At 34.3% G+C, this 60948-nt stretch overlaps 1 protein-coding gene across 1 annotated transcript; it reads left to right on the plus strand.

Moving 5' to 3' along the window:
* Positions 1–51028: 51028 nt before the first annotated feature.
* On the plus strand, positions 51029–60016 carry LOC149778797 (uncharacterized). The gene is made up of 2 exons (XM_089938525.1): positions 51029–51159; positions 58942–60016. The coding sequence occupies exon 2, from the start codon at positions 58951–58953 to the stop codon at positions 59371–59373; it is 423 nt and encodes a 140-aa protein (XP_089794651.1). The 5' UTR covers positions 51029–51159; positions 58942–58950; the 3' UTR covers positions 59374–60016.
* Positions 60017–60948: the final 932 nt, after the last annotated feature.

Below are 60948 nucleotides of genomic sequence, written 5' to 3' on the forward strand. Positions count from 1 at the left end.
TACTACAGATTAGGGCCTTTTCAAGTCAGTAATGATTTCACTGTTGACCAGTGTAATCTATTGTTTCTCCAGCAAAGCCAGACATCCTTGTAACGACGTTCGATTGGGAGAGGAGAGGGGAGAACCACTGTTTGTTTGGGACGGACGATTTGAACGGGTGTACACTACACATGTGTCCTTTATGGATCATTATAACTGTTTTCGATGGAAGCTTTTTAAACAAATCCCAAAAAATCTTTCGCCAAACCTTCTAAATGTCAAAGGAACGAATAAATTGGTAGCTAGTTCTAATTGAACTGCTGTTATACATATACCACATGAAAATGTTGTATGCTGCTTTGCAGGCTTGATACTACTTTTTATTTTTGATACAAATATATAGTGTTGGATCTCCCTGATGAAATCTCTTTTACACTCGTCAAATTGTTCGAATTTAAGAGATGTACAACGATGTTTCGTAGCATTCCACTACAGGGATGTCATAGTCCACGGCTAGATATTACTCCTTTCACCATAGGACTTATTGTTAAAGCATTTTGTGTCTTTGAGTCTTGTGGACGAAGAAAAAAAAATATTGGACTTTGCAGTGACAACAGGCTTTTCGAAAACTGTAGATCGGTGAGGCTGTACTACCGTATGATTTGCTTTTCAAATGCAAATATAATCCTTTGGAACAGAAATTCTATTTTATTGGGTACAAATTTTGCCAGTTAGTAACGTGTAAGATATGAGATTGCGACTTTTGAACTGACTAAATGTAAAATGTAATAAATAGTTTAACAACTTCTTCATTATCAGTGTATGATGGTTGATCTCTTGTAAACTTTAATGGATATTCAAAATAATGATATATGAAATTGCAAGACAAATATCTTTAATGTTGCATGGCAAGTTATGCTGACACGGCAATTTGTTTCAGTGTATGCAAAAGCTTTGGTATTTGTTTGACAAGAGTAAAGCGTTTTAGCAACATAAGTTTCAGTGTATTTGTGCAAGTCCAGTATTAAAATGTTTGTTTAATAAATGTATATGCACCATGAAGTACCCAATATGATCAATAAATGAAACTTGGATATTTAATTGTACGATTTATTTGCTATCAACTTTGGATGGTTAACCTATTAACATATTAAATACAGCTTTGAGATCAGATTCAAGTGCTGCATGGCAAACCGAGTTAATAATATTTTTGGTTCGCTCGACATTTGCGATCGGACCACTAAGTTATTTCTCCTTTGAGGGTAATGTTAATATATATAAAACAAACTTTTTTCTTCATTAGATTGGCATACGAACCACATAGGCTTCGATTCATTAGAGTCAGAGAAATTTTTCAATCTTGAATACCAGGTGCTTAGCAGCACTTTATTGTGCCTCTTTCGCTATACAGTGGACTATCTGATCTGCACCTAATAACGCAGAATCGCACCAAGAGTTTATTTGCAATTACTAAAGTGCATTAATCACGCTAAAAGTAAATAGTTATTGTCAACTAAACTACTCATATTGAAGTTTAAGAAATGTACGATGGAAAAATATAGTCCATTTACTACGCAATGGGTGCTTCTTACATATTTAGTCTCGTAATTTTTATTCTGCACACAAGCAGACTGGTTCTTTGGCTGTAAAATATACCTTTGACGTAGGTAGATGTTTGTGAGGTCTTCAGGCTGACTCGCAGAACATTTGTTTTTGCGGGAAACTATCAGATCGAAAAAGAGAAATGGAGCATTATGTCCCATTTGCGTGATAGTGACTATGGAGGTGCCACTGCATTACGAAGAGCAATAGGTGTAACGTGGTGGAGACGGGGGGTGGGCAGAGGTCAAACTATATCGGTAAAGAAGAGGCAGAACTTTAAATGTCTTCAGCTGCGGTCGTGCTTTATTAAATTAAACAACACTCGATATACAAATTACACCTGTGAATATATATATATTTTATAAATAAAATTACAATAAAATAATTATACTTAATCTGAGTTTAGCAGTAATATATCATTATAAAATGTTTGTCTTTTAAAGTGATGTAAATGATCCAATAACTCTTTAGCAAAAGAGAGCGAAAATATACTTAAACTTTAGTACGAAAATAATATCTCTATATAAGGTTTTGTAGGAAATGCAAACGTTTGAATACTCGACTATGCCGAAACATCAATATTTGAAACCTTGAAAGTATTTTATTTCGAATTGGGGGCAATCACAAAAAAATAAAATTAAAATTACAGATAATATAAGAATTTGTCCGAGAAGTTGAAACGATCTATAAAATAAGAAAAGAATACTGCTTATTTTAGGTGGCAATTCAAATAAATTCTACATTTCCTTCAAACATCGAATCGTTATGCTGCAGTGTGTCCGACAAATACATTAAAATGCACAAAGTAGTAAAACATTAGAATTTAATATGACAGGTAATTTCTAACTTCAAGGAGGAGACATTACTCTGAATGTGTGCTGGTTTAATCTAGCTGAATCTAACTTTGGAGACTGCTTAAATGCAGTCTGCGGTCCGGAATGCTCCGATCTTTCTATGAAAAATCGCTACAGGTTATAGTTCATTGACGCAACCTTTCGTTACGAAATTAAAATATCAATACATATCGTATTCCTTGTCCAAAATGACCTTCCCAATACTAATATATTTTGTCTAACATACTGACCTAACCATGGAAGAAATGGGGTTTCATGGATCTTTACAACACAGCAGATAATACGTGTAATTACCTAATGGTGAAACAAAATGTAGGAGAAGTCATAGTAATGTATTTTCTAATGTATATTTGTGCAAGACAAATAGGAAACAGGGTAACTTAACTTTCAGATACTACATATATTCTACTTTATGAAAAATTATTTCAAAAAATTACTCTTAACAATATCCTCCTTTCCGAGTCAAGGAGAATTCAATAGAATTGATACAAGGGAGACAAATATCAGAATTTAAATACATAATGTAGCATAAATAATAACCATATAGTTTTAGTAGTAGCATTTTACTCGTAACAATTATAACAAATTTGGCTGACGTCCTTGTAGTGCGCAGAAAAGCTCATATCTTTAAACGTTATTAAACTCGAACTAAAATATACTATATACTATATGCACTCCCAATTTATTGACAACAATTCAGTAGAGTAGCTAATTACATCTAAGGTAATGAAATCATCTTTAAGTTCGTTCTGTGAACTCTCCAAATTGTCAGTGGGAAAAACAAAATGCTTCTGAAATATGTCACAATTTAAATTATAACATTTAACAATGACTTGGAAGATTTTAGCAACTTCGCATTGATAAATATTTCCTAACTTTTCTTGATTTGTTTCTTCTCCATCTCCGACTTTTTAAAGTTACCTTTTCACAATTCATGTCTTTGTAGTTTGCATTTGCAATAACTATGTAATCCTGTCGATTGTGAGTTAAACCTGCAAAATGGCAGAGAATTGCAGAATAATGACAAAAGAGCAACATGATGTTTAATATTTTCTCAGATATATGCATTAAAGATGAAAACATCTCGTCATTATGGCTGTAACTATTAAAACTTATATTTATGTGGCAAAAAATTAATTCTTCCATTTAAAGTTTCGCCACAGCATTAAAAGCCAATGTGAATTTAAATTTTGACAGGTGACTTAAAAGATTGTCGAGTTCTGCCTAACCTACTGATGCCTAAAATATATTATTTAAGGAAAGTTATCTCCTAAAGATAAACTGACAAATCGTACAGTATTATCAATTTAATCCTTAATTCTAACAAAATGATCATAATACAAAACATCTAATGTTGTTTTATTGCACAAAAGAAAGAGATAGATCATCCTTAACATACACGCTACTCTATCCCATGTGTTATTTGTTTTAGAAAGTTTGCTGACCAATAAAGGCTTATAAACATAGAGACAATCAATCAGTTCAATACCTTGTATGTTCGTTCCTATCTATATGTCATCTATACAACGCAACATATGTATAATGATGACAATTATCTCGCTAATTATTCATTATGGTTTTATTCGAGAATTTGGTTCGGATAAGATAAATCACTCTTTTGTTAAGAATGAACGATGCCATAATAAAAATGCCTATAGAGGCATTTAGAACAATGAAAACGTAGGAAAGAATAATTTCCTCTGTCCATACATGAAGAAATCCGAAAATCCACGTGATTCCTGTAACAGAAGACAGTTTAGCAAGGATGACTGCTTTATTCCTGCTGTGTCTAACATTCATCTTGACGTAGGGTAACAAACAGAGTTTGAATATAACTACACAGAACATAACCAAATTGGAAAGAACAACGAAACCAACAGGGAGATCAAACGTAAACCCGACCATCTTCCCACTAGAGATGTAACAGATCTGAGAACCATAACCCATTTCTACCATGTCAGACTCAACTAAAGTCTTTATGACATTGGTTAAAACAAATATGAGCGATGAAACAATCACAATGACAGCGTAGATGATGACGATTTTTGAATTGGAGGCCCTTGGGTTTGGTCTCCTCTGCTTAATGAACAATTTAAACATGTGTAAGGTACACATGTGCATCCAAAATATTGCCGATAACCAGAAAAAGTGAAGAAAAATGCCCACACCTTTACAAATGGAACCGGTGGAAGTCGGAGTAAAACCAAACACTATGTACATTACTTGAGCCATGAATAGATTGATGATAAAAAGCATATTGATCTTTCCAGGAATTGTCTGCAGTTCCGGAAAAACGATGTAAACTATAAGAGTCAGTAGGAGGCAAATAAGGGACACGGACGTACAGACAATTGAAACGATTGTATCAGCTCCAAAAGAGGCACGTCTTTGAAAGATTTTTCCTGTGACAAACAGAGATGGCATATACACATGTGTATAAATCCTCAAAACTGTGCCTTGAAAATTATATTCAACATTGAAAGCTGTCATCTTCAGACTCATGTGTGACTTTGGTACATAGATACCAAATTCTGTACAGCTCCAATTAAATAATTGCCCATCATGTTCTGCAATAGTGCATGGAATTAATAATGATGGAACCATAGTCATGCATACGTCCAATATTAAACATGTAAAGGCCGAGGTTTTGAAATCATTGACAAGGAAATCTATATGATCCATGTTAAACCGACCGCACAATAAGATAGATGGAAAAGACTGTATACTCTCTGAGAAATTGGCGTTTAGATCATTTCGAAACGGAATATACGAGGAACCATATGTTTGATCCGCTGGATCAAAGGCACTCACATTAGCGGAGGAACAGCCTGATTGATTTTGTGGTAAAATAATACACAAGGAACTATCAGATAGATCCGTTTTACTGAAGTCACTCAAATTTGTCAAGGAACTATCTAATAGATCAGCTAGAAACGTAATATTCCAGGAACAAACTGATAAATTATCTATATCGAAGATACGCGTTAGACGGGATGAAAATATGAAGTTTATGTTATTGCCCATCTGAAAGCTGACAGTAGATTGAGTCATGTTACTAATCAGTTCGTATATGCAATCAAATTTGTAATGTCCGTTCATTTTGAATACCCACTTTAAAGAAACGAATGCTAAAGAAAAATTGAATTTTTGAGAATACGATACAGTATAGTCATCTTCAACGACTGTGATGTTGTTATTTACTTTATATACTGTATCACCCTTACAGATGTCATGTTTTGAATCTGTCGAGTAGGATAGCAAACCCTCCAACCAAGCGCCAATTTTCTTTGCAACGCCCCTTGCCAAAGTCAATGGGCACCTCTCCCATGGAAGGAAAGGAATCTCTGCTGCTAAAAACACTCCAGCTATCTGGCTGCAAATATTGACGCATTTACCTTTGTGAAGAATCTTTGTGGGAGAACAGTGCAACGTTTGGCATTTCATCTGAAATAAGCAGGTAAAATGAGCACATTTCTAATTATCTAATCCCTATCTCTCTCTACCACAATATATATATATATATATATATATATATATATATATATATATATATATATATATATATATATATATATATATATATATATATATATATATATATATATATATATATATATGTATATATAGATATATAGATTGCGTGTGTGTGTGTGTGTGTCGATTTGGAGAGAGCGAATGTGGGATTGGGAAATTATAGGGTGAATCTTAAGCTTTTACAGAATGAATCTTAACTATTCACTGAGTAAATCTGAGCTTTCAATAGATTGCATATAAACCCTCAACAGAGTAAATCTTATTTTACTGAGTATTCATAAACTTTTACACATGAATCTTAAGATTTTATTTAGTGAATCTTAAGCCTTTACATATGAATCTTAAGTCTTTACATATGAATCTTAATACATATGAATCTTAAGCCTTTCATATGAATCTTAAGTCTTTACAGATGAATCTTAAGTCTTTACATATGAATCTTAAGTCTTTACAGATGAATCTTAAGTCTTTACATATGAATCTTAAGTCTTTACATATGAATCTTAAGTCTTTGCAGATGAATCTTAAGTCTTTACAGATGAATCTTAAGTCTTTACATAAGAATCTTAAGTCTTTGCAGATGAATCTTAAGCCTTTACATATGAATCTTAAGTCTTTACAGATGAATCTTAAGTCTTTACAGATGAATCTTAAGCTTTTACATATGAATCTTAAGTCTTTACATATGAATCTTAAGGCTTTACATATGAATCTTAAGTCTTTACAGATGAATCTTAAGCCTTTACATATGAATCTTAAGTCTTTACATATGAATCTTAAGTCTTTACAGATGAATTTTAAGTATTTACATATGAATCTTAAGTCTTTACAGATCAATCTTAAGTCTTTACATATGAATTTTAAGCCTTTACATATGAATCTTAAGTCTTTACATATGAATCTTAAGCCTTTACATATGAATCTTAAGTCTTTACATATAAATTTTAAGCCTTTACATATGAATCTTAAGTCTTTACAGATGAATCTTAAGTCTTTACAGATGAATCTTAAGCCTTTACATATGAATCTTAAGCCTTTACATATCAATCTTAAGTCTTTACAGATGAATCTTAAGTCTTTACATATGAATCTTAAGTCTCTACAAATGAATCTTAAGTCTTTACAGATGAATCTTAAGCCTTTACATATGAATCTTAAGCCTTTACATATGAATCTTGAGTCTTTACAGATGAATCTTAAGCCTTTACATATGAATCTTAAGCCTTTACATATGAATCTTGAGTCTTTACAGATGAATCTTAAGCCTTTACATATGAATCTTAAGTCTTTACAGATGAATCTTAAGTCTTTACATATGAATCTTAAGTTTTTACATATGAATCTTAAGTCTTTACAGATGAATCTTAAGTCTTTACATATGAATCTTAAGTCTTTACATATGAATCTTAAGTCTTTGCAGATGAATCTTAAGTCTTTACAGATGAATCTTAAGTCTTTACATAAGAATCTTAAGTCTTTGCAGATGAATCTTAAGCCTTTACATATGAATCTTAAGTCTTTACAGATGAATCTTAAGTCTTTACAGATGAATCTTAAGCTTTTACATATGAATCTTAAGTCTTTACATATGAATCTTAAGGCTTTACATATGAATCTTAAGTCTTTACAGATGAATCTTAAGCCTTTACATATGAATCTTAAGTCTTTACATATGAATCTTAAGTCTTTACAGATGAATTTTAAGTATTTACATATGAATCTTAAGTCTTTACAGATCAATCTTAAGTCTTTACATATGAATTTTAAGCCTTTACATATGAATCTTAAGTCTTTACAGATGAATCTTTAGCCTTTACATATGAATCTTAAGTCTTTACATATAAATGTTAAGCCTTTACATATGAATCTTAAGTCTTTACAGATGAATCTTAAGCCTTTACATATGAATCTTAAGTCTTTACATATAAATGTTAAGCCTTTACATATGAATCTTAAGTCTTTACAGATGAATCTTAAGCCTTTACATATGAATCTTAAGCCTTTACATATCAATCTTAAGATTTTACAGATGAATCTTAAGCCTTTACATATGAATCTTAAGCCTTTACATATGAATCTTAAGCCTTTACATATGAACCTTAAGCCTTTACATATGAATCTTAAGTCTTTACAGATGAATCTTAAGCCTTTACATATGAATCTTAAGTCTTTACAGATGAATCTTAAGATTTTACATATGAATCTTAAGCCTTTACATATGAATCTTAAGCCTTTACAGATGAATCTTAAGTCTTTACAGATTAATCTCTGGTATTTACATGGGAAAGCAAAAGGTCCCTTTAATCGGATTTATACCATACTGATGATATTTTATAAACAAATATTGATTTCTACAATAAACTAATCACTAAATGGTGATCTACATTTAAACATCAAACTTACGCATTAAGTTAATTAGTAAAGTATGCTGTTCGAAGCTATTCGAGAGGTCGGGTTTGTCAATATTACTAAACAAATGACAATATGTTTACATTCGTTCATAAATTGCGATCTTTATCCACCAATTAGTTTCATGCAATACAATGTTCTGATATTATAATTTTATTTGAGATTTTAAAACAAACAATGACGATTATCCGCCTTACCTCCGCTGGTCAAACATATGACTCGTCATCCAACGGTCTTTGGGTTGATATGCACATATGTTAGCCTTTGTGTTATTCATTGTGTCAATGGGAAGTGCACTTGACTTCCAATTCTGAGGACTCGTATAGTTAAATAAAAAAAGTTGGGCTCTTATCATATGTTGTCATATCAGCCTTATTATGAGTCGAATATCGGGTCTGCTATATTGTCAAGTACGGATTACCGATGACCTTATACCTAGGCCAATACCAGAATGAAAGCACTAAATTAGTGAGAACTGGAGAGAGAAAGTAAGGGTCTGTTGATAGATAAAGTTAAAATATAGGAAGAGAAAGAAACGGAAAAGAAGAACTTATAGTAGCATCCAAATTCATGCCAGACCAAAGGCACTGTAACGTTAAATTATAGAGAGAAACAAATCCAGATATTACTCTGTTAGTTTCGCCTACATGCACCGTGAGAAGGGTACGGAAGAGATGTTCATCTGCTATTATCAAATACGAGCTTTGTGCTCCATTAGCTATTTGCTCTGCATGCACCAGAACTTGCAACTCTATTTTCTTTCAACTTTGCTACGACTTTAGGTTTTCAACTAAGTAGCACAAAAAGCGAAGCCAGCAAGTTTAGTAAAATCATCAAACAATTTTCTTCACCAGAAATCAAAGTGAAAATTCAAAATACACTTATAGTATTTTGAATTAAATCCCAAATAATCATAAATCTTCTTTCATACGATCAAGACTATAGAACATTCTGAATGAATTCCGATCATCTTGAATATATTAATATACCAATAGATTTGAATATCCAGACTTACCAATGATGCAACCCAGACTGTCCTTTGAATAAATTCGCAAAAATACAAAGTAATGCATTAATTTAAAGTCAATGAGCGCTTTAGTGCTTCAGATCAATGATTGCAAAAAATAATATCTCTCGAATAACACCTGAGCAGAGTCACTTACTCTGGTCACTGATTCCCACATATTGATGTACGATAAATGAATTGTTTGTTAACCATGTATATATATTCAATTGACGTAGGAAGTAAAAAGAAAATGATCTGGAAAGCTGATCAATTCAATGGAAAATTCAACTAACTCGTATACAAGGTTAGACCTTACTTTGACCGCACCGGTGGCCTGGTGGTTAGAGCCTCCGTGTTGGATGCGAGAGGTCGTGGGTTCGATCCCCGGTCGAGTCATAACATAAACTTACAAAATGGTACTAACAGCTGCCTCGCATGGCGCTCAGCATTAAGCGGTTAGTGTTAGGACTGGTCGGCATGGTGTCAGGATAATGCGACTGGATGGGACATCATGCTACATGTCTGCGGCATGATGCCCCAGTGCTAGACATCACCATAAACTGTCACACTGCAGATATCGTAGAGATATGACTGAAAAATTGTTACAGCTACGTTAAAAATCAAAATCTCTCTCACACACACACACACACACACACACACACACACACACACACACAGACCTTACTTTGTTTGCTACTTGCAGCCATGGACAAGCGTCAGGTATGCACAAACACCATCCACAACTCTTAATCTCGGACAAACGTCAGGAATACAGTATATATTAAACATACATTATATAATATTGACATAAACTCGCGTGGTACAATTTTTATTTTTTATCTGAACACATGCGCAAACAGTTTTATTTATACTGCAACATGCACCGATAGCAGCCACCGACCCCGGGAAGCTACTGGCAAGCCTTCTCACATTCTCACATTAGTCGGGCCCAAGACTCAGCTCTCGCGGACAGAGGTAAGAAGGCAGTAATCTGTAAAGTCCAGCACTTTAGACCACTCGGCCATCCGGAGACACTGTTACTGTACAAGTAGTAGTGTTATTAAAGATAGTAATACTATTCTCTTCCTGCAAATGACAGCATAAACAACAATGACAATAATGGTGGTAGTGAGGAGGACCATCACTATATATTTATTTATTTATTGATTTATTTAGTAGGAGGAGGAGGAGGGTAATTCAAAGTCGAAAGCTACGTTCTGGAATAAATAGGAGGAGGAGGCGATGTGCGAAAAGGAGTAGCAGCTACAGCATCAGAGCTATTTTTGACATTGTCATCAACAACGACAACAGCGGTAACATGAATTGTACAAGTACTAGTAACATCAGTATTTGTAGTAGCAGCAGTGGTAGAGTCTATGTAAGCTAAAATGACTGTGTTCTCCAACATGTGCACAATCTAGTATATTGCCTTCATTGTCATATAGTCAGATGTTGCTGCTGTTGTTGTTGTTGAGACTTTCTTGTAGCCGGGCGGTTAATGTTGATGTAATGGTAATGAGAGTGATCTTACCAAGTATGGATAAAACTCCGTATGAGTAGGGGGTTGTGATGATTCCGGATGCTCCTGCCCCTGGCTTCGGAGGTTTAAGAGGACGGAAAAGGAAAAACCAGATGGTTCACCACTTCTTAAAGATTGGTCCAAATAGGCAGGGCAAATAGTATTGCAAATCATGCAGAAGACATTTTTATATCTCAAATCAAATGAAGAAACATGAAGCGAATGGTACAACCTTTTAATGACGTCATCATATTGGTACCGGATTCCAGCTTGTTTACATCTTGAAATAGGTGGTATATATTTCCCTGGTGGCTGAAATGTTTTGTCCCATTCCTTAGTGTTGATCATATGTATGCTTCTTTCTTTTAGGAGAGAATCGAAGATTACAGTATTGATACAATTCAAAGAAACGTCCCATGTTAGAGCATTCTCCTTAGCAAGGTCATGACACGAAGCACAAAATGTTTTCCAATAGTTAAGTTCAGATCTATTATTTGTAACTGTTACCGGGGTTTGCCAGTCTAACTCCTTTCCGTTAGCTCTAGCATGTTGAACTAAATCAGCAATAAAATCAGGGCAGTATTCTCTCTTACAGTCCGCGTCATACTGACAATTTCTGCAGCAAAAATACTTATATTTTGGCTTTTCAAAACCAAATGGAGCAGTGCATATATCAATATGAGAGAAATTAGACAGGTGAACTTCGTTAGACTTAATGATCCTTTGATCTTTAAAGGTATCGAGGTATGTCAAAGACTTTTCCATAGGAGTAGACCCTGTCTCACCACAAGGAAATGCATACAGGTTTGATAACTGGAGATTTACTACAATGATCAATAATAACGTAGCTGGAGACATAACCTTTTGTGGAACCATGGAAAATCTATACAGTTCAAAATCAGATGAATCCATCATTTCCTAGCTTTTTGTTAGATACCTTTTCTCACCTTTGATAAATTTACATCCGTGTCGCAAATTCAGACAACAATACCTGAAATTATACACATTAAACATGATCTAAGTACACAACGTCCGCGTGCAATGCCCGTATCGTGCTCATTAAATGCAAATGAAAAACATTAGGTCAATGTGCAATATTAGGTCAAAGAACTAAACCTTAACAAAAAACAACTTAATGCTGTGAAATGTGATGCCTTTTCCAATTAGTAGACCCTATCATATCTGTTTTTGTTTTGTTAAAGTTCTTCTCAAATTTGACAATAATAAAGATATGAGTAAAGGCAAAATTGAGTGAATGAACATTGAAAACAATCAATTAAATTACGAATTAGATGACTAAAGGACAGAAAGTGAAAAGTTCAAAGAGAACAACGAAATACCAATGAGAAATCTAAAGAATTCATGAGGGTCGTTAAACACAATGAGCAATAATCTAAACAAGTCACATTAATATTTTGAATATGCATGAATCTCAAAACAAGACTGTTAAAGCAAAATCCGCAGAGATTTCGAAGAATGTTTCATGTCATGACATAGATCAGGGAGACGTTCATGCAATACACTGGATCTCCAGAGAACGTGGTGCATACAAACCATTAATTTTACAATTTTGTAATAGAGAGACAAATGTGAATATCGCAAGGAAGAAAATGTATTTTAAGGTTAAACTTGAAACAACAGTGGAAGATACCTCTTGACAACATATTGGAGTTATATATGGATTACCCACCCATCCAAAAATTATTCTGCTTGATAAATCATTTGCAGTGTACACTCAAAAACAAAACCAAGTAAAAGGTACAAATTTGACCTTTCATAACGACATCAAATTAATCCCACATTTGGAAGTTAAATAATTCTCTTTATTGATCCTTAATACACTGTAACGTATACAAATTTGAACCAAAATGTGCGTGTATCTTTCAATTTCAGTTATGTAATTTTAAAGTTTGAAATGACCTTCGTAGATGGACAATGGCACCAATTAGAAAAAAGTTTCCTAGAACCTATCTGCTAAGTTTTGACATATGCATATAGTTGTGTTTCATTTTGGCAAAGATTGACAATAAATTTTCGTATTGGTCATATATGTTTAAGTACAACTGGTAGTGATTTACTAAAATGCTAGGTTATTAGGAACACAGTTGCCAACGTTCTTTAGTTCAATGTTTATATGCTTCTTGTTTGCCATGTTTAAATATGCCTGTATAAACTGTTTTTTTATATATATCATTGCTAATCATCCCCGTGATATTTCTTATAAAGATAGGATGATAGTGAATTAATCACAAATCTTAATTTTCAATAATGATGGTAGTACATTCAAAGACAGAGGTCGAAGTAGATAAAATGTCATAGGGTACACATGTGGATATATTCATGGACAAGAGTGGGATTTGTATATTTTTCTTTCAACTTCAATGAACAAATTGTCTATGCTGATGTTTTTATTTGTCCATGATTCCTTAAAATTTGGTTGGAAAATGTATCTGTTGAGTTTGAAAAATCCTGATTAGATCAGGAGTTTATTCCGGGATATAATCCGAAAGAAAATGTACTTGTCAAGGCAAACAATGTATCATTTTTTTTCTCAAGATAAAACATAAACTGAGATATTTCACAGATAGGAAATGGATCCTCGAGGGCAAAAGGAATTGATTTGCCAAGCCTTCACGTGCCTTGTGACATCATAAAACAAGGACGAGTAGAAATGTTACGAATATTTTTGTTGGTCTGAGGAAGAATTCAATATCACCAAGTCAGAATTGGATTCAAATGAGATTTAACACGTCAGACTGAGCGATTAATATGACATGACCAGATGAAATTCTGACACAGAATTGAGACGTTCCATTACAAACTACTCAAAAAGGATAATTATTTAAGCCGTATTATTTCCTCCGACAGATTCTTGACTACCACCTTGTTATGGAAGTATGTATCATCTTTTGAATGTATAATATATAATTTTTATTAGAGGTTAAGATTTGTATATTTTCAATCCTTTAATTAAATTTTTAGCATTGTTAAAAGTAGATGTGTACTTCGATTTTATGAATATCATTTATTCTTGAAAAATCCGATTGCTAAGGTGAAACCAACAACTAACCAGATCAAGAACGACACGCGAGTATGAATACACAGAGTGCCAGATTTGATAGAATGTAACACTGTTTTGATCTGTTTAATCCAATTTGATAATATGATTTACCTCCCATAACAAGTGGCTGCAGATTCATCATTCTTGAAACACTGTCCTTCATCAACTTCCGGGAAGCATAGTAAATCTTAACTCTTAAATCCCACATAACGTTTATACCGGTATACATAGAAAACCACTTGGCACACGAGCATGATATTAACTGAAGAAAAAGCTTTGTAACAATTTATAGCCTTGTATTAATATGAAAATTGTAAAGGATAACATATCTATAAATAGGTCTTGGATGTTTATTCAACGGTCTAAAATATTCCTGGTTACTAGGAGACAGAATTTTTAAAAAATTCGGACAACGTAACTATTAATAAATGCCAATTTAATTATGCCGAGTAACTGAGTCCTAATTTGTTTCTCTAACTGAAAAGACATTTAGATAAACAAACCTGTCCAGTGCCGGAAAATTATTTCAATTACTATGTGGTGTTAAGGTGCTGAAATCTTATAACTGCTAGGACGAGGAAAGCAATTAGTTTTCTTAATCAGGGACATATTTTCTAACATTGGGCTTCCTTTTGGTTGACTTTTTAGTATTTGTAAACGATTTTTACATGTGAAAATTAAGAAATGAAAAATAAAGTTAAATATCTTATGGTAATATCGCCTATCTTTACCTTGACTTGGATACCAAAATGAATTTCTGTAATATATAAACTGACCGTAACAATCCATTCGGGGAAATGTCTGCGTTGATACATTTTCATGAATTACTATTTTGGAGCTGACTATTGTTACTCTTCACGGTTTTGCCACTTGGTGACACGTTATTGCACTTTCTAACTTTGCGGAATGTTAAATGTTCATGATTTTTGACTCATGAAACTCGCTGTAATAAAATCACAGAAAAATCTCTGCATATTCAATATTCTAACGCCGGATATGACCACTGACGACAATATCAGCGACAAGCTCGACAAAGCACAAATATCGTTTGATGCATTTCACTGAGGTCTAACGATGATAAGGATACGATAATTTGTAATAAAACATTTCTAAACATGTCATAAGAAGCCAAACAGCTCGTGACTATCTCATCATAAAAACTGTCTCTAACTTATTACTCTCTATGCGAATGGAACTATATTTCTTTAGGCAAAACTGCAACGTACATTATTTGTTAATTATGACAACGTTCTATAATATGACACAAATATAACAACAGCATATAGGCGTTTGTATGGTAAACTCTACAATTTAAAAGCCACAAAACCCATTGTGTTGTTGTTTTTTAGTATAGAATAATCAGATGATAGCATTTTATATATATTCCTTTGAGTCCTCTGTTACAGGTTTGTGTGATTTAGGTTGCTATATATACAATTTGAATGCATATAATCCTGCATTGTTCAGATTGAGCACTATTTTCAAAGGACCATACAAAAAGAACGTTGGAATTGGCGTTAAGGCAACCAGCTCCTTTGCAGCATAGCGACCATTGTTTTTCTTCTTGATTTCATCTTTCAATACAATTATTTGATATTCACTATTCAGATTTGAGATAAAAATACTTAATTCATATATTCTTTGTGAGCAATTTTGTACGCGCATTTTCTCGTTACCTCCAAAAGAATAATATTCCAATGAAGTTTTTTTGTAAGGAATTACCGGGCACCCATGAATGACTTTTGCATTTTATATGTTTAAAGTCGTGTCATGATTTTCGGTGAAAATTGAGTCATGAGCATCTCGGATAAATACAGTTAATATTATGTATTGAAGGTAACATAAAAATGTTAAATCTCTATAATTCAATAACTTCACAGTGAATCAATAAATGTCTTTTAGTTTTAGTCCTAGTTACATTATATGCTGCAACTGAATTTCTTTGGGTGAGTTTATGTTGTCAAATTCAATGAGCAGTTCTGCTCTTCTGCGCTCATAAAATTGTTATTAAATGTTCATTCCTCACAATTATTTGTATATATTCTTACCATTTTAAACTCACCACAATATAAAACTTACTTTTCAATATTCACTAGTAAAATAGAAAATCTTTCTGAAATTCTTTAATTGAAATATTCCATGTCAGAGACTACTGTCGGCAAAATTGGAACAAAAGAAGTAATGCCTCTTTTTGGTTGAACTTGGTACTCTAGCCATTGTTTGGAATCACTCCTCGTCTTTGTATTACCTTTGGCGACGGGTATCACGTAATGGTACGTAGTTCAAGACGAACGTACTGAACTGGGCTATACAACTGATCTCCTAAAAGAAAATGTAACCGGCTGAGATAAACAGTGATAATTTATAGTAAGGTACGCATTCTTCGTAGGATAGGTAGTCGCTTTTCACAATCGTCATTAAGGTACTATTTTGTATTTGCTAATCAAAATTACCAGTTGGATGTCAAATTTGAAAATGGACTCTATCGCAACCTGGAATTTAACATAAAATCGTCATGGTAGGACGGTCTTAATAATTTGACACTCTTGAAAACAAGACATTTCACGGTTAGATATATCTTGACAATAGGTCTCTCTTGAAATCAATTTGGAAGATAAAAATCGTGTAGATTCTCATACAATCTGCAATTGATAATCTTCAAGTCTGATACTTTTGTTCTTATGTTAAGATCATTTTTATATATAAAGTACTTCACAGCAGACAGTTATTTTAAGACACACGTGTCCCGCAGTATTAAGCAGTGCAGGATGGGAAAACGTTGCACGATTCTGACAATGTAAAGTTAATGGAGAGAAAATGTGCATATAATAAATGTATTATACACTACTCACGGTGTTTGCTTCTAAAGTTTCGACATAAATGTGAGAGTAAAACTTTACTTATTGGTTGGAACAGACCCCGGACGTTGATAACTTGTATGTGTTACGGAGACAACTTCATTGTTTAGCGTCTTTGGTTTTCACTAATTGACATTAGCATGGCACTACAGTTTTGCGACCAGAAACAAACGAAATAAATTGAATCACTATTTTTGATCAGGGTAAAGAAAAATTGGTTTCTCTCGTTGAGCTGCTTTATACTATATTATGTAAGCACGGCCCGTTCCCCAATAAGACTAAAACAAATTCATCTTTGAAATTAATGGTTCCTGTATCAAACCAACTTGGAAAGGAAAAGTAAATAAATATGTCCTTTGTAGACATGTAGATCATGCTATTAGTAGAGCAATCACTGATTCTAAACCAAACTGAACTATTTAAAAAGTACTAACTATTAAATTACTCACAAAAGGTCAATTACCCCCTGACTGATCAGGTTCTGCGAATAATGGCTCTAATGTTGACACAACAACAAACTGGGATAATAACCATAGCAAAACGTAGTACCTGATTTGTAGCGAGCCAAATTATTCACAGAGTTCATAAAATCGCGCTATCAAATGCAATGCACAAATTGTCTTTTCTTATTCTTTGTCTTTATCATTGTTTTCTTTCTTTGTTTCTGCTTTTATTTTTGTTATAAAGCTTGAGACCGTAAACATTACAAAAAAAGAACAAAAGAACAATGAACAAAGTTTAAACAACGACAAACTAGCAATGATCTAAATACTTTCCTAATATTGAAATAATATTATGGTTTATGTAATAGTCTATAATACAAGGTGTAACATTAGCGGAAACCATGTCTTATTTAAGGAAGAATTTACTTGATAGATGAAACAAAAAGAAAGCAAAACCACCATACCCACCTTACTTTATAGCTGAAACAAAAAGGGCAAAACCACCATACCCACCTTACTTTATAGCTGAAACAAAAAAGGCAAAACCACCTTACTTGATATATAGAACAAAAAGAAAAATTGTGGAATTAGTAGGAAAGTAAATATAAAGTAGTAAATAAAAGAAATATGCTAACAACAAATTAGTCTTGTTGCATATACGTGTGCAGAAACAAAACGAAATATGGAACAGCGTGTTCCAACTGTTAGCAATGTCATAAAGACAATTATTTATCACTTATTTCCTTCAACTAGTGGACGCATACGTCGTTTAAGTGAAACTGCAATATCATACTAATTACAGAAAAAAGGAAAAACTCTGAAGAGAAGGGTATCTACAGGAAAGGATACGATCGATTGTAAAACATTATTTATTGCAATAAGATAACTGCTTTTCATGTCGTAGCGCAACTTTGTGTGCTATGTCTTAATGCTTCATTAACAGGATAATAAATATTCATGGTACCAGCTTCAATTTTATTTCTTTAATTTTATTCAGATGTTACAAAAAAGATGCCGAGAAAAATGTGGGAATAATGTTTTCAACAAAATGGAGTACTGGTAGAAGAAGTAAAATAAGACATCTATTTTGAATTGAATATAAGGAGTAACGACTAGCTAGTAGCATTAAATATTCAGAAAAATACGATTACTAAATATTTTATCTGAAAACTCAGTACTTTTAAGTAATATTTTATGAAAATCATTATAAACTTTAACTGACAAAATTTCGCACAAAACTTACATTCTTAGGTTTTTCAAATCAAATGTTTCTGCGGATCTCAAAACATTTATAATAATGTTTAAGGTTACACAAAGGCAACTACTTTTGTCGAATAAATTTTGTTTGATTAAACTGATGTCTTGTAATTATATTAAAGTTTCACTGTGAAACTTGTATAATATTTGAATTATTTATGGAGGGATTAAATATATTTTGTTTCAACCAATTGTGAATTTTTGATTAAATTTGCTATTTGTCGACAATGCCCTTTTGTTAAAAAGTATTAGTTAAATGATTCAGAAACAGTATATTCTATTCTAGTATTCTAGTTTTTACATCGTTTGCAGCGATAAGCCGTCAACATGTAGATCTTAGTGAGTATGTGTTTGAGAGAGAGAAAGAACGAAAGTAAAAGAAAAATCAAAGAGATTTGCATCGATGTGATTATAGATAACTTACCAGAGTGGAAGCCTGCAGTTTATTTCCTCTGAATACCACTACCTGATTTTATACATTTCCATTCATACTAAGCACGCCTTATAAAGTCATAGGATATTCTATATTATCTCCCTGTGCGTATTAAATTAATAGGACATGTTTAGGTTGGCGATTGTACACTCATAAACTCTTGTTTCAGCCTTGAATAGCATTTTCGACTATGAAAATAGCATTAGTATTTTCCAAATACTATCGTTTTTCTTGCCTAAAACTCGGAATACGTCCTTGAGGGACTTGAGGCATGTCCATTGCTTTAAATTAATATTTATATCCTTGATTCAGACGTCACTAGCATTAATATATATATATATATATATATATATATATATATATATATATATATATATATATATATATATATATATATATATACATCCAGATCAAACGTAACTAGCACTGATGATTGTGTCTCCAATTTCAGTTGTCGCTAGCGTTAATATTTATATCTCCAATTCAGTAGTCACTAGCACTATTGTTCAAATTCTTTGCACCTTTTTAAGTGAAATTATTCCCATAACTTATATGATAAGAAGATGATTAAGGGAAACAATGAATTATATATATATATATATATATATATATATATATATATATATATATATATATATATATATATATATATATATATATATATATATATATATAAGTAAAATGTCTTCAATAGCTTGCATGCCTCTCACTTCTTGCTATCCAGAGTGATGCTTTTAGTACATACTTATCTAGTGCAAACGTTGAGTTCATGTGGCGGAAATCTCTTGCTTTTCGATCATAATGAAGCTATGACTGCGCATCATATCCACGCGAATATAATACATCGGCTTTAATTGTACTGTTGTTACCAATTATAAACTTTATATACATATATATTTATTGGTATTTTGACGATATACTTGATTCTAGATAAGCACATTTTTCTATTAACTTGTCATGCATCTATAACACAAGGTATCTCTTGTTTACACTGGTCAGGACAATGATGCCATTCCATCATAATTGACAATCTAAACTTTCATTATAAATAGTCATTGTACGTTCCAAGGTTTAAATATTTCTCACCGTACAACTTTAACTTTCAAGACATTGACACTGGCAAGTGCCTGAATTTAAAAAAAGAGGATAAACAACTGCAGAGCTAGACTATATACACTGGCGTGGAAGATAAAGTAGGTGTAGTCACATAAACATAATGAGGAGTACGAAAATTCAAGCGAATTTGTATTTGTGTTTGCTCTCGCTACTGCAGGGAAATTTAATGAACAAGCACAGTGTAAGTAAAATAGTAGAAGAGGCAAAAGATGAACAGATGTTGATTTTATTGAGATAACTTCTGAATAGGGAGTGTGCAATATACAATTCTCGGAAAGAGTATTTAGACGGGCTCTCGGGACAATATTCCATTATTGTGATCAATCAAGCAACATCGAGCGTGTTGTATAATTGATGACTTTAATAGGTGCGGCTTCATGTCTGGCTGTAATTCATCAAGTTGACACAATTTATGTAGAGTAATGTTTGTTGATAACATTTCTTTCAACAGTGTCATCTTCCAGGTAGTTTATGTTGCGGAGGTGTTACTGGTTTGCAAATAAGAGTATTACATCACCAATATCCAAAACAAACAAAGAGTAAAGTGCAAGGAACATCTGAGCAAGTTTTTCCTTAATGAAGAGTGTCACTTATTAACCATTATTATTCTTTACAAACCAACCACTTATCCTTTTTCCAACGTATCGTGTCAAAATAATAAGACCGCGCCGGTGGCCTCAATGGTTAGAGCGTCCGCCTTGGATGCGAGAAGTCACGGGTTCCAACCCTGGCTGAGTCATACCAAAGACTTATAAAAATGGTACTAACAAGACCTAGCCCGCACGCACACGCACACACACACACACACACACACAACAATACCATCATATAAAATAAATGACCTGTACTAAATGAACCACTTTGACATACCAAGAGAGAGAGACTCGTTTAATTTTTCACAGCCAGTTCCATAATCTCCCCCGAAACAGTTCAATTAATAACCATCATATACTCAAGGTTATTGGCAAATCTTTCTCCAAAGCAAACACCTGACCATGTATTAACTGAACCCGGGTGACATGTCCATAAACAGCGTTATTTTCATTTTCAAAAATTAATACTGTACAGGGCTTTACAAATCCAAGTCCTCATCGCTTGGGACATGATAAATTTCGGCAAATTCAAGTTTGCGAATAACGTGAAAGCGGGCAAGTTAAAACAAATTAGGAGAGAACTAAATGAGCGAGAAAAAGAGAGGTGGTTTCCGTTCTTAGTGAATTGTGTTTTGCAAATTTTATAATATACGACCTCGCCGCAGAATATATATGCATTCATCTACTACTTAACATCCCACAGTTTGTTTCAACGTGTTATCCTTTATTTCACAACATAAACTGTCAAAGTCCATTTTGAAGTCAATCTCACGCAGAAAGATAATGTTAATTCTTTTAAATATATTTACTGTCGTTTTGTTAAACAATATCTGATTGGACACATGTTATTCCGCTATGCCCCACAACATACAAATATGATTCAAATATGACAATGAGTTTAAAAAGATTCAAGTCCATCTGAAAAAATGAAAAACCTTCTATATTAAAGGATACAAAATATTTCAAAGGTAATGAGAATAATCATATAGGTATGTACTCAATTAAATTAGCAATTAATGAGAGAGAGAGAGAAAGCATTGCACTGGATACAGTCACTTTTGTCCATTTTGTTCATTTGCACATTTGTTACTTAGAATATTATTGTACATATTCAGAACGTCCAGTTTAGTGGATATATCTTCATTGAGATAGTCCTTAAGAAAGTCATATATGGAAGAAAGAACGTCTAAAAAAAAGAACGAAGTGTAGCAGAGATGGGTGAGAAGCTTCGGGTGTTACGTAGACCATAATGTGATGACGCATATCTTCTTTTTGAAAGAAGGTCGCTGTAATTGGGTACTCGAGTATTTATAACCAAATACAATATGCATAATCTCTTCTTATTGCTTCCTTGCGAGTGACTTTACCTACCGGTGTCTACATAAAAAGATCTATAGAGCAATAAATGAGTGCAGCTTCCGATTGACATTTTTACTTCAATAAATTCGAAACTTCAACAGACAATTGTTTGATATCGGAGAACATTATTCTAAATTGGGCGTCTCAATTTTAGAGATGGGCATCTAGTATCTCATAAATTGTACCCTGATGACATAAATATATATAGATCTAGTCACCAAAATGAAGCTGATATAACTTAATGAATCGACTGCATCCAAGTTCTCCTCAGGCTTATGTAAAATTAATCAGCATCTTGGAAAGAAAGAGGTGCATATGCGTTTTGTATGTAAATGAAATAAATTTGAGGTTTTGAAACAAATGTTAAATATGTTATATCAAAAGTAAATGCAAGTGAAAATTATTCAGTTAAGCATGGCATCAAATGCTATTGCAAATGGTACCGGTGCTACATTTTAAAAAAAAATATTTATATAAAAAACAGTCTGAAAAATAAAAAGAAATTTCATATTCTTTAAAAAATATAACTTCTATCCATTCATTCCTTAAGTCAAACAATATGCATAGTGCCGATGATCTAATGATTACGAAGCTCTTACAATTAAGCTGGCACCATGTTCTCCGATGATTTCTTTTGCAAGGTGCCAGGGCTCCAACTTTCCGGCTGTATTCTATCCTGTACTGTTTGATCAATTTGTTTTTAACATATTATTTGGTTTTATACCAGATAAAATCTTTCTTCCTAAACACTTTTTCAGTAGTTATTTTAGGAACTATGATGACTGCCAAGAACGAAGCAGACGACAATAGCAGATGGTTGCACAAAGGTGAAACTGGGAATAAAGATAGTCTTGCAAGTTCGAGGGTAAAATTGTATGCTTATTGTGTGAATTAATTTAGAACAATTAAGAAATTAAATAATAAAGCTTATGTAACAGGAATTATCTTTATTCATTTGTATGGCTGTTTGCATTAATCCAATTTTAGATACAATATTGAATACAAATATGTTAAATCTGTTGCCACATTTGTTCAGTCTTTGCAGCAACCCCAAACCGGCAACCTGTGTACAGAAAAAGTATATCTGGTTATGTTTTTCAGTCCCAGTGTTCTGAATTTGCTTTATTTACTCTTTATTTTGGGGATTTCAGGACTTTGTTAGCAGGGCCGAACTGAAATTACCCTCTGGTGCGCTCCTAGTGTCCATTCGCTGGGAAGATATAATCAACTAGCCAGAAATGCCTGACATAGTGTTCAGAATAATCCGTGGAAACTTCTTTAACGAGACAAGTGTTTATTTGTCGCCAACCTTATTCGCGAGTATATAATATTTCAAATGATATAGACGAATATGATTAGTTGGTGAAACAAGTTCTCAATATGAACCTGACAATACTACTCTGTTCAAGTCCAAATTTCCAAAAGGACTGTAATAGATTTCATATTTCAGCAAAGACAAGAGACTAATGAAAGCATTTATTATTTTGAATATGCACTAGAGAACATAACTGCAGAAATCAAACAGCAATTAAAACTAGACCTATCTCATCTAAACGTCATTTACAATAAATCAAGATTTTGTAATAATGGCCTGAAATAGCACAAGAGGATAAATAAATATAAGCAACTCTCAGACAACTCTGCAACAAAAGGCCGGTTGGTTAGCATAGAATATGTGCAGTGGTATAGTGTTGGATGAACAATGGTTGACCAAAGATCTAACGTAAATGGATAACAAATATTTTTCCAAAGATACAACTAGATCAGGCGGTAAACAAGATGAATAGCTAGTATTATCTACTTGCAAGTCAAACGAATTTAGATAGCCAGGCACACCTTATCCAAGAAGCAGGGGCCCATCCATAATCAATCCGACATGTTAACGTTGCTAATGAAGTGGAAAATACCAAGGAACTGCTGTATAGCATCGCTGTAATAAGAAGTTGCACATGCACAGTAGTAAAAGGAATAGATTGAATCAGAAAAACCAGATGAGGTCATCAACAAAAGACATTTGATGGCTGGTAGAGTCCTTGACCCATTACGCTACGATCTAGTTCAAACAAAGAAATTCTTGTATTTGTTGTTGTTGTAGGGTTTAACGTCATTTTTCAGCACACGATAGGCTATACATGGCGGACAGTATTAATGGTGGAGGACGAACCAGGGAAACCCACGGAAAGAACCACCGACTCATGAGAAGCTACTGGCAGGCTTTCTCACATACCCACATTGGCTGAATCTGAGACTCGAACTCACGCAGACAGAGGCGAGATGACAGTGATCCGTAACGGAGAGCGCTTTAGACCAATCGGCCACTCGGGGCCCCCAAACAAAGAAATAGGGTTGGATCTCAAAAGACATTAGAGAAGATACTAGCTTAGAAAAATGTGAGATTCTTACTATATATTCAATATCACTTCCTAGTGGTTGACGGATATGAAAGAATAAGTAATCCATCCAACGGGGTTAGTTTCATAAAAATGTTCTCGCAGCACAGAGCGTATCCATAATTCCATTGATTACCCTTGAAAAAATATTATTTCTGTACAAAAATTTTACAAATTATGGGAAACAAAAGTTCCGCTCCATGATCAAAAACAACTAGACTGTTCCAATCACAATTGACCGGTACCTATCTTGTCTGGAAGAATTTAATAAACCGACTGAACCCAAGGTTTGGGTGTAATTAATGTGCAGTCAGTAGCTTGCAATAAGATGGGCATTTTTACATAATTTTGATTTTTAGAAATTAATCCTAGCCTTTGAAACAAATGCTAAATAATTGATATGAGAAGTGCACACAAGTGTAAACTTGGCTTGACATCCGTGCTGCATCGAAAGAATGTATCTATTTCTGTAAGCAGCTTTAAAAAGAAATGAAGAAAGTTGATCTTACTCATGATTTAGTATCTCCATACCATGCTTTCCTGCTTTAATACAAACAGTATGAGCAGTAATGAGGCTCCAGTGATGAAGGTGCTCATAATTTGTGCAACCCGTGCATTATAGCATAATAATTCATGAAAGCGAAGTGGCCCAAACAAGGAGATAGAGTCATACAAGTGGCTGATACCGGCAAAACAGCATGTGACACTCTACCCCACTCAACCGTAATCCACTTCCCATTTCCAGATTTGCTGAAACTGAGTCTTTGTTGAGTGGCTTCATTAGTAATTTTACCAAAGCCAGAAGGCGAAGTTTCTGTTGATGGAAATATAACCGCTTTTGTTAGTGTTCTAGTCACTAATCACCGTAGCTTATAAACGCAGTTTTGGAATCCGATCTGCAGCAACGTTTTTAATCCTATCAATAACTTGCATTGCAATTTGCTTAGCAATTTGTGAAGCTATGAAGACAATCCGCAACGTTATCGGGGCCAGTTCCGTGATGTATTATGTAAACGGGTTTTCTCGCGTTAATAATACACACAGGTCTCACACGTCCAGGTACGTCGGATATAATCATATATAAATCGCTAATATACAGCTATGTCATTATTGTTTTACACGGCAGATCTACAACGTGCCCGTGTTGATCTACAATGGTAAAGTGAATAGGAGTCAATCGATTATTTTTACATGGAAGATACACAGGTGCCCCGGGGGTAATTGATATAAAATCACCTGGTTCAACAGTTGGTGCAAACTCAAGCAGTATAAAACCCTGAACAACTACGATTGTTGTTCCAGACCAGCTTTCATAACTGCCACTGATGGTGTCACAGGTTAAATTAGTCTGGGTCGTTGAGGTAATTTTGACCATGCCAAGAACAATATGATACCCAGTCCCTGTAGGTGTTGCATGCAAAAATTGTTCATTTTTGCGAATATCTTGTCTAAGAGACGACTGTCTATTGTGTACATTGCGAACAGAACATTTCGAAGATTCAATTGCAATGACGGAGCTGAGTGTGGCTCATGTTCACGTATAGAAATTTTAGAGTCTTTACCGGCCAACACAGAAATTCTTCGTCAAACCTCATTATTCATTGATGTAATATCATATGCGCCTGTAGGACGTTCTACCCTACCCCATGTTGGTCTAAGATCTGATGAAAACACAAATGCGTTTTTTATTTCGGTCAGACCATCGAAAGGTTGTGATCGGACATTAAGCACTCGCAGCAACACCGGTGAAATCTCAGATGTGCGTGATTTCCTAGTGGCAACAAGTGTCGCATTTGTTACACTGAATTCCGGTTTTACTGACGAGATTTCAGCATAGATTTCGCGCAAACCAGCCTCAGTACTCAGCATCCTTAACTTAGTATACTTCATTGATATCTTCAAAAAGCACATGCATCGACAAGCGAATTATGTGTCTGTCCATGATATTATCCGTGTGCAACCACTGACAACTCGATGTGGATAAATTAAAGACTTCTAGTGAACTGTTGCCCGCATGATTTGATCCCACGAGTGTTTCTAATTGATTCTTGAGGTTGTTTGGGTCACACATCCCACCAAGGTCTTCTACTTATTAGGGAAGCTGCCAATGACATTATATCGGTTCTTTAATCTATTTTTTTTTGTTCCTCCTGTGCTCGAAATTCAAATACATGTTGTTGGTATAACCACTTTAATAATTCTTCTTCTTCTTCTTCTTCTTCTTCTTCTTCTTCTTCTTCTGCTTTTGTTAGTGCAGGTGTACGGCTTTTGGTGGTTGTGCTATTAATTGTTCTCCTGATGTTTTTGTAAGTTCTTTTCCGTCTATCTTTAACTGGTAGATGCATAAGTGATAACCGTTTTGATTGCTCTCTTATCAATGGTCCTGCAACTACTTCAATCGAATATTCATCCGCCGCATCTACCTGAATTTCAGGGGTTTGTTGAAATTCTCTTACACAGTGCAGGAGATGCATTAAATGAATTATATCTTCGCTTGTTTCAGCCTCAGTAACACAAGTATGCCTCCTTAATGCTCAAATATCTCGCCAGATGTATTTTAAACCCAATAAATTTCCTCTATACCCTCCATGCCCATACCTTATTAAATTATGTGATGGTTCTTTGATCACTAATTTGTTCCAGTTGAGGGAATATAAATATGGTTCACGGATGGGATTTTCAAAGATCCATCAATCACTGGTACCAGGGTTTTTGGAAGTACTTCTTTAATGTTTCGCTCTTCTCTCACTTTTTATCATTTTTACCGACACCAGCTTTGACTTCCTTGATTACTTCTGGTAAGTACTCAAAAGTCTCTGCAGTTGGTCTTTAGGTGTTTTTGATACTCTTGGTGCGTTTAGATATTTTCCGGATTGTGTCCGGTTTTTCTTTTGTTCTCTTTAGCGCTACCACGGTTACTCACGTTGCCATTTTAATACCCTCTTCGTTGGTTTAATCAGCGGTTCAAATATTTGTTCAAAACCAGCTCTGAGGTCTTCTCATGCAGTCTGTTGATACTGTAACAAATCTTTGACACTTGTTCGTCCTGCAACAACATTATAAATCAATTTCTGGTGTTTAATATTGGCTTTACGGCATCGCTTTTCAGACTCTTCTATTACATCACTGGCGGACATTGTACATAATTATCATAATTGTTAAAATGTTTGATCCAAACCAACAGGATTCGCGCGCCAATGCCACTAATTGTCCTTAACATGATACAATTGTCATAGAGTACTTTAGTGCGTCTGGTTGAGTTGAATAAGTCACATCTGTGTTTCTGTGATTTCCACTTGAATCAAAACCATTAATGGTAATTGCTTCATCGATGGTAAAAAGACATTGACGGTATAAGTTTTATTTTTTTTCCTTTCGACCCTTTATCTCAACGCTTTTTGAAAATATTTTTAAAGATAATTACACGGATGATCATCAGCTCAAGGCAAAATCTCATACAACCGATCCCATTTAAGGTATTGTAATACCACGTTCAAGAACAGTTTAGTTTTTGCCTGATTCATCAGCAAATAATTGTGTTTGGCCATAAGACTTAGAATTAGCTTAATACATTCAATACATTTGCTTCCGGATTCATCAACAATTGCGCACTGATAATCGTTGTGTACATCATGTAAATGTATTCTATGTCAACTTCAAAGAATTACCGTGGTCACTGTTGATATTGTAATCGTTTGTGTTTTTGTACGTCCGTGTGTCCAGGATCAGTCTACTGAAACACATCAATATATAATGGTTGCATCACTGCTCATCAATAAAGGTTATTTGTTTTAGATTTATGATGTAAATGTCAGGTGCAGCCTAATCATGCGCGTCTATGTTTGCGTCCTTTTGCGCGCGTATCTTTAACTCGACAAGGAAATCCCGCACAAAGTGATGTTGGTGAATATCAGTAAGCATTTCCGACGCGATTTTGGATTTTGACATCCCAAGCCATTCCGGGTGATAAGAAGTAATTCGCAGGATCTAACTTCTACCTGTGCATGGCAGTGTCACGAAATTTTTCATACACATCTGCGAGCAACAACACATAGGTGCAAAAATACAGATCGTGATAATCACCTATGGTTTTGCATTAGAATGCGGACCAAACTTCGTTTGCGTGTTCATACTCTTTTCCTGAAATACTTTCGTGAAACAACGATGAATGAAATGCTACGATCCAAGGGGTGAATAAACCACTTGTCGAATTCATATCGCTGTAACTTCAGTTATTTGAGAAACCTCTCAACTGAATCCAGACAACCACAAAACTCTGGTGGCCCATTTTGCCGGTCACATCTAACTGCAGTATAACAAAACATATATGGGACTTGACACATTCAAAGTCCGCGTACATGATAAAAAGAACTTTTATCTTTCGTTGTAGATGAGTGAATTTGAGAATGTTTTTACCAGGTCCTGTTTTATTGTCTGCTGTGCTTTGTCAATGATCCCACCACATTAAAAGTTATGGTCATTGATCATTTGTTGAGTGTTAAATACATACATGCAACGTCTACATTAAAAGGTCTTTGGTGGGCTCTTTCTGTGTCGGTTAAGAAGCCGAGATTTTTGTGTCCATACATAATGTGCTAGCTACTCGGAATCAATCATAGCACTCAGCAACAAGAAAATCAATCTTGATTCGTTCGCGTTGTCCATGTGGGGATAGTGCAACGGATAAAAGCCTATATACTAAGCAAACACATAAACAGCGAAACCTGGGTTTTAAGTGATTAAAATTTGTTCAGTGTGGATTTAGTAACCTGCATGTGAAATACTATGATGCCAAACATGAGTTCACCCAGGAGCTGGAGGTATTTCCGAGGCTGGTCTTTTTTGTCACAAGTTGGATGTAAAGTGCATAAGATCCCCCATTCAAAACCTCTGCTGTCAAGCTTCGTTAAATTTATTACTGATGTTGGCTGACCCCAGGTTACCCTATACTTTGCCACTTCGATTACACTGTACAACACGCAGGAGGCGACACGCCGTTGACAGAAGCGAAGATTCTCTAGCGCGCATTGACCAATCTTGATTTTCTAGCGATGGGGATATCAAAATGTAGGAGGTGTCATTATGCGAAAAAGCCTTGCATCGATGGTACCACGCACACGTGGAGCGTGTTTGTTAAGCTAGGTTTGACAACAGGACCCGGCACTCATTGGATTGCGTATGTGGCGACACCTCGACATCGTATGTATTTTGAAAGGCATATATTTGCTCCACAGGCTGAAGTTGATAATTATTTAACGAAGGGCGCTAGCGCCTTTGACGGTGGACACGGACGACTGAGTTGTCTACCACTGGTTTATTCAACTATGGCAGTACAAGCACTAATCGATGGAGTAATATGGGGTCATCTTCAGCATTCAGCAACCCTGCAATCATTTGTTGATTTATTGATTTCACATTGAAGTACGTTTAATATTATATATGTTTATTAACATTTAAGGACATTTCTCAGTCACAACCAACATCTAGAGATTGGATTTTTCCAAGGGTCTACTTGGTAAGTGATCTCAGGTCCGTCTTTTGTTTTCCTATTGTTGCTTTACCAAAATACAATGTTCCTGCACGTTAGCAATTAAATCCATGACGACCTTCGACTGCTAATGATAATGTACAACACAACATGAAAATTATATATATATATATATATATATATATATATATATATATATATATATATATATATATATATATATATATATATATATATATATATATATATATATGTGTGTGTGTGTGTGTGTGTGTGTGTGTGTGTGTGTGTACTTTCATATGTGCTAATTTCTGATTGTCTCAATATTTCTTGCGTTCACGCCAACTACCAGTGTATAGGATCAATACTATAGTCTAGAGCTTTCAGGAGAATTGGGGATTGTGTTACATCTCATCTAGCTTGTATGCCCTTGACGACATACTCGTAGTGATTCCATCTGACATATTCTCTGTTTTGTAAATGACACAGGTACAACTTCAGGTTGTGTTTCTTGAAATTCTAACGTTTTCTAGAGAGATTTTCCCATTACATGACATCCGGTCATATGGTCAACAATTACTTGTTATGGTGAAATTTATATGTTAAAGTGTTTTCCAGTATTTGTAATTCGGTAACCATTCAATGCACGTCATGTTTGAACAATAATGTCATTGTGACGTTTGTCATTCTCTCAGTATCACTGCTGCGTTAATAGATTCAGTACTCAGAAGTATTGAAGAATGGTCTTGCATTGCATTAATTTGTTCAGATGGATTAATGTTGCATTGTCAACATAAAGCTGAAAGCTTAAAACCCGTCTCCTGTGTATTATGTGTTGCTCCCACATCATGTTCATTCTCTTATATCAAATGACAACATACAAAATAAATTGCATGTCTAGTGCAGATAATGCGCAGAAGCTATGATCCACACAATATGGTTTATTCGTTAAAATCGAAACATCTTGGATTCACGTACACTCCTACAACTTGAGTTCCAGATACTTCTGTACAAAACTAACTTAACCATATCAAAAATAAGACAATCAGACATAATTTGCACACATTCAACTCAGTGAAACCTTGGGCATGCAGTCACTAACTAAACCAACTGTATCCATGATAATGTGAGAATATTTAATCATTATACAAAATTTTCATTCATTTTTATGGTACAAACAAATATAGTAATAAATAGTAATAGGTCTCATAATACTAAGATTGTGAAGTTTTTGTAGATATTTGTCAGATGACATCGGAAACATATGATACAAGTGACACAACGGTCAGCACAATACTTACTAGTATACTGATATAATAATTACAAGAAAAACTTCATGATGGGAAAGGAAAAAAAAGGCACATAATTTCACACACTACTGGCTGAAGACACGATTCATCCTTTGTATAGCTATGGGTGATATACATAAATGTACAGTACATTATCGGGAAGACATTTAAGGAAGTCGCCCTAATGACTAATATATCATAAGTAAATATAGTGAGACACCATATAGTAGACAGCTGATCTTATACATTTTGTTAATTGATATATCTAATTCATTGCTGGATTTCGTGTTAATTCTATAGAATATTGAGATGAAAACAAGTCCTTATTTTTTAAATGTTAAATAATGTGCACAATTTGATGATTACGACGACGACATCGGTAACGTAATATAAAAGTGACACAACGGTCAAGACCATAATTAGTAGATTATATAGTCGCTTACTTGTATCTTAATTGCAAGAATTTAGGCCAAATGAAAAACATAGACAGAAGACAACATGCATGATTTATATACCTACGGGTAACATATAGACATGTACGGTACATTATTAGAAACACATATAAGGAATCGTAAGCATTGCCTAATATAAGTAAGCAATGGGAGATACCACATAGGATACATTTGAACTATGCATTTTGTTCATAGATATAACTCATTCACAGGTGGTTTTCGCATTAATCCATTGTGTAAAAAGGTAAAAGCAAGTGAGTTTTGTTCATAAGATTCCAGGTTTAAATGTTTTTGACTGCCTAAATATTGTCTCCTATTGAGCTTACATCATACATCATACGTCATAATTTTGTCTCAGAAATGCATGAATCAGTGTTATATATATATATATATATATATATATATATATATATATATATATATATATATATATATATATGTGTGTGTGTGTGTGTGTGTGTGTGTGTGTGTGTGTGTGTGTGTGTAACAAGACCACAATAATTCTCGACGAGTGAACATATGGTGTTTGGTTTTTTTTGCACCAAAAGCACATATTCTGTATTGATTCAGTTTATATACTTTTCTGATAAATTAATCAATTTTTTTATAGATCATTCATGTAGTGTAGTCATTAAAATGGGATAAGTTTTGTTTTACCAGTGCATGAAATATATTTACTGTTAGAACTTGACTCTTAGAGGATCAAATTTCTAATATTTGTTAACTCTATTTTACGTCTCCACAGAATACGTATGGATGACGTTTAGTGCTTTTCGTGGAAATGCCTATTTGTAAAATAAGACTCGTGACTTTCAGACGGTATTAAAGCTTTACCTCTTTGGAATCAGGCTGTGATATAATGTATCTCTCCATAATCTAGTACATAACTCATTGGATTTGTATTTTGTATCGTAGCTTTAATAATGTTTCAGTCATATCTCTACGATGTCTGCAGTATGGCAGTTTATAGTGATGTTAGCACTGGGGAATAATGCCACAGACTTGTAGCATGATGTCCCACCCATTCACATTATCCTGACACCAGGCCGACCAGTCCTAACACTAACCTCTTAATGCTGAGCTCCAGGCGATGCAACTGTTAGCATCATTTATATAAGTCTTTGGTATGACTCGGCCGAGATCAAACCCACGAACTCCCGCATTCGAGACTGACAATCCAACCTCTAGGTCACCGGAGCGGTATGAAGACGTACCTTATTGGAAGCCTACTATGATATAATATATGTTCCCATAGTCAAGTATATGAAGACGTACCTCATTGGAAGCCTGATGTGATATAATGTATGTTTCCATAGTCAAGTATATGAAGACGTACCTCATTTGAAGCCTGCTGTGATATAAAGTATGTCTCCCAGATCTAGTGTATCAAGACGTAGCTCATTTGAAGCATGATGTGATACAATGTATGTCGCCAAGATTAGTGTATCAAGACGTACCTCATTAGAAGCATGCACTTATATAACGTATATCTCAATGATCTAGAATATCAAAATGTACCACATTGATAGCATGTTGTATTATAATGTATCTCTCCATGGTCTAATCTATTAAGACGTACCTCATTGGAAGCATGGTACGATAAAATGTATCTCTAAATATTCTAGAATATGGATATGTTCCTCATTTCAAGCGTGCAACGATATGTCTATCTCCATGATCTAGTATATCCAGACGTACCTCATGGGAAACATATGATATAATGTATCTTTCTCTGATCTAGTTTAACAATACGTACCTCACTTGAAGCATAATATGATATAATGTATCTCTCTGTGATCTAGTATATCAAGACGTACCTAACTGGAAGCTTGGTATATTTTAATGTATAGTTCCATGATCCAGTATATCAACATGTACCTTACTGGAATTATGGGATGATACAATGTATCTCTCAACGCTCTAGTATATCATGACGAACCTCGTTGGAATTATATAGTCATATGGTGTATCCCTCCAGGATCTAGTATATCAAGAGGAACCTCGTTGGAAGCATACACTGATATAGTGTATCCTTCCGGGATCTAGTATATCAAGACGAGCCTCGTTGGAAGCATACAGTGATATAGTGTATCCCTCCAAGATATATTATATCAAGAAGAATTTCGTTAGAAGCATACAGTGATATAGTGTATCCCTCCAAGATCTAGTATATCAAGACGAACCTCGTTGGAAGCATACAATGATATAGTGTATCCCTCTAGGATCTAGTATATCAAGACGAGCCTCGTTGGAAGCATACAGTGATATAGTGTATCCCTCCAGGGTCTAGTATATCAAGACGAACCTCGTTGGAAGCATACAGTGATATAGTGTATCCCTCCAGGATCTATTATATCAAGACGAACCTCGTTGGAAGCATACAGTGATATAGTGTATCCCTCCAGGATCTAGTATATCAACAGGAACCTCGTTGGAAGCATACAGTGATATAGTTTATCCCTCCAGGATTTAGCATATCAAAATGAACCTCGTTGGAAGCATACAGTAATATAGTGTATCCCGCCAGGATCTAGTATATCAAGACGAGCCTCGTTGGAAGCATACAGTGATATAGTGTATCCCTCCATGATATATTATATCAAGAAGAATTTCGTTAGAAGCATACAGTGATATAAAGTATCCCTCCAAGATCTAGTATATCAAGACGAACCTCGTTGAAAGCATACAGTGATATAGTGTATCCCTCCAGAATCTAGTATATCAAGACGAACCTCAATGGAAGCATACAGTGATATAGTGTATCCCTCCAGGATCTAGTATATCAAGACGAGCCTCGCTGGAAGCATACAGTGATATAGCGTATCCCTCCAGGAACTAGTATATCAAGACGAACCTCGTTGGAAGCATACAGTGATAGGGTGTGTCCCTCCCGGATCTAGTATATCAAGACGAACCTCATTGGAAGCATGCAGTGATATAGTGTATCCCTCCAGGATCTAGTTTATCAAGATTAAAGTATGAATCTCCTCCGATGTTGTTTTTGAATGCCAAACTGGTAAACCGAAATTTCTAATGTGACCATTCAAGATATCTTTTTCAGGCTCAAAGGCGCTGTTGAAATAATTTTACTGAAGTCGTAGGATTCAAAGAATCTTAAAGGTTTTCACACAAAATATATTTCCAATATTTGTATGACAGCTGTACCAGTAAGAAAATGTAATTGTTTAGAAGTGTGTTTGCGTTTTGCACCTGTACGTGATGAGTCCGGACAGGGTCTTCGTGTCGTCAAATTGCACACTAAATGTTAGCGACGTGAAAAGAATAATTGAAGCGGAGAAACAGCTCCGAGATCAAACATTCAAAAGCACCCTATTACTCATAAAATGCAAATGTGCGTGGTTGTTCATTGATGCTATTTCTGGATGTCTTCGGCAAACCTGTTGATCTAGGTGTGACTGGAATTGCATCCACTACAACATTCATTAGTGCGTCAATCTGAATTAGTTTTGGGATTTCATCTATAGTAACTTGTGTTTCTAGTGGTACCAACATATTAATTTCATATAATTGCATTAATGAATACGTGTCTATTCCGAACAGCTTACAGCGGTAGAAAGTAGTCACAACAAACATCTGTAGATTTGATTTTACCAAGGGTCTGCTAGGTGAGTTCTCTCAGGCCCACCGTTTGTTTTCCTATTGTTGCTTTATCAAAATGCAATGTTCCTACATTTTAGCAATTAAATCCATGACGACAATTGGGACCTTCAACTGCTTATATATGTTCATATGTATATGTGGCATCAATGTTCTGTGCCATTAAGAACTATGAACAGTACATGCTGATAATGTACAACACAACAAGAAAATTATATATATATATATATATATATATATATATATATATATATATATATATATATATATATATATATATAAACTTTCATAAATCATTGAGTAAGCGTGGTACATCTGGTATCCACGGTAGGTGTACTGATTTCAGATTGTCTCAATATTTCTTGCGATACCGCCAATAACCGGTGTATAATATCAATACTGTAGTCTAGAGCTTTTCAGGCCAATTGAGGATTTTGCTGAATCTTTTAATTATTTACCCTATACATTTTAAGACTTTGCCAGCAAGTGGAGGGAAATTCCGAAAGCTTCACATATCCATTCGATAAAATCTGAGAATGTATTAAATACCTGGCAGACAGCTCCGTTGGCTAAGTGGTTAAAGCGTCCACCTCATATGCGGGAGGTTACGGGTTGGAATCCCGGCCAAGCCATGTCAAAGACTAATAAAAATGGTACTAACACCTGCCTCGCTAGGACCTCAGCATTAAGAGTTTGGTGTTAGGATTGGTCTGACTGGTGTCAAGATAATATGGCTGGGTGGGACATGATTCTACTGTCTGCGGCATGATGCCCCAGTGTTAGATATCCCTATAAATTGCCACATTGTAGACACTGTGAGCAACTTTAATTGTAGGTAATCTGGAAAAGGAAACTGTTATGTGTTTTCATGACGGCAAAGGAACGTTTGATATATGGAACAAGCACATCCGATCAACGAATAGTATTGTTTTGGAAATTTTTGGAATTGACATGAGATAGCAAAAACAGATGATACAATAGTTCTAAACAATGATTTTTCGTCACTGTGAAAAAATCTCAATTTTTCAGGTCATACTTCATCAAGGATGAAGGAGCATTATTATTACAAATACATTATACACAGAAGGTACATTATGCTATAAAACGTGCATTTGAATTATAATACTATTTTTTTCTCATTTATCAGTTGAATATTGGTTCCCGCTGTTCCCGTGTCAACATAAACGTTTCTTTCTTTTAAGATCTGACTGTAATATATTTTTCTAAATTATCGAGGTCTTTAAGAAAAAGTGTATTCTCCCCTCTTAATCTAGGCACGACCTTTTTCATTTGATAGATGTAATATTTGGCTAGAAGAAAATAAAAATACAAAGGTTACTTGTATATTCCATCTGCAATTGTATTTCACAGTATTGTAGACTTTGCACTTGACACTGTATGTATGCCCACTTTATTCCGATTCCAATGGTACACATCATTCCATAGACTGATTATCACATTATATTCCCAAAACAAATGCAGTATTGTTTCCAGTAAATATTTGCAAAAAGTACATTCATCAGTATCAGACAATTGTATTTTTACTGGTAAAATTCTGTAACACAAAATTTAATTCATTGTAATTGTGAATTTCTTGTTATTTTAGTATATGTCAGGCCACACATCCGTATTCAGACTGAAAGTTTCATTCCATTTCTTTTCATTGGTTGGCTTAACATCCGATTTCAAGAGTGGTTTTTAAAGGTCTTATTATTTGTGATGGACAATTTCAAATGGGAAAGGGATAAATTGTCTAACCGGTGTAATTGTATCTAAACTGCATCTTTTACATAAGAACTTTACATATTGATTTATACCTTGAACAAAAAAGAAAATTCGTGACGAGACCATGATTAGTTTTAACACTAGCAAAATCAATAATAGTTCCCTGCTCTGCTAGCATATCATAAACATAAAGTACATTATGCTCAAACCATTTCTTATATATTTGTTTTAAAGGTAGAGTTTACCACATGTTATTTTCCTATGAACTGACTTAATTCTTTTACTTGCCACAGAGGAATAAATCATACAAAATATCAGGTACGCTATAATATTGGCTATTTTAATCGCTCTGAATACGATACACTATTGACCTTGCCATTGAAGAGTCAAATTGAGAAACGTGGAACAAAGTTTTCCAATGAACGGAAGAAGCCTAGAGAAATCATTACCCAGAAAATAAAACAGATGTATTCAAGAAATATTCATTTCTTTAGAGAAAAAAAAATGTAGTTTTATCTTTAAGGAAATCCTTCGGTTTGAGGAATTCCTCAGCTCTATTTTAGGAATAAAATTATTGTTTGGTCTCCAGATTAATATCTCTGCCTCTGACAGAAATCTAAGCATTGTCAGATATATCAAAATATTAACGTATGATAATCTTTAGAAGAAAAAATTTGAGTATTTTTTTCAAAGTTGTGAAATTATCCCTGCTTAATTTGCATGTTTACCATATTTACAATACCATGTGATAATGGATGCCTGTATGTCCATCCATGTACTGATGATTATCAGCTTTCACTCTGTATTCTATATATTCATGATACATTTCCACATCCAGTTCTTGAATTATAGTCTGACTATACCAATCCGTTTCTTTGTAACCCCTCCCCTTACCGATTTCAATAATGGAAACCTTTAATGTGATAAATAGTGAAAGGAACACCGTCAATTCATTCATTGATTTATAATTTCACGTGGATTTAACAAGCGGTTTAATTTCTATGTTCATGTGTGCAAAGGGATATAATTCCAAACTCTCAACTGTATAGTAATTTACGGAAATATCCGGCAGTTCTCGAATAGGATGAACTACGTCATTATGTTGTCTCATAAACTAGGCCATAGTGTACGCAATAAGGCACCGTGATAGTATGGAAAGTCCGTTAAGCATGAAATGTGCAGGGGATGCCAGTATTAGTGCCATTCTGGTCACAGTCAGGTTAGAAATTTTAAATTAATGATCCAATTGACTTAGTTATGTGCACTTTTTATCACATTAAACGTTTTCGTTATTGAAATAGGTAGGGGTATAAACAAAAGGCGATGTATAGTCAGACTATAAGTTTATTTCAGCATAAGATGTTCAGGTCACAGGTTTTTTTTATATATTTTTATAATCGAAAAATGCTTAGCATTTTAAGATGTTATGCACCACGTCACTGCTTGTTTTGTATATTTTGCTTCAAACGAATGTAATCTTCTCAGATCATAGGAATAATGTCAAGACTAGACTGGTTATCAACATTTTGTACAAACCAGTATAAATAAAATAATTGTATGTTTCTATTATGAATAGTCGCTTACGCGTGAGCCCCATTCCTATTTTGTTGTTATACCATTTAAAAACAAAACCGTCCCATTCTGTTCAGACGATGGCCTTTTAATAACGGAATAGCTTGTTCCTTGTATATATAACAATCCAGCGAAACATGTCTTGAGCGAACTCTGATGTGAGTAACCACTTTTCCTTTATGACCACAAGTGATGCATGGATCAATTTAATGTAAATGCACTGTTAAGAGTGATCACTTGCAGAATACGACCAGAGATCATGTTTTAAGGCGACAAAAACAATTACTGACTACTACCAACAACTGCGTCACAAGGGATAATCACCAATTACTTTTATTTAGTCCTTGTAATCACAACTGCTTAGATGAGTCTGCTTGCAAATTCAGTATGTTGGAAACAACACGGCTATTAACAACTGCATCACAAATAGATAAGCACTTCTGACTTTTATTTAATCCATTGTAAACACGGTCGCTTACAAGGGCTTGTTATAAAAAAAAGTAAAGTCCTATGGCTATTGTTTCCCTAAAATATGCTGCTCATTCGGGTAGCCACACATCATTAACTAGAATAAAATGCCTATCACTAACCGCTAGTGTGGTGCCGAAATCGTTTTAATCATATGATTAACCATTTATTCTTCAAGGGAAGCAATCAAGGACATGCATTGTCAATTCAAGGATACTTATGCTTTTTTCTTTCTTTGGCAAATACCGAACAACGCCAATAAGGGCATAATGAGAAATGTTCTTATGATGGCTTCAATGTAGCGGTCGAGTACGTTTTCAGTCTTTGGACACAATCCTTAATGTAACTTAAGTCTTTGTTTTTAATAAGTGGTTACAGTTTTCCAGCTTTGACTGTTATTTCAAAATATACATGTTGTTTGTTGCTTCTTTATGTTACAGTTATCGAACCAACACACCAGGCAGTTATCTGTTCACCGTAATGCATCCGGTTGACCCCTTTGTTTATCTGGTGTGTCATTGGCCAAAGCACTTTACTCCAATTATCTCTGTACTAAATAAACTACCTGTTTTGCTGTGTCATAAAGCACAAGACTAAACTTTGATTATCAAGTTAATCTTTTAATGTCATCTTTGAATTAAGCCTTTGGCTTTTGTCTCTCAACAAATTTATTTTGTTTCTCTACGCTTAGTTCTGTTTTTTATTTCATCAAAAGGTACGTATGTATTCTATACTTACGCAAAGCTTGATCAAAATCACTTCAGTTCAGTTCATACACAGGATGAGTATGTGTTTCCATAATCAAGCATATTATTGTTGTTAAGTATTCTTAGCGTGGGTGATTGTTACATCTCAGATATCGCGTATGCCCTTGACGACATACATGTATTGATTCCATCTGACAAATATTATGAGTTTTGTAAATGACACAGGCACAACTTAAGGTTTTGTTTCTTGAAATGCTAACGTTTACTCGTGAGATAACCCCATTGCATGACATCCGGTCATATGGTCAACAATTACTTGTTATGGTGAAATTTATATGTTAAAGTATTTTCCAGCATTTTTAATTTGGTAACCATTCAGTGCACGTCATATTTGAACAATAATGTCATGTGATATTTGTCATTCTCTCAGTATGACTGCTGCCGTTAATAGATTCAGTACTCAGAAGTATTGAAGAAATGGTCTTACATTGCATTAATTTGTTCAGATGGATTCATTTTGCATTGTTAATATAAACTGAAAGTTTAAAACCCGACTCCTGTTTATTATGTGTTGCTCCCACATCATGTTTATCCTCTTGTTTTGGTTTGCGTTATATTTTCTATATCAAATGACAACATACAAAATAAATTGCATGTCTAGTGCAGATAATGCGCAGAAGCTATGATCCACATAATATGGTTTATTCGTTAAAATCGAAACTTCTTGGATTCACTTAGACTCCTCCAACTTGAGTTCCAGATACATCTGTACAAAAATAACTTGACCATATAAAACAATAAGACAATCAGACTTAATTTGCACACATTCAATTCAGTGAAACCTTGTGCATGCAGTCACTTACCAAACCAATTGTATCCATGATAATGTGAGAATATTTAATCATTATACAAAATTTTCATTCACTTTTATGGTACAAACAAATATAGTAATAAATAGTAATAGGTCTCATAATACTAAGATTGTGAAGTTTTTGTAGATATTTGTCAGATGACATCGGAAACATATGATACAAGTGACACAACGGTCAGCACAATACTTACTAGTATACTGATATAATAATTACAAGAAAAACTTCATGATGGGAAAGGAAAAAAAGGCACATAATTTCACACACTACTGGCTGAAGACACGATTCATCCTTTGTATAGCTATGGGTGATATACATAAATGTACAGTACATTATCGGGAAGACATTTAAGGAAGTCGCCCTAATGACCAATATATCATAAGTAAATATAGGGAGACACCATATAGTAGACAGCTGATCTTATACATTTTGTTAATTGATATATCTAATTCATTGCTTGAGTTCGTGTTGATTCTATAGAATATTGAGATGAAAACAAGTCCTTATTTTTTTAATTCATTACGATGTTAAATAATGTGCACAATTTGATGATTACGACGACGACATCGGTAATGTAATATAAAAGTGACACAACGGTCAAGACCATAAGTAATAGATTATATAGTCGCTTACTTGTATCTTAATTGCAAGAATGATGTTCAAATGAAAAAACAGACTGAAGACGACGTGCATCATTTATATACCTACGGGTGACATATAGGCATGTACAGTACATTATTAGAAACGCGTATATGGAATTCGAACTAATGACTGGTATAAGTGAGCAATGGGAGATACCACAAAGGATACATTTGAACTATGCATTTTGTTCATAGATATACCTCATTCACAGGTGGTTTTCGCATTAATCCATTGTGTATAAAGATAAAAGCAAGTGAGTTTTGTTCATAAGATTCCATGTTTAAATGTTATTGATTGCCTAAATATTGCCTCCTATTGAGATTACATCGTACATCATAATTTTGTCTCGCAGACACGTACCATGATGTCCCGCCCAGTCACATTATCCTGATAATGTGACCGACCAGTCTTAATCCTAACATCTTAAAGTTGAGCGCAAAGCGAGGCAGCTGTTAGCATCATTTATATAAGTCTTTGGTATAACTCGGCCGGGGATCGAACCCACAGCCTCCCACATCCCATGAAGACGCTCTAACCTCTAGGCCACCGGAGTGGTATGAAGACGTACCTCATTGGTAGATTAATATGATACAATGTATGTTTCCATAGTCAAGTATATGAAGACGTACCACATTTGAAGCATGCTGTGATACAATGTATGTCACCAAGATTAGTGTATCAAGACGTACCTCATTGGAAGCATGCAATTATATCGCGTATATCTCTATGATATAATATATCAAAAAGAAACTACATTGAAAGCATGTTGTGTTATAATGTATCTCTCCATTATCTAATATATTAAGACCTACCTCACTAAATATTCTAGTATATGGATATGTACCTCATTTTAAGCATGCTACGATATAATGTGTATCTCCATGATCGAGTATATCCAGACGTACCTCATGGGAAACATATGATATAATGTATCTTTCTCTGATCTAGTTTAACAATACGTACCTCACTTGAAGCATAATATGATATAATGTATCTCTCTGTGATCTAGTATATCAAGACGTACCTAACTGGAAGCTTGGTATAATATAATGTATAGTTCCATGATCCAGCATATCAACATGTACGTTATTGGAATTATGGGATGATACAGTGTATCTTTCAATGCTCTAGTCTATCAAGACGAACCTCGTTGGAATTATATAGTGATATGGTGTATCCCTCCAGGATCTAGTATATCAAGATTGAAGTATGATTCATGAAGGATTAATTAACCTCATTAGAATTTACAGAGTGCCCTTATTTTAATTTTCTAATACGAATCAAATGCGGATAATTAATACTCAATATTTTCAGATGCACCCATTGGCTTGTAATGACTATTGGTCAGGGGATACGTTATTAGGTGTTTCTGAAGGTTGTAAAAAAAATCATCTCACTCTAATGAATGGAAGCAGTTCTGGTTTTTATTCAAATCAAATGAAGAACTTTTATTTAATTTTAATTTCGTATATATTAACATTATGATCTATGGGAAATAAATTATTGGTCCGATCCCTATAGGAGTGGAGATAGTATGTGTTTTAATGACAACTGAGTGCATTTTTTAATTTCGTTCAGTGTCAATAATTGATTTATGAGAAATTACAACACCATGAATCGTTTTGCGATTAATTAACGGCAGGCACGATTAAAATCCGAATAGTTTTGCCTTCAAAATTCTACTATTTGTATTGGAACTAAGCTAGATAAAACAGGTCGAAATCTAAATGCGAAAACATTATTGAGAAAAATGAAGTACAACCCTTTCGCAGTTCATATACACCTTAAAATCATTATATATATATATATATATATATATATATATATATAACATGAAATAAAAGCTATAATAATACAACATTATAAGAGTTACAAACCGGGATCTATCTAAAGCAGCTGATATATCAGACGCTCAAACTAGATTCGATATTATTATACCTGATACTGGAACTGTACGTTGTCAATGTTTATGGGATAATATTAAAAATGGAACAGCGGTGAAAGCAATTTCCGAATTAAACACTCGTCAAGCCAGTTTACGAACATCTTGTGTAAACAGTTCGCAAATAACAACTTTGACTCAACAAGCTCCCAAATTTAAAGGTGTGGAAGATCAACATCAAATTCATGTCATGAAACAAACAGTAGTGTTAATCGTGATATTTATTTTAGAATTGGTGAATATATTAATGAACAAAACTTAAATGAATAATGTAGAAAATATGTACTGAAGATGAAATCAAGGTGTGAATGCGTTAGACCAAACTGGATTTAAAAATGCTTACAATCATTATAGAGATTAACGACTTTACATTTTAGAAACTGTCAATGCGGATCAGGCACAAATATAGGCCGACCGTCCGTCTTTTTCGTTGCCGACCCTAGCACTTTTTCCCCAAGGTAAAAAAAGATTAAAACAAACATTTAAAATAAAACTTCGCAAAATTTATTTGTGCATCTAATTGAGCCGGTTTAGCCCAGTACTTGAAGCACTTAGTACATGATACACGGTTTGTGGCCGATTTGAAAAACATTACATTTAGCTGTTTACCTAACAAAAACTTAAATTAGCCTCACATTTAACATTGCTTGATATTAGCTTTAAAAAAAAAAGTATTAAAATCGGCGCAGTATACAACTTTATTCAGCCGTTCACCCGTAGCGTACTTTTAGAAATGGTAAAAGAAGTGTAGCGCTTGTCGTGACGTGAATTTTTTATTAACTGTTTACACATCTGATTTCTTGTGCTTGATATGAATGGTTGTTAAACTAAATTAAATTTGATTGACATTCTGGACCCTGTAATAAGTATTGTTTCAATGTTTGAACCTTGCATCAAGGAATTTTGCAAATGCGTGTTTATAATACGGGCAATCTAGAAGACCAAAAATGACCGATTCGCAGCGTTGTTCATCTTAATATGACGATTTATCTCGGCAAATACTGCCTGATCACAGTAATGACGGCAATGCAAAGTTAAAAAGTATTTCCGAGTATAGGAGCCGGAAAAGTGTTAATGGAGATATCAGTGAGTGATTTTGAACCAAGCAATGACGTTAAATACGAATCCGATGTACATGCAAGAGGGACAAAATCAGACAGCATGCTGAACAACCCTCATTTCAGCGGTATTTCGAAATTAAATGTCAAAAATGAAGACAAAAAGCCAAATTAAGACATTAAATTAAAATGTAAACGTAGAAAATTTAAAAAATAGAGTGCACTTTTCGTTTGTTTTCTCGTTACAGTTTAACCCTGTTGGATCATGTGCTATATAGCCATGACATAAAGGTTAGGCTAAATCTAATTTAAAAAAAGATTCTGAAATTGAAATTGATTTAAAATCATAATACAGCATTATGAGAAATTAAATCTAGCATAGTAGTCTGTAGAACGCTTATTCAAGAAAGTTATACTTTGGCAGAGGTTATTTTATTGAAAACTATTATGGCAGAATTATCTAAAAGACAATACCTGTGAGTTGTGATAGGGGCTTCTCAGTAAAGAACAATATTTATATACAGATAAGAAACAAACTAAGCTGAGAAACAATGAATAGATTAATGATTGCACAACTAGAGGCAATATATTTTGAAAGATTTAAATTGGGGTCTTGGGGTATGTGAGAAAGAAAGAGAGATAGAAGTGTTATAATAATATTGAACTATGGCTGTTTCCTCCTCTCGTTTAGTTTTGCTATACTTTCCCTTTATTTTTGTGCTTTGCTGAAGGTGACATACATTATTATTGCAGAAAAGACAGCGATGGAATCCAAGGGAATCGAGAAATCGTTAGAGGTAAACATAATTCTTAAATCAGATATCAGCATTTTAATTTTATTGTATGTTTCACAAATTGTCAACAAATTGCTGATTATGAGCGTAATTATAATTGAAAGAGGTCATTCAAGTAGTTTACACTATATACATTGAACAAGTTTAGTATACAACGTTCGAATTCATGTTGACAATGTAACTATTTTCTTAAAGAGCGTACCGTAACGATGTGTAGACTGAATATAATACTTCATGGTGACCATTGTTAATCCTTGTTGTTGAAAACTCTTGCCAGTCAATAAAATGATCACATGTTTTCACTATCAGTCACATGAGATGTGAAAACATGTCAATCACTTGAGATGTGAAAACATGTCTAAAATGGTGTGTGTGTATGTGTGTGTGTGTGTGTGTGTGTGATTTGGATTTTTAACGTAGCTTTAACAATTTTTCAGTCATATTCCACTCACAGGAGAAAGAGAAGAACACATAAAAATGGAATCTTGTGTACTACTAATTTTATAAATGGTCATATTTTAGTCCATTAAGATCTCAGAACAGTTAGATAATGAGCGAGAATTGCGCATTTTGATCAAAACTTGAAATATGGGCTTATATCGTCAAGATCTTGGATCGAATCGATAATGAGGGATCAACACATATTACTGAGCTTGTCATCTCACCACTCTAATAATCATTTGTATGATCTCATTTTGATCAAACTTGATATATTGTTGTTGTTGTAGGGTTTAACGCCATTTTTCAGCACACTCGGCCACTCGGGGCCCCAACTTGATATATAGTCTTGTCGTCAAGATCTTGAGCAATTTCGAGTGTAAGCGTGATCCACGCATACTAATGCAGAGACCTTGTATCAGATTTCACATGGTTGTTCCCTCCCCTGAAGCTAAAGTTTTTTTATTTATGTTTTTGTCCTTTTTTAATATCCGATTTGATTAAACTTCAAGTGATCAAGATCCACTGTTATTAATGAGAAAATCTTGTAACAGTTTTATATGGTTGTTACCTCCCCTGAAACCATATTTATTTAATATCCGACTTGATTAAACTTCACAACATAGGTTTATATGATCATGATCTCGCATGAATTTGATGATGCGAGAGATCCATGCATATTAATGGGGTACCTTTGCATGGTACTTGTTCTAGAGATTTTATTCCTTCCGATTTTGACTAAACTTGTTCAGTAATGTTAAATCTGTAAGATCTTGTACGAGTAGTCATGAGTTATATCCATGCTTATTAATGGGGTTAATTTACATCAGATTGGTTTATCCTGACAACACCGACACGACTATATTTCTGATCATATTGGTTAAGAGGCCTATATCATCGATATATGTATTTTCTTACTATAAGCAAGATCGACGTTTGTTAACATATTAAACATGTGATCTTGCATATGATTGGCTGAGCTTCTTTCTACATGACACGCTGTATTTCTGATCCGATTTTAATTACACTTTGCAAATAGGCTTATATCGTCAAAATGTTGCATGATTCATATTATGAATGAGACATTTGTTTAGATACGAAGTGATATTGCATCGTATTCATATATGTTTTAACACTATACAGGCTATATTTTGCATAAGATATTGACCAAACTTTGTATTAGGCCTATGTCAACAAGATATTGCTTCGAAATGATTAATGATATGACTTTGCATCTGATTTATTTTCTCAGCTTGTCAACAGTCTAGCAACTATATTTCTCATCAAATTTGTATCAACCTTTTCAGATCATTTTCCATGGCCAAGATGGGATCTATTATGAGCAAGATCTAAGAAGAATAATTAGGTACTCTTGTATATGATTGGCTGAATTTGTTACTAACCTTGCTACTGAACTCCGATTGGATATGGCTCCACCTACAGCTTATAGTATCATGGAGTCTTCAGAGTGTGCTATCAGCGCATATTAAGGAGATACACTGCATCCGATTGGATGGGCTTGTTTTCTTTATAGTTCTCGACACTTTATTTCTTATTAAATTTATTTAAAACTAGGTAAACTGGTTAATTATCAAGGTCTTAGATGACTTTTATTATGAGCAGAAGACTTTGCATAATAAGTATGCCGTATAATTATTATCGGGATATCGAGATATCGTATAATAAGTATTAAAAAATCTGGTAAATAGTAAATATATATATACAAGAATTACATAAGCATGTTTAGTGAAATGGCCAACTGTAAAATTGTGTAAAAGATGAACAGTATCATTCGGACCCAAGTTTGGTTTTAGGTTATGGCGTTACGATTTTACCTACAGACACCATTTTATTCCTTCTTGTACACATTCATATTATTCACGTTTTCTGGGTTTATATCGTTCTCTATCTTTTGTCGAATTGTTGCAGATTGATAATAATTGCATTTTACTATTTCAAGATTTATGGTAGTATTTATTCCTAGACTAAAGTATCTGATGATTAAAGTTGTAACCATTAATACTAATACAATACACCAAAAATATTAACACCTTTATGCCAATAATACTAACACCTGTATACACAATGCAGTACAAAATGCAATAAACTAGCAACGGCAGGAAAAGACACAATGTGCACAAAGCAATACGCTAGCAGAGGCAGACACAAAACATAAAACACAAAAGCCAAATCCAAAACAAAACACATACCAAATCCAAAGCAGCAGACCCAAAAACCAAACATAAACACGAAATTCAAAAATCAAACACAACCCAAAGCCATCGAAGCAAACAACAAAAATAAAACATCAACGTACTATACAACAAACAAACAATTAGAGAAACACAGTAGCCTCTAAATAGAAAATGGTAAACAAGATGTGTTTATGTTTGGTTTTTGGGTCTGCTGCTTTGGATTTGGTATGTGTTTTGTTTTGGATTTGGCTTTTGTGTCTTTTCCTGCCGTTGCTAGTTTATTGCATTTTGTACTGCATTGTGTCTTTGCCTGCCGTTGCTTGTGTATTGCTTTATTCACATTGTGTTTGTTTGTTATTTTGTTTTCGATGTTTGTGTTTTGGGTTGGTTGTTGGGGTTTTTGTTGGTGTTGGTGTTTGTGTTTGGTTTTTCTATCTGGCGTTTTGCATCTGATTTTCAGTGTCGAGATATTAGTTTGTCAAAAACTGGCTGCAATCCGGTAAAAAAATTTTTTTACCTATGGCCTGTTGTTTACCTCAAGATCCTAAGGACTCTGAAGGTTGGCTAAAATTCTCAAACAGTATCAATCATATTCGGAAAAGCCTCTAAGTATCCAATCATTATATGAAATGGCCATGGTAATAAGAAAATATGAATTAAACATGCGGCTAAAATTTATTTTTTATTTGTCTGCCCTTGAGTCTCAGTCTTTAAAGGGAAACTACCGTAGTTGCAATGTTGAATTAGCACTCCAAAAGCTATTCACATCCATGCGCCCCTATTCCACTTGATTCTCAAAGCCAAGGTCAGTGATATTGTATCAGAGATAGGAATGGGCTAGCTAAATGAGTGCAATTTCTTGTGAAAGCAGTAAGTGCTGTTCCGAAGATTTTTTAAATACATTTTTAAAGGCAAAATCCGTCGATTTGCTTGGGTTTTCTCCATTATGTGCCAGTGCGATTAACAGCTGCATCACTACATCCATAAAAATAAGTTTTCTAAAATTTACTGTAATTTGGAGACAACGAGGCGTTACAAACTTAGCTTGTACAAAAAATGCTTCTTACAAATATCATAAAAAGCAACGGATCGTTGTCTATTCTCGGATCAGCTTACATGTCCAGCATACGTGTATGTCTTTTCATACATTAAACCTGATACAAGAGCAACATCACATTGTCATCGTCATATCGTACAACAATTCAAAATGTGTATGATGCAATATGCATTGCATGAAGAATGAGTTGTGTATATGCTTCGTCTAAAGTTGAAAATAACTAAAGGGGCTTTAAAGTTTTTTGACAATCCATCCACGCTGGTAACAGTTAGCGTCTTCATGTTTGCTAGAAATTCGCAGATAAACTTGGCTACGGACATTTTGTTCTCCTCACTGCCTAAGAATAATGCGGAATGTGAATACATACTTTGTCGCATCGCTTCCATCGTTTTGACAAGAACGCCCCATTGTTTTGATTGAATCAGGACTGTTATATCGATCAAAAATAATTGTTACCGGGTTCTCGCCATGAATACATTTGAGCTGATCCAGGATCCGCTTAATAAAATTAGTTCTCCTTGTTCATTAAAAATCTGAAACAATCGGTCACTAATTGTCTTTCGAATTGATAATTTCGACATGACGTCATCACTGGGACTCAAAAAAAACTCTGCTATCTGACTCATTCGAGTAGGTGATTTACTCAGTTTTTATCCTTTCAGACCTTTGTATTTGACCGCTCCGGTCGTGGGTTCGATCCCCGGCGGAGTCATACCAAAGACTTACAAAAATGGTACATACAGGTGCCTTGCTTGGCGCTCAGCATTAAGACATTAGTGTTGGGACTGCTCGGCCTGGTGTCAGGATAATGTGACTGGGTGGGACATCATTCTGTATGTCTGCGACATGATGCCCCACTGCTAGGTATCACTATAAACTGCCACACTACAGACATCGTAGCGATATGTTAAAGCTACGTTAAAAATCCAAATCACACAAATCATACCTTTGTATTTGATAGCGAAGAAAACCCTTTAAACCTGCTTTTTTGCTTTAAAACCAAATATGTATAACCATCATCTTGAAATATATGCCCAAGATTTTCCAAGATTCATTTTGAGAAGTTATATGATGACGAAATTAGACACTTGTAAGACAAGGTGAAGGATATGACCTGAGTAAACAACGTTTTCCCCTACCGGAGTCAGACGTCAAGCCTGTTGCACCGCGTATGTCGAAATTATCAATTGACATGATCAAGTGGGATCATTCTCCGTGTCTGCAAGATCTTGTAATATGGCCGAAAATAATTCCAATTTCTTGGCTAAATCGGGTATCAGTTAATGAAAAAACATCAATTAATAAGTTGTCCTTCTGCACTGGCAGGCGAAGCAAAGAAAATCAGTCTTCATAACTAAATTGCTTGATGATCTGGTAGTAAAGATATACATGCCTTTTTTATATTTCGGATCAAGAAAATATTACCGTGATTTTTCGACAACTTCAAAGTCATGCATATAAAGTTACATAGTGCACAAGTTTATTTTCTATAGCGGGGGGGGGGGCGCATATTGTGTTTGCCTTTTTTAATACTTAAAAAGACATTATCATGGATAAAATGACCGTATATTTATTAAGGCGAAACATAAAATATATGAACATTTTCACAAACGATTCGTTCTTTATTGTCAAGCGTAACTACGATCGTTTATCCAGGCATTATTTCTGCATTAAATTAATGCAGACGATTATATCTGAAGTATATATGATTTGTCGCGGATGTGGCAGATCCAATATAACCTTCTGGAATCCGTCGACTACAATATCATACAGATTTAATTTTGTTATACCATATGTGGTGATATTTTGATCCCCATAGCCATTCTCACATGCATATGTTGTTTTTTTGCCAAGAAAGGTAAGATTGGGACTCAGGCAGAACTGTGTTAAAGCGTTCGTTTTACAATTTGTGGTTCAAGTTCGATCTCAAGTCAAGTTATGTATGCTGGTAAAAAGTTGCTCATCAAAAGTTGGTGGTTTTCTCCAGGTTCTCTAGTTTTATCCACATGTAAGACCACGTACAAACATAATAGTCGTAAAATGTACGTTTAAATTTTGTTATAAATTGTCATGAAGTCCACTTAAAATTCATTTAACAATATTTAAATGAAACGAAAGGAATAAAGAAGTAAGAAAAAAAAGAACATACACGGAACCTCTTGGCAGCAAAGGAATGACACGCTGTTTGTTTAGGTCGTTATGTTGTCTGTTGTATTTACGGTTATCTGAGATGATATCAGTAACGGATGATTAACTTCCCTGATAATTAGATAGATCATCACGATACATTGGTTTATCAAGCCCGACTGAAGGAATATCTTTTACATTACTTCTTGTCGAATAGGATTGGAGACATTAAAAACATTATAACGAAGGAAAAACGTAAGCTAGGAATTGTCAGCATAAAATTGGAAACGTAGCTATTGGTATCGGTAAGTGCGTCTCTCTCTCTCTCTCTCTCTCTCTCTCTCTCATGGACGCAACTATTTTACCTTGGGATGTGTTTCATGTTGATATTCCAAGGTTTTGGCGTTTCTGAGAGAGTGTTGTTATTTACTAAGATTCATACTGTGTACTTTAAGTACTTCACCCTTTTTGTTTTATCTTTGTTTTGTATATAGTTTTGTATGCTTTTTGTATGTCGTTGTGGGAGTTTTTGCACCGCCTTTGCCTTTTTATCTTTTGATAATAAAAAATTGATTTCCTTTTGTTAAAAGGGCATGTCTTGCCGGGGAGTTTTGCAAGGTATTTTTGCCTTTGCCATATTTGCTGCCTTGCTTTAGTCTGCATAACATAGCCTGGATTGTGATGATGTGCCGTTAAATCCTAGATATACACAGATACATATTTTGTTTGTATGCATGCCTCAATTTCATGTTCATCACGATATTTAACACAAAAGCTTAATGTTTACTATTAATGTCCATTTTTGACAAACATCATCTCGATTGAGTAATATTTTACATGAAATAAATATTCACTAATGTATTCTATATATAATAGACGTCTCTCTCTCTCTCTCTCTCTCTCTCTCTCTCTCTCTTTTACATATACAAAGCTCGCGCGCGAGCTTCTAACGAGAACACGTACCCACTTAGCCGCATTTTTTTTTTTAATGTTCATCCCAGAATATCGCGCAATTGCCTAATTTAACATTTGTGTTTATTTCTGCAAAAGCGTCTCTCGACTAAGAGTGTGCCATTATGACAGACAGAAAAAAGACAGAAACAATTAAGAAAACGAAAGTTAAACAAGCAACTGCAGTCAGTGGCGCGGGAATAAGTGATACTTTTGATTTTCATTTAATAGAAAAATGTACTGAATGAGACTAGAGAAATTACCCTAACAATGCAATTATAAAACATTATATTAGTTAACATACAAAATCGATGAAAGCATGAAAGAAACCAATTTACCTACAGAAATACATACTATCACAATAAAATCTACACCATTATCACACACACGGTTAAGGAAATATTTTAAAACTATTTTTAATAAATCACAGTTGATTCTTAAATAAATGACGCGCATTACGATGCACACTTCAAGCTATAATTAATCACAATTGATTCTTGACTAAATGATTCTCATTACAATACTCTTCAAGCTATAATTAATCACAATTGATTCCTAACTAAATGATTCGCATTACGATACACTTCAAGCTACACGATGACTGAAATACCAGATGAAACACAAAAGATCAGGTAGCCCTGACTCTAGGTCATACAACTTGCATGCTTTTTGTTTCCAATTAAGTCATATAAAACCTATGTCCTATATCACCTCCATGCAGTTATGCAAGGAATGTTGTATTGATCTAAACAATAGCGTTGATGTACAAATTACATAACCAAAGCTTCCTGATCACTGGATACACTAACGGCTACTACATAAACTTAACTAGACAGAAGAGCCTGAATTTACTATAAATGTCTCTAGGTCGACTAAATTAAACAGCGGACTCATGATACGCTATAGGTCTCTAGGTAGAAATAATTGTACAGAAGGCCCTGGCTATACTAAAGGTGTTTTAGTAGACTTAATTAGACAGTAGCCCCTGGATACACTTAACCTCTCTAGGTAGACCTAATTAGACGGCAGCCCCTGGGTACACTTAACCTCTCTAGGTAGACCTAATTAGACGGCAGCCCCTGGGTACACTTAACCTCTCTAGGTAGACCTAATTAGACAGCTGATCCAGGATACACTATAAGTCTCTACATATACTTAATTGCACAGTAGACCCAGGGTACACTATAGGTCTCTACGTATACTTAATTAGACGGCAGCCCCTGGGTACACTTAACCTCTCTAGGTAGACCTAATTAGACAACTGACCCAGGGTACAGTATAGGTCTCTTCGTATACTTAATTAGTCAATAGACCCTGCCTACACTAAAGGCCTCTACTTATACTTAATTAGACAACAGACACTAAAGGTATATACGTATACTTAATTAGACAATAGACACTAAAGGTATATACGTATACTTAATTAGACAATAGACACTAAAGGTATATACGTATACTTAATTAGACAATAGACACTAAAGGTATATACGTATACTTAATTAGACAGTAGACCCTGTCTACACTAATGGTCTCTACGTATACTTAATTAGACAGTAGACCCTGCATACACTAAAGGTATATACGTATACTTAATTAGACAGTAGACTCTGCCTGCACTATAGGTATATACGTATACTTAATTAGACCGTAGACTCCGCATACACTATAGGTATATACGTATACTTAATTAGACAGTAGACCCTGCATACACTAAAGATATATAGGTATACTTAATTAGACAGTAGACTCTGCCTACACTAAAGTTCTCTACGTATACTTAATTAGACAGTAGACCCCGCATACACTATAGGTCTCTACGTATACTTACTTAACTGACCCTGGATATACTAACGGTCTCTAGGGAGACTTACATATGCAGATGACCCGGTTAAACTAACTTTTACAATAAATAATTCCTCAATGTGATAGTCTGTATTAATTTTATTATTATTATTGTTATTATTATTATTATCATATATATATATATATATATATATATATATATATATATATATATATATATATATATATATATATATATATATATATATATATATATAGAGAGAGAGAGAGAGAGAGAGAGAGAGAGAGACAGAGAGAGACAGACAGACAGACAGACAGAGACAGACAGACAGACAGAGACAGACAGACAGAGAATCACAGCGAGAGAGACACTGCGATTTTGATTTTGTACGAGGCAAGGATAGTAGATGGAAACCAGGTAAGTTTAGTCTCAGAACTGTAAACCAGAAAGTCATTTTAGTCAATAAAAAGGAGTTGACAAATTTCCAAAAGTTCAAGCTTAAGCAAAACTACTTTCACGACAATGCAGAATATTACGACAACTATTTAATCCCTGATGCCAGTTCAGTGGTAAAATATAGTTCCAGAATCAGGCCCTGTTTAATCAGATAGGTGAACTAGGCAACCGCTGGGGTGAGGGAGGGCGCCAAACACGAAGTACGCTGTCACGTTAGTCATTTATTATTATTAAATATGTAGATTAGATTAATAAATTATCAAGCCGATTATGTATTAATACTAATGAACAGTTTCGCCTTGGCGCAAAATAACCGTGTACCGGCCCTGTCCAGACCAAGCAATAAGAAATATATTGAACATTATAAATCTGAGTGTGATAATTTGAGATGCGTACTGAAACTATAGCCATAAACATTTCCTTAATTTTGTTGTGAATTTACGTGTATTTCACACCATTGTTACAACTTATTTCGTTTATAGTAGTCGGTTCAGCTGACGTATTGAGTTTACAACTTTTTTGGGTATGGTAGTTTGCTCGGTTGATGATTTGAGTCAGTTTGTTCGGTTGATGATTTGAGTCAGTTTGTTCGTTGAGGTGAAGAAACTGGAGAACATGCAGGAAACTAATGACCATGTATGAGGACAACTTAACCTTATATAGGCTGGCATTTAGGATCCAGTCTAGGATCAAAGATGTACAGAACGAGTGTGTTGCTACTGAACTTTCATAGACTCTTATTAACTCAACTATTATGCATTGTGAACCATGGGAAGTCTCTTTCGATTAATGTTTGGCTCTTACAGGCAAACATATACGGTAACCAATTTAATCAGATATTAAAGATTGTCAATAAGCTTAGGTGTATAATTTTACGTCATATAATATAATAATCGTGAGACTGCACATGTTTACCCAGAACAATAAAAATAGATAAGCAATTTGTATATAAGGTGTACTTTATTTCCTTCCAAACAAAAGAGGGTTGTTTATCATGGCAAGTATCAGTCACATTAATTATTTATACTGAAAGATATTTACCCATATAATAGAAAAATAATTTGATTGTGCCTCATTCATTTACACTGAAGTTCTTCAATTCATTCGTTGATATCAATGGTGAGCATATATATATATATATATATATATATATATATATATATATATATATATATATATATATATATAATGCAAATCATGTGCTGAAAGATATTTTATATAAATCGATGAGGCATAGCGTCGTCTGTTATTTTATGTAAATTTATATACGCGCAAATTTCATTGTTATAATTTTAATTATATGTTAATGGGTGACTAATAAACAAATTTAGAGAATTATTGAAAAGAGAACATGCCGGGCGCAAAAAGGTAATTTTATTTGTGAATGGCTGTCTTTGTCTAGTATTCTTGGTTTAAACCACTTGATTTCAATGTTCTAAGGCGGCGTATCCAGTAATATTCCTTTTCTTTCCTGGTTTCAGAACTCCATTTGGGGTTGTGAGCAATTGCTATAAGTGTTATATCACTGATAGTGTGGCCATTGGAGAAGAACAATGAAATATAATATGCGCATACATAAATTTACAGTTTACATAAAATAACAGATAACGCTATGCCTCATCCATTTCTAGGTCAATATAAAATATCTTTCAGCATCCGCAACTAGTTATAGTCATGTAAAGTTTTGCAAAGACAACTGTTTGTCGGTTTTATTTGTTTGTCTTGTCTATGTTTTGTATTTGCCTTTGAAAAAGACTCATTGAGAGTCGAAAGCGCATAGGCTAGCTAGATATTAGTTTTGCACTGTTCGTTGTCAGTTTATTGCATTTATCTTAATCAATCCCTGACAAACGTGATCCCTTTCTGGATCCAGTGCACTTGAAAGGACTATTATTCGCCATATGATTTGTATTCTTTATATATATATATATATATATATATATATATATATATATATATATATATATATATATATATATATAGAGAGAGAGAGAGAGAGAGAGAGAGAGAGAGAGAGAGCGGGGGGGGGGGGGGAATAAACGAAATACTATTATTGAGTTGAGGATTGGTGCTTGATTTTTTTCCGTAAAGAAATTAGTTATCAGGACGACCTAGCAAACATTATGCTGTCAGAGTGTCTGATCTCATAATCAAATCAGTGATCGTCATCTACTAACAGCAGTCCCATGTACGGATATTTACACAAAATACTGAAAGTCTTAATGCCTTTGCAGATTTGCCATGTTCTTCTCCGATTTCATTTTTCTAAATAAGGTAAATTATTTTTATTGTGCGTTTCTTTTCACTAATTCATTTCATTTTGTCGCATTTTACAGCTTAGCGTATATTTCGTCAGTAAACAAAAACAGCTTTAAGAAAATGGAATTCACGTTTATGAAAACACGAGTGACAAGATGTTACGTTTCAAATACCTCAGAATAGCGTTTGCACTCTACTGGCGCACTCACTAGTCGCTGAACCATTCCAATTTTGTTGTTTCCAAGAATTAATGTTTTTTACCTCGTAAGAAATTGTGCAAATATATTATATTACTAGTTTGCTATAGAAAACAAACCTTTGTTACATCATTATTCATAGGTGTGGAAAATTCTTTGAAATCACTTTAACCCCATTCTAGTATTTATGTTATGAATTCTGTTAAATCTTTCTACTACGGATGATTTTTTTGTCTAAGGAAACTGAAAAGTGTTTTCACTTGCAAGCAAATACGTAACTTTATGTTGTGAAATCTTCATCTCTCATCAAACTTTATTTAATGTTCTATTCGCTCTTTAAATATATCCCCTAAGACATGGTATATGTCATCATCCATTTCGTTTTCACTTTTTCAGCAGAAGCGTATTTTGAGAAAATGTCGAACACTGGCAAATTGTGTTTGTATCCATTGTTGTATTTGTCATATTGTTTGATGATCACAATATCTGCCTATCAGTGGTCATGCACGTGATTAACATTTCTTCTTCTGTCGAGAAATATTTTTCTCTCTTTCTTGTGTATTCTGTAAGTAGACGTTCTGTTAAACATTCTTTTAACCTTTTTTTTTTATGTCCCGTTTAATTTGTTCCCTCTATTGAATACTATTTGTGTAGGCAACTGCATATTCATTATTTAAATAGAGAGACTTTACATACTGTTCTTTATTAGGCATTTCAAATGAAACAAAAGCATCCCCAAGACACTTTATGTTTGATACATTGTCTTGAGTTGTTGCCGAACAAACAACAGGATGACCGTATACAAAAGGACTTTTATTTTCAGAAATGTGCAACGTTTCCTCGTTCCATTCAAATGTAGGAACTATTTTAGATTAATGTGGCATTGTTTAATTTCTGGTAGGAACCATTTCAGATTGATCTGACATTGTTTAATTCCTGTTAGGAACTATTTCAGATTGATGTGGTATTGTTTAATTCCTGGTTGGAACCATTTCAGATTGATGCGACATTCTCTAATTTCTGTTAGGAACTATTTAAGATTGATGTGGCATTGTTTAATTCCTTTTAGGAAATATTTCAGATTAATGTGGCATTGTTTAATTCCTTTTAGGAAGTATTTCAGATTAATGTGGCATTGTTTAATTCCTGGTAGGAACTATTTCAGATTGATGTATCATTGTTTAATTCCTGTTAGGAACTATTTCAGATTGAGGTGGCATTGTTTATTTCCTTCTAGGAAATATTTCAGATTGATGTTACATTAATTCCTGTCTAGAACTATTTCAGATTGATGTGGCCTTGTGTAATTCCTGTCTAGAACTATCTCAGATTGATGTGGCAATGTTTAATTCTTGGTAGGAACTATTTGAGAGTTATGTGACATTGTTTAATTCTTGGTAGGAACTATTTCAGATTGATATGGCATTATTGGTCCTAGTTGATTCTTGTGCAGCTACTTCTTGTACAGACACCATTTGTTGTTTTAAGTCTTTGTCCTCCATAAATTCTATATCTGTTTTTGTCGAGTCATTTTAGATTTGACCTTGTAAATTTTACAAGATCTTCAGCATGCACTGCAAATATACCTGGATATAATTTTCTGATATATTCCATCATCATCCTGTCTTTGTTTAAACGCCCTTGCTTTCAAGGTTAGTGATACCTAATTCAATGTTATCATTGCTAAATGTCATCTTAAATCTGAATTCTTTTCTGAAACATTGACTTTGGAAATCAACTTTTATTTGTTTGAATGTTATTCTTCAGCACTAATAGATTTCACACACGTTTGTCCCACCTAAACTTATGAACATATAATCTTTAATATCACTATGATAATTGTTGAATTTAATATCATGTGCTTTTTTGGGCCATTATTTCGAATGTGTCCAAAGTTTCAATGTATCATTTTGTGTTAGCTAATGGTCTTTACATTTGAGCTCGTGAGACAAAACAACAGTCAAAGGGTGAAAGCAAGCAGAAAATTACACTAATGATTAATGGAAAATGTTGGGAGACTAAGTGAAGGTCCAGCCAAAGTTAGTAAGGACTTTTTGATTGTTCGGTTTCTTCCATCACGAAGACGACCGAAAAGCACTAACGGATTCCAATTAAGAACGCCCAGACATCATACCTTCGATAGAATTTTGGATAATGCCACTGCCACCACAAAGGGAAATCTGCAGAAAATTTGCATCATTCCTTTTGCTCGATTTAGTCTTTCTTTTCAAAGAATTTTCCACGAGTAACATGTAAAATACAAACTGGGACTCTTCTTAACTGGCTTCAAAGATTCATAATTGTCTGACCTTACGCAATCTTTTTTTCAAAATTGTTCCAGCAATAACATAAAACTCTTGCCTTAAAGGTTACTGCTTTGAACAGTCTAATACTGGTTTTGTAATTTTACATCTACACAGAGGTTTCCAATGGATGAGGAGTTAAATGAGCTAAATGCCGATGAGGAAGACGTTTCGGAAGAGGAGATAAGGAAGAGCGTATTCGGCGAATCATCTTTTGCCGAGAGGCATTTTGGGGATTATGATAATTCGCTTTCCAGACCAACAACAGCCAGTGCGCGACGTTCTGTGCTATGGTCACGTGAACGGAACGTGTATGAAACTGCTGCCAGGAGACGGATGGAGGAGTTTAAAGATAGCCACTACATGAAGCATCAGTATCCAGAAATTCCAAAGCATTACCCAGGAACATGGAGAGTTGTCACCCGGGATGAACTGAAAAGGATTGTAGAAAGACTTACCAGGCCTACCACTGCTAGCAGTATCAGGTCAAGGTCGGCTGCAGCCAATATTTCAAGAAGTCGCCACAGTACCAAGCAGATGGCGAGGTAGAAATGAAATAATGTATATATGTATCGCAAAACAAATATATCTATTTGTCTATCATAGCATTTTGAAACGTATGTCTATCAACACACTGATGAAATCAATAACTTGTCTAGCTCATGAACATTGAAAGTACTGAATATGAATTTGTAATATCTTTTAAAGTCAAAGGAATCAGTGGACATTGTGTATCGTTGGATTCTGTTTACTTTGCCGTTGTGATGAATACAAGGCCACATGTCCGTACCGTTTAATGTCTTAGTTATTTTCCTTTTTTATTTTGTTGTACTTATAAATCGAATGTAATTGGCTTGGTCACTCCATTACTAGACTAAATCATAAATAGTACTTATGATTAAAAAAGATGTTAGTGCAAAAATGGGATATGGCATTTCATTGCAAGCCCCACACCCACAAGCCGGGCTCAAGTTAAAATTTAGACCGTTAATATTTTCGCAGTGCTGCTGTACTAAATATCACGTTTAAACCTTGCGTATAGTAGTAGTTGGTCACATAATGTCTGATTCAACCAGCTAGATTCATATTTACATGCATATGCGTGATCTTGTACTATTATTTGTAGCAAACCATTATTTTTTAAAGAATAAAATAAAAGAATTACGGATAAAATAAATATATTTGACAAGAATACTTCGATTCTTATATTACTGACAGAATATTATGAAGTACCCAATATTTTACTTTATAACATATTGATTCTACAAAATGTGCCATTTATAGGACTGTCCGACATTACATAAATAATCCGATTTGAATTTTTTCTACACTTTCTTTGATCTTATCGTTCTTTTGAAGAAATATGACAGATCTACTGAGCATAATATTTCAGTTTTTGCACAAATCCTATATCCTTGTTTGTTTGGAGGAGGATAATTAAATTTTTCTCGAAAATGCTGAGAAAGAGCCAGAAAGTGTTCATATTTGCTCATGTATTTAAATCAGTCTCGCACAAATGATTTGGGGTTTTTGTTTTGTATTTCTTGTTTCTGTTTTTGTTTTTTCAGACCAACTCTGACTAATCTCCCCTGCCATTTTCATTTTAATATTGAAATAATGTCTCACCAATTCAATCTGTTTTTTATTTTTCTGACAAGGTAATGCCCCTCTTCTCTTATTAGTATGCTCCTCTATAACACGGTCTTTATTTGAAGTAGGATGGGATCTTCCCTTCCTCTTATTAGTATGCTCCTCTATAACACGGTTTTTATTGGGAGTAGGGTGGGATATTCCCTTCCTCTAAGTAGTATGCTCTTCTTTAACACGGTCTTTATTGGGAGTAGGGTGGGATCTTCCCTTCCTCTTAGTTTCTCTATAACACGGTCTTTATTGGGAGTAGAGTGTGATCTTTCCTACTCTATGCTAATAAGGCTATCTATAACACGATCTCTTAAAAGTGAATGAATCCTTGAAACAAAAATCACTGCCCCCAAAATCTGCACCGATTGTTATTTATTCTCAGGAGCGATGGACGGGTATGAAAAATTTCTCGGGTACCCAACATGGAACTACCCGGCCGGGTCAGTTTTTACCGGGTCGAGTTTCTCCGCTCCCATTTTGTCT

Source organism: Sinohyriopsis cumingii, chromosome 17 (genome assembly GCF_028554795.1).
Source record: "Sinohyriopsis cumingii isolate HCF-2022 chromosome 17, ASM2855479v2, whole genome shotgun sequence".
NCBI lineage: Eukaryota > Metazoa > Mollusca > Bivalvia > Unionida > Unionidae > Sinohyriopsis > Sinohyriopsis cumingii.

Excerpts from the sequence above, each read along its gene's own strand:
- LOC149778797 (XM_089938525.1), top strand. The coding sequence starts at position 58,951 with ATGGATGAGGAGTTAAATGAGCTAAATGCCGATGAGGAAGACGTTTCG.